Source organism: Benincasa hispida, chromosome 2, assembly GCF_027475165.1.
Source record: "Benincasa hispida cultivar pf3 chromosome 2, pf3_genome.v1.1, whole genome shotgun sequence".
NCBI classification, from domain to species: Eukaryota; Viridiplantae; Streptophyta; class Magnoliopsida; order Cucurbitales; family Cucurbitaceae; genus Benincasa; species Benincasa hispida.
The window spans coordinates 19185277-19257365 of record NC_143479.1 but is presented as its reverse complement, the minus strand read 5'-3'; the positions used below and the strand labels follow the sequence as shown (position 1 = coordinate 19257365).

General features: G+C 34.3%; 3 protein-coding genes across 6 annotated transcripts; 1 reads left to right on the top strand and 2 right to left on the bottom strand.

Moving 5' to 3' along the window:
• Positions 1 to 31054: 31054 nt before the first annotated feature.
• Positions 31055 to 34185, top strand: LOC120071358 (cyclin-dependent kinase-activating kinase assembly factor-related / CDK-activating kinase assembly factor-like protein). 2 transcript variants are annotated; one of them, XM_039023589.2, is made up of 6 exons: positions 31055 to 31554; positions 32302 to 32429; positions 32881 to 32954; positions 33028 to 33131; positions 33328 to 33393; positions 33790 to 34185. In XM_039023589.2, exons 2-6 carry the CDS (start codon positions 32365 to 32367, stop codon positions 34048 to 34050), a joined length of 570 nt encoding a protein of 189 aa, XP_038879517.1. In that variant the 5' UTR covers positions 31055 to 31554; positions 32302 to 32364; the 3' UTR covers positions 34051 to 34185. The 2 variants fall into 2 exon arrangements, with proteins under 2 accessions (XP_038879517.1, XP_038879518.1); XM_039023590.2 differs by having other exon boundaries at positions 31159 to 31554; positions 32306 to 32429.
• Positions 34186 to 34505: 320 nt separating this feature from the next.
• LOC120071357 (uncharacterized) lies at positions 34506 to 38579 on the bottom strand. 3 transcript variants are annotated; one of them, XM_090310574.1, is made up of 7 exons: positions 37996 to 38276; positions 37749 to 37843; positions 37341 to 37628; positions 37084 to 37257; positions 36895 to 37001; positions 35789 to 36153; positions 34506 to 35287 (listed from the first exon to the last, which is right to left on the bottom strand). In XM_090310574.1, exons 2-7 carry the CDS (start codon positions 37764 to 37766, stop codon positions 34704 to 34706), a joined length of 1536 nt encoding a protein of 511 aa, XP_090166700.1. In that variant the 5' UTR covers positions 37767 to 37843; positions 37996 to 38276; the 3' UTR covers positions 34506 to 34703. The 3 variants fall into 3 exon arrangements, with proteins under 3 accessions (XP_090166700.1, XP_038879516.1, XP_038879515.1); XM_039023588.2 differs by lacking the exon at positions 37749 to 37843 and having other exon boundaries at positions 35828 to 36153; positions 37996 to 38579; XM_039023587.2 differs by lacking the exon at positions 37749 to 37843.
• A 1876-nt stretch (positions 38580 to 40455) lies between these two features.
• On the bottom strand, positions 40456 to 42764 carry PRPL35 (Ribosomal protein L35). The gene is made up of 3 exons (XM_039022506.2): positions 42299 to 42764; positions 41871 to 41987; positions 40456 to 40673 (listed from the first exon to the last, which is right to left on the bottom strand). The coding sequence occupies exons 1-3, from the start codon at positions 42557 to 42559 to the stop codon at positions 40596 to 40598; spliced, it is 456 nt and encodes a 151-aa protein (XP_038878434.2). The 5' UTR covers positions 42560 to 42764; the 3' UTR covers positions 40456 to 40595.
• Between the last annotated feature and the right edge of the window lie 29325 nt (positions 42765 to 72089).

Below are 72089 nucleotides of genomic sequence, written 5' to 3'. Positions count from 1 at the left end.
CAAGTTTTATAAGAAAACGACCTATTTTAACTATTAAAACAAGTGGTTAACCTATGTGAGTATGCAACTTATCTTTGTTATGGATTTTAATGTCTAATCCAATTTTATAACAATTTATAAAACTTTAGACATGTTGCACATCTATAACATACATCAGATATCTCATGATTTAATATAACACTTATATTAAAACAATTGAAACCCTAAACATTCTTACTATATATTATAACATCTTATAACATACTTTCAATGCATGTAACATGCTTTCTATGATCGGATTTTAAATCTACATGGCATACTATATGCACATACAAGATATATTTAATTATAACATACATCACATGCATAAATAATTAAACACAAATTGATATCGTTTAGTTTTGGCATTCTCAAGCAAACAAAAAACCTAGATTATTACAATAATAACAAAAAACTGGCTTCAAAACACTTCTGGATTGCTCAAACCACGACCTGAACTTCTTGAATCGGACTTCTGGTACTCAAAAAATGGCTGAACCGGACAAAATGCCATCGAGTACCATCGAGTAAATGCCATTGAGTTCCATCGAGCATCGAGTAATGTCATCGGGCATTGAGTAATCGAGTAATTGAGTACCATCAAGTAAATGGCATCGTGCATCGAGTATGCCATCGAGCATCGAGTATGCCATCGAGTATGTTGTTTCACATCAGAAAAAAATTATGAAGGGCTAATCTTCAGGAATAAAGCCTTTAAACAAAAAGAAGTCTGCCCCTTCCTCATCTAAAGATAAAGGTATCCAGATGAAGAAAAAGGAAAAAAGGAATAAGAAACCTATTGCAAAGAAAAACAAAGCTTCCAAAGGAAAGTGTTTCCATTGTGGAGAGGACGGGCATTGGAAGCAAAATTGTCCAAAATATTTGGCTGAAAAGAGAGCTGAAAAGATTAAACAAGGTAAATCAGATTTACTTGTCGTTGAAACATGCTTAGTGGAAAATTCTCACTTAACTTAGCCTAGATATTAGATTTAGGCATCGTTAACCATGTTTGCACTTTTCTACAGGAACCTAGTTCTTGGACTCAACTCTCAGAACACGAAATGACTTTCAATGTGGTCACAGGAGAAGTCATTTTAGCTGAATCAGTAGGAGACATCAAGTTATATTTTGGAGAGTCTTTTATTTTATTAAAGAATGTGTATTATGTATTGAAAATGAAAAGAAACATGATCTCCATATCTTGTCTGTTAGAAAATATATATAAAATATCTTTTGAAATTAATGAAGTGCTCATTTTTTCAAGAGGTGTTCATATTTATTCTGCTAGACTTGAAAATAACTTGTATGTATTAAAACCAATTGAAGCAAAAGCTAGTTTAAATATAGAGATGTTTAAAACGGCAGAAACTCAACATAAAAAATGAAAGATTTCTCTTAACGCCTATCTTTGGCATCTTAGACTTGGTCACATAAATCTCAACAAGATTGAGAGATTAGTTAAAAATGGTCATATAAATTAATTAGAAGATAGTTCTTTACCTCCTTGTGAATTATGTCTTGAAGGAAAAATGACTAAAAGATCTTCTTTTGGAAAAGGTCTTCGTGCCAAAGAACCCTTAGAGCTCATACATTCAGATCTGTGTGGTCTGATGAATGTAAAATCTCAAGGTGGATATGAATATTAATATCCCACTGAAGTGTTCGAGAACCACCTAGTCAGACTAGGACTACGAGCATCATAGTCTAAGGCAAGTGGGAGAATATCAAGGGTATTTTAGATGTCCTAGTTTATTGTATTTTCTCTCTATATTTCTCAACATTGTAAATATTATATATTTATATGTTTCTCTCACTGGAATATTAGTCCAAGTGGGAGATTATTGGAAATGTCCTAAAATCGCATTCGTAAATATTGTTATCATATTCTATTTATCAATAAAAGTATTATTGAGTATTTTATTCAATAAGTTGTTGTTGATATTGCATTCTTTTATAAAAATTCAATAAACAAATCCATGGCTATAATATGAGTACTTTAACTTTATGTGGCGACACAAAAGAGGATCAAGTTTTAGTATATAGCCAAAATGGTCTATAAGTATATGGATGAGATTGAGTACCTTATCCCGGTGACACTATAGGATGCGACCCATTTTGTATACTGATACAAATGATGTGATCCAAAAACTATTCATGTGGAAACATGTAAGTGGAGGCATCCTGTGCAATGAGTTTGCATAAGACCGGACCTCGAAATAGTCACTTTTTCTTTATAACAACCATTTACTGTTAAAACTGACTATTTCAAATTCAATGACCTAGGGTAACTCGATCTTAATCCTAAGCTAACTATGAATTCCTATTTATTTAGGATTATCCTTTGGTCTTCATAGGTGAGAGTAGTCCAATAACACTGCTCAATAAGCCTTCCATTTTGGGGATAAGACCGGAAGATAGCTGGGGACATAGCTTTGCAAGATAGAATTTACTCCTACCCGACTTAGGGTTAGCAGATAGGTTATTCTCTTAAGCGTTGATGCCTAGTCTTGAATAACAGGGCTCTGCCCTCTGATGATTGAGAGGGTTATGATTTATAAGTTGGACTATAAATCAATTGCTCAATGGAGGATCAGTTGGAGCTTAAGGAGCAAAATGTATTTACAACGGTAAAATGGTAATTTTGACCTAGCTGTAAATACGAACGGCCTGTGAAGGATCAACTTACTGATTATGGTTAAAATGGACATAATATATCTACAGTGAAGAGAGTGCAACTATCGAGCTATAGTGATATGTCTTGGTAGTTAACGAATAGTGATTAATTCGGTTTGAAGAGTTTAACCAATTAATTACAAATCGTTGGAGCTCATGATCTGTAGGTCCATAAGGTCCCTCGAACTAACTCATAAATTGGATAAGTGAATTGAGTGAATTTGATGAGATTTGAAATTAGGGTTTAGAATTTAAGGGTTTTTATTAATTGTATTTGATAAAATTGAAACGTTTAATTTTATCAAAATTAAACGAAATTGAAAAGTTCTAAATATTTAAATATTGATTTAAATATTAGATGAAGTGTAATATAATATTTTAATATTAAATATAATTAATTAAAATTAGTTTAATTAATTATCCAATTTTCTTCAAATTTTGAAATTGTTCAAAATTAGAAATTTGATTAATTAAAATTTAAATTTATGGAAATTCAAAATTATAAAATTAAAATTTAATTTAATTTTTTGAAAATCAAATTTTAATTAAATTAAATTAATCAAAATTTGAAGAACTAAAATTGAATTTGAAATTGAAAGTGTGAAAATCCAATCTTGGATTTTTCCACTCAATTTTACACCTCATGTCACTTCAATTTCAAGAAGCTTATTGTATGATTTTCATGTATAAATTGGAGTTTTGAACTTCAATTCAAACTTGATGCAATCTGATTAAACCCATAAAATTTTGTAGAAATCATCCTTGTACAAGCCCTCTTCTTTCTCATAAAAAAACCAGGTGGACCACAAGGATCTTCTCTACTATTCTCTAGTTTTAGATTGAATAGTGGGATCCAAAATGAGAAGAATTTGAGAGGAATTTTGGAGATAGTTTCTGGTTTTTTGGTGTTTGAAAAATGAAGAACTCTTTTTTAAAAAACTCATCAATTTGATTAAATTGCATGAAATCCCTTCAGCATATTTCTTTTCTTTTTTAAAGAAAATCATTCATGCAATCTAATTGCATAATTAGGTGACACCAAACCAAGTATATTTAGTGGGATTGTGAGTGTTAAGTTGAGTGGAGGAAATTGGAAAATTCCACTCACTTAACCTAAATTCATTTTATTTGAATTTTCACAAAATCCATTAATTTGAATTCTAAAATTCTAATTTCAAAATGAATTTCTTATTTCAAATATTAATTCAATAATTAATATTACATAAAAAACATTAATCTTATATAAAATCAATTCTAACAATTAATTTTAGATAATTAATTAAACATTTTAATTAAAATAATTTAATATAAAATATTAAATAATATCAATCCCAAACATGAATCTCTATTCATGTATAATATTTATCACATTTAAATACTTTTCAACACTCAAAATTCGTTTAATTCGACAATTAAACGTTTAATTATATCGTATATAATTAATAATTTCCTTAAATCAAATTTGAATATTTCAAATTCTCTCATTACATTATTATAAGGTTTAATCCATTTACGAGCTAGTAGAGGGACCTAATGGACCTACAAATCACAAGCTCCAACGATTTGGATTAATCGGCCAAACTCCTTTAACTGAATTAGTCGACATTCGTTAACTACCGAGACACTCCATTATAACTCAATAGTTGCACTCTCCTCATTGTAGATATATTTCTGTTCACATGATTTAACCATAATCAGTAAGTCGATCCTTCACAGATCATACATATCTATAGTTGGGTCAAAATTACCGTTTTACCCCTGTTATACATCTTGCTCCTTAAGTCTCCCCTGATCCATTAATGAACTATTGGTTTATGGTCCACCAATAAATCAGGTCCCTTTCAGTCATTGAGAGGGTAGGGCCCCTTTGTTCAAGACTAGGAGTCAGTACTTATGGGAACAATCTATCTACTAACCCTGAAACGGATAGGAGTGAATTCCATCTTGCAGAACTATGTCCCTAGCTATCTATTTGGTCTTACCCCTAAAATGGGAGGCTTATTGAGCGATAATGTTGAGTCACTCTCACCCATGCAGATTAAATGATAATCCCGAATAAACAGGGGTTCATAGTTAGCTCAGAATTGAGATTGAGTTACGTTAGGTCATTAAATTGAAATAGTCAGTTTTAACAGTAAATGGTCATTATAAAGAAAAGTGAGTATGTCATGGTTCGGCCTTATGCAAACATCTTTTGCATAGGATGCCTCCACTCGCATGTCTCCACATGAACGACTTTGGGATCACATCATTTGTAATATACAAAGCGGGCCATATCCATAGTGTCTCCAGGATAAGGTACCCAATCCTATCCATATACTTATCATTTTGGTTATATACTCAAACTTGATCCTCATTTATGTCTCTACATAAAGTTTAAGTATTCATGTTTATAGCCATTAGTTTGTTAGTTTATTAGATTTAGAAATCTAAAATTGCAATTTACATATTCAATAACAATTTTATTGAATAAACCTCAATAATAACTTTATTGCGAATAGAATGTGTTTAAAGTTTACAAACTGCAAGTTTTAGGACATATAACCAACATTATCTAGTTTCGAGAGAAAGAGAGATTCAATGCAAGTTCAATCATCGAGTTCCTTTAATTAGAAAAACATTCAATTTTATGAGTGCACAACAACTTGCTTGACATGACCAAACTAGTTTCTACAAAGGCAGACAACTAATTAGGAACGAATCAAGAAAACGTCCTAAATATTAATTAAGACTGGAATGTCATCCCCTAATTAAACAATATGCTCCTAAATCTAATGAGTTCGATAATGTCCATATAGAAATAAAAACATGCACATTAGGCTTTAGGATTCTATTGTGTTGATTAACCAATTGGATCGCCTAATCAATTAACCAAATTTATCTTTGAACCTACAATTCATGCATTCTAGGAATAGCCATCAAATGCATGATTAACTATTTACTATTTAGGTGATTTTAGCTAGACATTCGAGAAGAGAACGCGACATAGCTACGAATGGATTAGCAAGGGAATGCATGCTTACAATTGAATAGTCAACAACACAAACATGCATGTCGAAATTAAAACGAATTCAAAGAAAACATAAAATCAAAATGCATTCAATCCAAGAATATAAATCTCAAGAAATTACATTGGTTCTTGCTCCAAAACTAGATAGAAAATTTACTTTGTTGATTCATAGACAAAAGCAAGGAGAAGATCCAATCCATTGTTTACAACCCAAAAGAAAATAAAAAAACTAACCTAATGATGCTAAAAAGATAAAGGAAGAAAAAGAAATTGATGTCTCTCCTCGGCCTCTATTAGTTTTTGCATAAAAAAGCCCTACAAATTCAAAGAACTTTTTTATAGAATCAAAGGGAGCATTGCTACACTGAGTGGCTAGCAACACTGGCTGCTATGCTCATTCAATCTGTTAGGCGCGCATGCGGATTTGCTCTTTCACGATATGCACGCTACTGCCTTCAGTGTAATGCTATGCTCGGTAGAGGGTTGCAATGCTCTTGCAAAGGGCGTTTTTGTCATTTCACATCCTTGAAACTCTGGGTGCTCAATTTCACTTTCAGTAGCTCCAAATCAACTTCGAACGGCATACAAAGCTCCAAAATGCATGAAATGCTCAAATTCCTACAATAATAGATATTTGATCATTTAAACATAACAAGCAAAGAAAATTAAGAACATAAAAATAACTCTTTTCGAGAGCTATCAAACACCCACAACCTAAACTTTGCTCGTCCTTAAGCACGACAAAAAAAATATATATATATAGACAAGAATTTTATGTTGCAAATGAGTGACTTGAAACCCAAAGCTAAAGATAACTCAAAATTCACAAAGATAGGGTCATTCAAATGCAAGTAATCAATTAAGAAATTTAAAATTAAGTCTCTATCCCCCTACGTATGCGTGTGCTTAGCCAATCCTATCTACCTCTTTATTAGCCTGGGAAGGTTTTATTCGACCCTTAACTCATTTTTCCTATATTCTGGCTCAAACACCAATCATCAAGTAATCCAAAACAATTAAGAAAGTAATACTTTGACTAAGATGTCTGAAAACACACACGAGATCCCTAAACTTGCATTCTTTTTTACCTAAGGGCACTAGATTTCACACACTCACAGCAAGGAACTGTACCCATTTTTTTTCTCGCGAGTGTCCTAACTGATCACAACAAGGGCAGCTCTCTTTACCGCTTGTCATACATACACATTACAATTTTATATTTTTCTTCATTTTTTTATCATTTTTTTTCTTTTGCTTCCTTTTTCTTTTAAGCTCAATTTTTTAAGCAAACAAATATTCTTTTCTTTTCCCTAAACCTTATATTACAGGCCATCATGCAAAAAGAACTACTCTCTAATTAGAGGGGTCTTTCAAAGTGACAACAAGCATATGGACTAAATAATCCAATCCTAAGCATTCAAGATCCTAAATAAGACAACTACATGCTCAAAATATGCAGGGGAATAATTTTTTTAAAAAAAAATTGACCCAAAATCATGCATACATTTTTGTGAATAGAAAGTTATCTAAAGCCTCTCACAGAAAGTCATCATCACATTACATATAGCACAAAAATCACATCATTAGATAAGCCACAAAGTCCGAGCTTAGGTGCTCAAGGACTTGCCAGACATGCAAATATAACCACCACCCCCAACCTATAATGATACATTGTCCCCAATGTATCTCTAGTCTAAGCCCAATAAAAATAAAAGACAAGAAAACAGAAAACCTCCCATGTAGGCACTTTCGTACACGATTTTTGAGGTGTGGTAGTAGGGTTTACCTTTCAAAATGATTCTCTTCTTCTTTTTAGGGGTCCCTACAAAGAAAAACAAGAAGTTAATCTAGAAAACAATAATAATAAAGAAAAAAAACAGTAAATTTTGTTCACTTGGCTCCCTCCAGCAAGGAAAAATTCTTAACGTCGATTACCAACATGACCCGTCCTCCTTTCAAGGTATAAAGAGATTATCATATTTATTTGACCCCTTCTTACTTAAGTTGATGTAACACTCCATGCTCATCAGAAACTCCATCTTCTAAAGGGCATCGAACAAGTTGAATTTTGGTTTTTCTGAATATTTGAAAAAAAAAATGGAAAAGAAAGAATCAAAAGACTCAAGGGACTAAAACGAGTCCAAAATAGAAAAAGACTTTTAATAACAATAAGAAGAAAACTAAAAAAATATACAAAATACTAGAGGGTAGAACATGGCAAGGTCTTTAAACCTCTAACTCTATCACCTGGATATTAATGGGTGCAGGGCTTAGGTTCTTCTTCTGCCTCGATGACTAGCTCGAGACATGGCATGCTATTCTCCAACTCATCCTCAGTGTCGACATAGGTTACCACATCGTCACTCGCCTTGGTAGTGTCGTAGGATGTGAATAGCAGGGATTCGTGTCCTCTCTCAACTGACTCAAACACATTGATTGACCAAGTCTCTCAAACTCTAAAGGTCAGTTTCAGCCTCCATCTAAGGACTAAGACATTCCTGTTGTAGGTTGTGGATCTTATACTCAAAAAGAAGATTTTTATTAGCAATATGTCTCATCACAACTTTTAATGACATATCTTAGTCGACAATATGAACTTGCATCGACACGTCGAATGTGGTAGAGTGTGAATTGTAGTGGTTGCAATCTCTATTGGGGTTTATGCCCTAAATCTCGTAGGGTCCTATAGTTTGTAATTGTAATGTATGAACATCTTATTTATTTAATAAAATATATTATTTTTATTTCAATTTGAGTTGCATTAACCACAAAAACTAATAAACTAAGATCCAAGGTTATCTTGTAGCTAAAACATGTATGTAGAGACATACGGGTGGATCGTGTTTAAGTGATAAACTAAATGGTCTGTAGTAGATGGATAAAGCCGGATATCTTATCCTAATGACACTACGAGCATGACCCGCTTTGTAGATGTTACAATTGTTGTAAAGTGCTACAAATGATCTTATCTTGATCATTCATGTGGAAACATCTGAGCGGGGATATTCTATACAAAGGATTTGTATAAGACCGGACCACGAAATGTTTAGTCTCATTATATAACATGGTTCATAATAGAGACTTACATTTCACTAGGATGACCATAGGTACATGACTTGAATCTTGAGTGAGCTGTGAATTCCTGCCTATGAAGGCGGTCATTTGATTTGTATAGGTGAGAGTAACCAAATTGCGGACTCAATAAGTCTACCATTTTGGGGATTCGTTTGATTAGGAAGCGGGGAACACAGCTACACAAGAGGGAATTCACTCCTTCCTCAATGTCGAGATAAGTAAATAAATTGCTCCCTTAAGGTCTGATTCTGGGATTTGAACAATGTGGCGCCACACCCTCTCTTGGCCCGAGAGGGATTTGGTCATAGTTGAACTATGATTTATTATTCATTAAAGGGATCAGTGGTACTTAAGGAGTTAGATGTAACTATAGAGGAAAAATGGTAATTTTGGCCCAGATGTACTTACGAGCAATTTGTGAAGGGTCATTGTACTATTGATTGGTTATATCCAATGGACACATAAATATATTTGTAGTACGAGGAGTGTAGTTGACGATCTTTAGTGGAATGTCTGTTAGTTAACGGATAATGAATAATTTTGTTAAAGAGTTTAATTAATTATTCATGAACCGTTTGAGCTTTAAGTTACGGGTCCATGAGGTCCCCTCGGTAGCTCAACGGGAATTAATGAGAATCAATTTTTGGATTAATTTTAATTATTCAAATTAATTGAGGGAATTAGTTAATTATATGTGATATAATTAATTCTAATTGTATATGATATAATTACTATAATGTATTTGATACATTATAATATAAAGTTTATTTGAGAGGATATAAATATTTGAATATGATTCAAATATTAATTATATGAATTGGATTCATATAATTATATTTAATACAAGTGGGATTTATATTAAATATCATTAGTGAGAGAATGGAAACTATAGGCTATATTGTATATGATACAATATAGAAACTATAGATTATATGTTATATTTGATATAACATATAGTTTAATGTATATATTATATGATAAGGTAGTTATCATATAAATTTATATATTAAATGATTTATTAAATAAATAAATTATTTTATTTATTTTTAAAACCAATTTTCTTTTTGAGGAAGTTGTAACTCCCTCCCCATCTTTCCCTCCAAGACGTGTTAGTGGGAGTGGGAGTTAATTATCTTTTTTCTCCTTTTTGGTTTTGACAGAAACCAATAAACAAGGGGAAACAAAAGAGTTCTGGGTTTTTGAGTTTCTACTTCTCAGTTTTCTTCCTCCCCTTGCTCCTCTCAATTTCCCCTCACCAAAATAGTCAAAGCCTCACTCCTCTTAGATTCTCATCCAGAGAATATCCAGGTAGCCATTCGTGGTGGTGTCATCAGTTCGAGGGAATCCATTGAAGACTGTTCTTCAAAGGCAAGGGTTCTGAACCTTTCTATTTTCTTCTTTTTAATTAAGTCTTTGCATGCTGTAAATTTTAGATGCATAATGTATCTTTACAATAAAAATTCTGTATTCTGTAAATTGGAAAATTAGGATGATCCACTTTCGCTCAAGGACCTTTAATTGGATTCTTCAATCTCATCCTAGGTTTCCATTCCCAATTGACTTCTCCCATCTAGGCCAATAGAAATTGTCATCCAATTGACTAGGAAACCCTCCCATGGAGTACTCTCATGGCATCAAACTCCACTGCAACCTTGGGCATGCTTGCTCGGTTGGCCAATCCCACATGCTTGCACCTACTATGGTTTACCTGCAACCATTTGACTAACCAAAGAAGTTAACTCAGAAAGTTGACTATGAAGGTCACAAAATTTGTCAAGGTTGAGATGCTTCACTCGATTATCCCCATCCTCGTTGATGATATCCTGTCATGCTTAGAATACTGACACAAAAAGGAAAAATAAATCAAAGCAAAAGAAATCTCTAACTAGAAACTTAACTAAACAAAAAATAAACTGGCTTCCCTGACAATGACACCAATTTGACAGCTCGGATTTGTCTTCGCTTGCAAAACTCTACTCTACCAATCCTGCTCCTATTTCTAAAAAGATGTAGAAAAAGTGGTAAGTCTGGATCGATCCACAGGGAAGCGTAATATGAGTTTTTTGTTAAGAAAATTTCCTAGTTATAGTAATAAATGAGGGGGGGAGGGGGGTTGGTGTGAATAGTGATAGTGAAGTGCAAAAAAAAAAAAAAAAAAAAAATTGCTACGGTAAATGTACACTGAAGGTTAGATTTATCTAGTTTTAAGAGCAAGAGAGATTCATTGCAATTTCAATCATCAAGTTCTGTTAATTAGATATACATTTGATTTTATGCGTGCACAACAACTTGCTTGACACGACCGAACTAGCTTCTACAAAGGCGAACAACTAATTAGGAACGAATCAAGAAAATGTCATAAATATTAACTAAGGCTGGAAAGTCATCCCTAAATTAAGTTACATGCTCCTAAATCTACTGGGTTCAATAGCGTCCATAAAGATATAAAAACATGTGCATTAGGCCTTAGGATTCTATTGTGTTGATTAATGAATTGGATATCCTAATCAATTAACCAAATTTATCTTTGAACCTAGCAATTCTTACATTCTAGGAATAGCCTTCAAATGCATGATTAACTATTTGCTACTTAGGTGATTTTGGCTAGACATTCGAGAAGAGAACGCGATGTAGCTACGAATGGATTAGCAAGGGAATGCATGCTTACACTTGAATAGTCAACAACACAAACATGCATATTGAAATTAAAACGAATTCAGAGAAAACATAAAATCAGAATGCATTCAATCCAATAACAAAAATCTCAAGAAATTACATTGGTCTTTGCTCCAAAACTAGATAAAAATTTACTTCATTGATTCATAGACAAAGCAAGGAGGAGATCCAATCCATTGTTTACAACCCAAAAGAAAATTAAAGAAAAAAAAAAAAGAAAACTAACCTAATGATGCTGAAAAGGATAAAGGAAGAAGAAGAAATTGAGGTCTCTCCTCGACTTCCATCAGTTTCTACATAAAAAAGCCCTAACAATTCAAAGAACTTATTTATAGAATAAGAGGGAGTGTTACTATGTTGCACTCAGTGTAGCAATGTTGGCTACTACACTCATTCAACTTGTCTGGCGTATGCATGGATCTGTTCTTCCGTCAAAGTTCGTAGCATTGCAACATTACAGGAGAGCATTGCGACGCTTCACGATATGCACGCTACTGCCTTTCAGCATAATGCTACACTCGATAGAGGGTTGCAACGCTCTTGTAAGGGGTATTTTGGTCATTTCACATCATTGAAGCTCTAGGTGCCTAATTTTACTTCCCAGAGCTCTAAATTAACCCTGAACAGCCACAAAGCTCCAAAATGCATGAAATGCTCGAATTCCTACAAAATAGATATTTTCAAGAGCTATCAATCTCGCCCAAGACCAAGGCTAACCCTAGCTAAATATGAAATTAGGCATGCCCTTAGCTCGATAGGTAACATAATTATCCTAAAGCGACTCTGTAACCTTGGGAAACAACCTAGGTCAACTTCTTCTATAAATACATCATTTGTAACTTCATATAAAATAACTTGAATCCTACACTCAAATTCTTTAGCTTCCACACTATTTAACTCTCTAACTTAAGCATTAGAGTATGTGTAGCGTGTGTGGCAAGCACCACATTGGTGTCCAGATTATCTCTTTTTCCCTTCAAACTGTTAACTTTTTGGCCCTTAACTCAAATTTAATTAATTTTAGTTAATTAATTAATTAATATTTTGATGATAACAAACCTATTTTTATTTATTAAAAATTAGAGTATTTTGAAGTGTCCACTATGTAGAGCTTGGAGCAACTGTTTCAAACACAATTTAAATCACTCAAATTGAAGTTCAAACGAAGAAGATATGATCGAAACAAGCTTAACGAAAAAATCTCCAGTTCATGACGGTAGAATGTTTCTATCAAAGTGGATCAAATGAAAGGTACCACTTGGAGCAATAGAGGAGTAACACATAGTGAAGTTTTGATTTTTAGATTTGTTTTAAAAAGAAAATGAATTTAATATACTTTATGTTTGTATCTAACGGCTAGTTTTAGACATTTGATAGACATTTTTTTTAGTTTTAAAAGAAATGACTTTAAAAAATATATATTATTATATTATATCATGTTTGAATCTAATGGTTACTTGGGCACATGGACTATTGCTTTTTGTTGGATTTTTAAAAAGAAAATGAATTTAATATTATTTTTTATTTATGTCTAACGGCTAGTTGATTCAAAAAAGGAAAAAATCTCCACCATTGATTTTTCTTTTTCAAGATCTAAAGGCCCAAAATTGAATTTGGTTTTCACCTAACCCCATCTCTTTTAAACTCTTCGTTTTCTCCAAAATTAAAACAACAATTTCGTATTCTTTTCACAATCCTCCATAATACATTAAGTCTCCATTGTTGCTCTCTCCAAGCTCCAATTTTATTCTTTTCATCTTATTCTTGAGAGAGATTTATGTATTATGAGGATTGATTTGTTGTGAGTTTAATATTTGTAAATCCACTATATTAAAAGAGTTGTAAGAGTATTCTTTAATTTTTCCAAACTTCTGGAAGGGTTCTCTTGATCCCCCCCCCCCAAAAAAAAAAAAAAAAGGAGTTGTAACGATCCTCAACTTTATAAAATACCAGGTTCATTCTTACTCCCAGAAAAAGAATATTGTAGCGGTTCAACTCTAAGTTGGTGGAAAAAGTCATATTCATAGTGACATACCAAAGAGGAGCTTGGAAAGTGGATGTAGGTTAGGTTATGCTAAACCACTATAAAATCTCCGATGCCAATTTCTCTACCCTTATACTACTTTAGCTTTAAAATTAATTTGCTATTAGATTTTATTGCTTGAAATTAATCATGATTTTCCTTCTTGAGATTAATTATTCATTTTGGTTTATTTTGATTGGTAACTCTTGACTTTATATATTTATTACCAATCTTGTTATCAAAATCAAATATGGTGCTTTAAAGTATTATTATTAATTTCTTAATTTCTTGTTTAATTCAAAGTGAATTTATTTGCATGAAAGTATTGTTTCAATTACTTATTAGCAAAAAGTACATTAATTTGCTTAATTGGGTCCACATTAGGAAAAAAGTTTACATAGTTTAAATAAATCCTATTCACACCCTTCTAGGATTGCCATGTTGATCTTGCACAAAAAAAATTAAGATGTTACGTGAAGATTAGGTACGTTTTTCTATCCAAATTTTATTTAGAATGACTAACATAGCAAAAGAAAAGACACAGATTAATGGTTAGTGATTAATTCCAATAATTAATTTCAATTAATTTTAAATTCGTTTTTAAAATTAATTTCAAAACGTTTTTTGTTTTTAGAAATTGATCTTACCTTTCTTTTAAATAGCTCTTAGTTTTGAAAAGAAAGAGAAAGAGCAATTTTTGTCTTTCCTATTCATATGTTATTCCTCTAGATCTATTGTTTTCTAAGCATAATTTTCATTGACTCCAATCTATTTTTCCGGGGAGTGCATGCCCGAAATTGGAAGCTCTGTTAACCTTGAGGAGCAACCGATACAGCGATTAGCACTGAGGTCGCGCCGTAATTACTTTCAAGACAGTGGTTCTTCCACGGGGTAGCAACCTTTCGACATCTGTGTCTAACAATTTGAAAGCAATTAAGGAGATTTATTTTATTATCTGAGATGTCAATCAAGAATGTGGAGAGATCTAAGTAAATCTAGACAGAGATTCGATGGATTTGAAGGCATTGAACGAACTTAATATGGATCTACAGGCATTTCATGAATATGTACTTCAGCGGACGTTTGGGCTGGTTGTGATTGAGAAGAATAGATTCAACTTTCTTAACATGAAGAAAACACTATGGGATTTGATTGAAGCTGACATTTGAGAAAGGGGGAAGCGATGCTTACCAGTGATGAAGTCGAGGATCGAATAGTGGTGACTGGATGCGACTAGATTTGCTATCATGAGGACAGATCTGAGACAAATCACTAACTAGCAGTATGAGCAATCTGGAATGTCAATGAGGCATGAGCGAACGGTGGCCTCTTCCACCCTACTCACGTGCACGGGAATTGAAGGGTGAGAAAAGATGTTTTTTCTTCTACTACGTTTAGCACTATGGCTAAAGTACAAAGTGTTAGAGTTAGAAAACACGCAGAGGAGGTAAAATGGATTATTAAGCATTCTAATTCATTAATTTTGGCTTTAAATTAAGCATACTCATAAACTAATAAGAGGGTTTTATAACATACCTTTGAAAAAACACTTGAAACTCGAATCCAGCTACAAATCTTCTCCAAATCAGCTTGTGAACCACCTCAAGGCCTTCCCTACTATCCTCTCGGTGCCTTAGATTGAGTTAGAGATTCAAAACAAGCTTGAATTGAGGAAAAATGGAGAAGAGGTTACTGTATCACCAGGGTTGAAGACCTTCTTCAACCTCAAATTTTTCAGCAAAAACTATCAAAATGCATGCCCGTTTCTCACTTCCATTTTCTTTATTTATTGCATGACTATCATGCAAACAACATTGTTGCATGTATTGTAGCTCATGTTTAGAAGATTGGCTCAAGTTTATGGTGGAAAGTGTGTGAGCAAGTTGAATAGAAAGTGGAGAAATCCCACTTTTTTGGGATTTTCCATTTTCTATCTTTTTCAATTTTGAATTTCTAATTGATTTCTAAAATCAAATTTTGTTTTCAAAAATGAAATATTTATTAATTTTACAAAATTAATTCGATAAAATTAATAATAAATAATTAATTAAAGAATTTAATTAATTCTAATTAATTCAATATCAAATATTAAATTAATTTAAAACTAATTTCACCATCATGAATCCCTATTCATGAATTTAATATTTAAATTATATTTAAATATTAATTGATTCTCTAATTTCGTTTAATGTCAAAATTGAATGCGTAATTATATCATATATAATTACTAATTTCCTTAATTCTAATTTGAATGTTTCAAATTAACTTATCACGCTACTCTAAGGCTAATCCATTTGTGAGCTAGTAAGGGGACCTCGTGGACCTATAGATCATGGGCTCCAACGATTCGAGATTAATTGGCTAAACTCTTTACACCGAATTAACCCTCATTCGTTAACTACTGTGTCACTCCACTAAATCCAAAGTTGCACTCCCCTCACTATAGATATATTATGTCCACTCGATATAACCATTTAGTAAGTTAACCCTTCACAGGTTGTTCGTAATAACGGCTAGGTCAAATGACTGTTCTACCCCCCGAGATTACCTCTTATTCTTTAAGTCCCACCAATCCTCTAATGAACAATTGGTTTGTGATCCGATCAACAAACCGAGTCCCTCTCGAGCCAATGAGAGGGTGGGGCCCCTTGTTCAAGACTCGGAGTCAGCACTTAAGGGAACAACCTCTCTACTATCCCTGAAAGTAGGTAGGAGTGAATTCCATCTTACACCCTATGTCCCTAGCTATCTACCCAGTCTTACCCCTGAAATGGAGGTTTATTGAGCCAGTGTTATTGAATCAACTCTCACCTATGTAAATCTAAGGATAATCCCGAATAAACAAGAGTTCATAGTTAGCTCAGGATTAAGGCCAAATTACCTACGTCATCGCTTTGAAATAGTCAGTCATAAATAGTAAACAACGTTATAAAGTAAGAGTGACTTATTTCATGGTCCGATCTGTGTAAACTCATTGCACAGGACGCCCCACTCCTCATCTCATGACATGTACAAATTAGGATCACTTTGTCTGTAGCACTTTATAACTCCTTGTAACAACTATAGAGTGGGTTGCATCCCATAGTGTTACCAGAATAAGGCACCCAACCTAATTCATATATTATAGACCATTTTGACTATTTACTCGAACCTGATCCACTTTTATGTCTCCACATAAAGTTCAAGTATTCATGTAATAGTCACGGATCTTTTAGTTTATTGGATTTATTTCTAAAATAAAACAAGAAATTCATACATTCAATAATAACTTATTGAATTTTCAGAATAAGTTTTATTGTTTACAAACCACAAGTTTTAGGACACAAAGCCCAACACAAAGAATTTTTTTTTTTTCTTTGAAAAATCAATTACTGAATTTATTGGGCTTTAGCCATATAAGTCATTCATTTGTGTGTTGCTTGTTGGGATTGATATCCTAATTCTCCTGGAGTCTCGTTGTTTGTAATTATACACATTGTTTATGAATAAAATAAGTGTTATTTCATTCTGGCATTTACTTATATCCAATAAACAAAGCTCCATGGTTATCTTATATAAACTTAAGCGTATATATGAGATATACAAGTAGATCATGCCTTAAGTGATAATAGGTCTGTAGTATAAGGATTAAGGTGGGATACCTGATCCTGGTGACACTACAGATACGACCCGCTTTGTAGGGGTTTACAAGTGTTGTAAACTACTACAGATGGTAGATCCTGACCATTCATGCAGTGACATGCGAGTGGAGGTATCCTATACAAAAAGTTTGTATAAGACCGGATCACGAGATGATTCGTCTCTATATATAATGCCATTGATACTGGAGACTTACATCTCACCTAAACGACCACAGGTGACATGACCTCAATCCTGAGTGTTTTGGGAACTTCTTCCTTTGAAGCCGATCCTTTGATTAGTATGAGTGAGAGTGGCCAGATTGCCAACTCAACATGCCTACCTTTTTAGGGACTTTTCTGATTTGGGAGATGGAAACTTAATTACACAAGATGGAATTCACTCCTTCCCTGAAGCAGGGATAAGTAGATAGATTGCTCTCTTAAAGGCTGATTCTGGGGCTTAAACATAGTGCCCACAACTTCTCTTTGGAAGAGAGGACTCAGTCATAGTAGGACTATGACTTATGTTCATTAGAGGAATCGGTGGTACTTAAGGATTTAGATGTAACTACAGGGGCATAACGGTTATTGACCGAGTTGTACTTACGAGTGATTTGTAAAGGGTTGTCGCACTATTGATTGGTTAAGATGGACACATAATATATCTATAGTAAGGAGATTTTCGCTGTCGGTCTTTAGTGGAGTGCCTGATAGTTAACGGATGGTGGTTCCCATGATTAAAGAGTTTAGTTAGCTATTCACTTACCATTGGAGCTTCAAGCTACAGGTCTATAAGGTCCCCTTTGTAGCTCAATGGATTCAAGTTGAGGATCATTTCTTGGTGTTGATTTGAAATGTTCAAATTGACAAGAGGTAATTCGATTATATATGATATGATTGGTATGGTGTATGAGATACATCAAGTGGAGGGTTAATGTAAATGAGATTATTAAGTGCCATTGAATAGAAAAGAAGTTATGGTTTATATGTTTCATGAGATGAAATATTAAAACTATAGGTTATAAATATAGTATGGTAAGTTGGTTATCATTTATATTTCTAATAATATTAATTATTGGATAATTGTCCCTTTTTCTCTAATAACCAATTGAGTGAGAGGTTATTAGTGTTTTCATGGTAACCGTGAGATAAAAGGAAAAATGTTTTCCTAAATTTAATGAATGTTATTTTGAGATTTCCACTCCCGGAAAGTTCTCACGGATAGGTTGTCAAGTAAATCAGATTTACTAAACAACAGCTTGGAGAGACTAGATGATCGTGGAGAGTTTCTATATGACAGACTCTCAACTGGATAATGAGCTAAACGATCGCATAGCTTTTGATAAACGATTGGGCAGCGACATATACGATAGACTTTATCTTCTCCCACTTGCTCAATCGTTTACACGATTGTTCTTCCTCCAGTCTTATCCTCTAACCAAGTCCACACAGAGCCCACACTCTGGATTCTCACACTGAGAATACCAAGGTAACTTTTTTGGTAGTGTCTTACTCAACTAGACACAATCGAGGTTTTATGGAGGCCGTTCGTGGTGTTTGGAGTGTTCGTGACCTTGGTGATTGCTTTGTTCGAGTTCGTTGTGATCATTCAGTGTAATGGTCGTGCTGTAGAGCGTTTGAGTGTTACAGTGTTGTTGATTGTTCGAGCGTTCGTGATCAAGGGTCTTGAAGATGAGTCTTTAAAGGTATGTGAATTCTTCCCTTGATCGTGTAGTAAAGCATGCTGTAATTTCAATTTATGCATAACCGTATGTTTTCCATTTGTGACTGTAATTGTTGTTGTTCATATACGATTGAAATTTGGAAAGATCCTTCTGCTGCTCATGGAAATTCTCATGTCTGATTTCCTTCATTGCTAACCTTGATTAGAATTGGTTGCTTGCTTCGGTCTTGATGAATGAATGTTGGGAAGAAATTTGACAATTATATTTTATTTCTCATTTTAGATTACTAAAGTATGATCAAAATTAGGGAAAATTCTCATTGTAAATTGAGAAGAAAAATTAAGAAAATAAAGAAAGTAAAGATATGGAGTAGAATAAATTAAGAAAATAATTATCAAATAGTTGGAGTTGATGTTCTAAATCTCATATGTCTTATAGTCTATAAATACAAATCACGTATCTAATAAAATAAGAGATATTTTATTGACGTTTAGACTGCATTAATTCAATCCAATAAACTAAGATCTAAGGTTACTTTATGAAACTTAAACATGTATGTGGAGACATACAGGTGGGTCTTGTTTAAGTGATAACTTAAATGGTTTGTAGTAGATGGATAAGACTGGGTACCTTATCCTGGTGACACTACAAATACGACCCTCTTTGTAGATGTTACAATTGTTGTAAAGTGCTACAAATGATCAGATCCCAATCATTCATGTGGAGACATTCGAGCGGGGGTATCTATACAAAGAGTTTGTATAAGACCAAACTATGAAATGAATAGTCTCTCTATATAACACTTTATAAGGGCAATGCTTTGATTTGCATGGGTGAGAGTGACCTTATTAGCCGACTCAACAAGCCTACCATTTTGGAGATCTGTTCGAGTAGGGAGCTGGGAACACAACTACACAAGATGAAATTCACTCATTCTCGTCCTTAGGGAAAGTAGATAAATTGCTCCCTTAATAGCTGAGTCTGGGTGTTGAACATTGAGGCCTCAATCTTTCACTAGTCCAAGAGGTGTTAGTTTATAGTTGGACTATAAACTGTTTGTTCATTAGAGAATTAGTGGTACTTAAGGATTTAGAGGTAACTATAGGAGTAAAACAGTAATTTGACCCAGCTGTAGTTATGAGCGATTTGTGAAGGTTCGACTCACTATTGATTTGTTATATCCACAGACACAAAAATATATCTACAGAGTGAAGAGTACAACTATCGTCTTTAGTGGAGTGACCAGTAGTTAATGAAGATTGATTAATTTAATTAAAGAGTTTAATTAATTAATCTCATATAATTTAATTAATTAATCTTATATCATTGGATCTTCTAATATGTAGGTTCATAAGATCTCCTTGTTAACTCACTAAAGGATAGATAAGAAAAATAATTTGAATTGTTCAAGTCAATTGGTGGAATAGCATATTAATGAGATTAATATGGTATGGTTAATCATAGATGTGATCTATATTAAGAGAGAAATATTTGAATAAGATTCAAATAATAAATTCTTATGAATTAGATTCATGAAGAATTAATTAATTAATTTTGAGAGATGAAAGCAAATAAACATGTGATGTTTATTTAAATTAACTATATATATTAAATTGGATTTAATATATATAATTATTTAATTGGTACAATAATCAATTGACTAAATGTTATTTAATTAATTGGGCTTAAGGGTAAATTGGGAAAAGCCCTTCTCCATATAAATATCCCTTTATGGCCAATTTAACGTTGGTCTCCAATCTAGATTTCCTTTAAAAAAATTTCCTCTCAACCATTCTCTATTATTCTTCCTCCTTCAAGGTGATGGAGACCACTTCTCTACTCCTTGGATTCTTAGAGATTAACAAGGTTGCACTTGTGGTGGTGCCTCTTGTTCGTTAAAAAAACGTTCGTGAGAAGACGGATGGGAAAATGTGAAGAGTTCGGGAGTCGACAAAGGCTTGTTGCTTTATCTCTTTGTTTCTTCTTTTAAAGCATGCTTCCTATAATGTTTATCTATTATTATTTTTGTTTTCTTTGCTATTTTGATTTCCTTAAAAACAAAAAAAAATAAAATGTAACGTGATCTCACGCTTCTACGGGAATTCGATTCTCTTTACAAATTAAATTATCATTGGTGCTTGTGATGAGATCTTGATTTGATTCAAATATGTTGAAAATAATTTGATTGGTTGTTTGTTCCACCCAATTCAACTTTTCATTTTTGTTTTGTAAATACATTTATACTATTGATTAATTGAAAGCTTCTCCACTCATAATCTCTATGTTTCATTGTTGTCTTTAGTTTAACTTGAACATGATTAATGGGTATGCTTTATTTATATTTCAAACCTTAAGTTTCAGAATGAAGAGTTCATATTTAGAATGTGATCATAATTTTATTGATCCTTGTAAATGGATTTCATTCTATATTTATTTTTGAAATTGTGTGTTGACTAAGTCATCCAACTGAAGGCATGATTTGAGAATTTTGGAGAGAGCTCAACATATTTAATTTTCACTTTGTGATGAGTAAATAAGTGGATTGATTTTTGGTGATTGTCATATGTATATGTGATAGATAGTTTGTATGGTGGATCTTGTGGTTGTTGATCATCAATCGAATATAATGACTTTTAAGTGAAGATTTTTTGATTGTTTGTTCCATGAATGCCTCCAACTTTTAATTTTCAAATTATTGTCAATTTGGACGATGATGACAAAGATTTTCTCAATGTGATTCAAATCTGGATAGAAATAAAAATTCAATTTCAAATCTTTTGAAGATATTTGAATATTTCATAAGTAACAAATTGTCTTATGACAAATGCAATAAGAAAATAATATTGTTATTGTTCTTGTATTGATTTCATATCTTATATGAGATGCTATTGTGATCTACTTGAGCATGTCTATTAGCATGTTAGTATGAATGGAAATAATATTTCATGTGGGTTATATTTGACAAAGTTTTATAGCAACCCTAGAGGGGTGAATAGAGTTTAATTAAATTTTTTTTTTTCTAAATTAACCCAATTAAACTAATTAATACACTTTTTATAAATAATAAGAAAAATTCAAATTATGCAACAAATAAGATGACAAAAAATGTGATAATTTAATTCTATCAAATTTTAGCAAATAAATAAGAACAAACTAAAACATACAATAAATTGCTTAAATTAATTGCAAAAATAAAAAGGAAAGAGTTAGAGAAGAAGACACCGTAATTTTTATAGTGGTTCAGTCAAACTTGACCTACTCCACTCCCCAAGCGCCTCTTGGGAATTTGAATAAAATCTTTCTGACTCTTTCCACGGATTAGAGCCCAACCCAAGTGCCTCTTGGGAATTTGAATAAAATCTTTCCGACTCTTTCCACGGATTAGAGCCCAACCGTTACACTACCGCTCCTTTTACGGGTAGCAAACCCGATCCTTTCCACGGTTTAGGATCAAACCGTTACAAATGTTGGAATTTTTGAAGAGCACAATACAACTCTCACTGGAGTGGATTTACAAGTTTAAGCACTCAACAAGTTTATCCTCACAATACAATAACACTCTCTCAAGAATAAGATGAAAAGAAAAAAATTTGGGAACTTAGAGAGAGCAACAATGGAACTTTTGAGTTTTGGAGGATTATGAAATGTAAAATTTGTTGGTTTAAAATTTGGAGAGGAAGATGGTTTATATAGAGATGGAAAAATTTTTAGAACCACAATTAATTTGGACCATTGGATTTTGGAAAAGAAAAATCAATGGTAGAGATTTTAAACTAAACTAGTCGTTAGATACAAACCAAGTATAATATTAAATTCATTTTTCTTTTAATTCATTTTCTTTTTAAATTTATTCTCTTTAAAGTCAATCCAAAAATAAAACATATCATGTGTAAGAAACTAGCCGTTAGACACAAACATAAAATAATATTAAATTTATTTTCCTTTTAAATTTCTTTTAAATTTCAATTTTTTTTTTAAATTTTAAATCAATCCAAAAATCAAAAGTCCATCATATGTTAATCTCTTAATGATCCACCATTCAACCAATATGCTGCCACATATCTACATGCAAATGGTCTGGTTATGTCACGTCATCCACCACGGTATTTTTTCTATAGACTTGTTTTGGTCATATCGTCCTCGTTTTAGCTCTGATTTGAATGATTCAAGAGGTGTTGGAATTGTTGTTCTGAGCTCTACGCTATAGACATATTAAAACACTAAGATTTTCAGTAATTAAAAATTGAGTTTGTTATCATCAAAACATTGATTAATTAATTAATTAAAATTAATTAATTTGAGATTAAGGGCCAAAAAGCTAACATATGCATGATTAAATTGTCATTTTTGGCCATTAATTTCATGAAGTTGAAAAATATTATTATTACTTTTAAATTGAGTTTGACCCTATAATATTATTTTGACTATCATCTACCTTGTTTATAATATGAAAATTAAATATGTAAATTCCATCATTTTTATGTGGAATCTTGTATTGATGGTAAATTGAGATATTATCGAAGCTATAAAATATGTGGATATTTTATAAGGATTTTTCATGGGCATATAAGTTAGAACAATTATTTTCGTTGGTATGAGGCTTTTTGGGTTGGGGTCAAACCCAAAAGCAAAGCCATGAGGGTTTTTGTACAAAGTAGATACTATATCATACTGATGTAAAGATATTTGGAGAGTTGTTATCCCTAATAATTGGTATCAGAGTCGTCCCCTAGCTTAGCCATGTCGATTTAAATCCTCAGGTGTCGAACAAAGATGTAGTGGATCCTGAAAGTAGTCATGGTGTGATCTATAATTGAACTCTATCAGATAGGTGGTGTTCTTTAATGAAGAAGAATTAGCCTAGATAGGGGTTAAACGGATGAATGACTATGTGAGGGAAGGCTTAGTGGTCCTTTGTTCAAGAGGAGAAATATTGAGAATGCGACCAAAGTCCCACATTGATAATGGGTATATAGGGATGTGTGCGTGTGTGTTTGTGTGTGTATATATATATAACCCGCAGTTTGTAAACTTTAAACGTATTCCTATTTTCAATAAAGATGTTATTGAGATTTTTTTCAATAAAGTTGTTATCGAATATGTAAATTGTAGATTCCTAAATCCAATAAACTAATGATCTCATGGCTATAATATGAATACTTAAACTTTATGTAGATACATAAAAGAGAATCAAGTTTGTTGGGATATATGTCCTAAAACTCGCAAACTCGCATTTTATAAACTTTAAACATATTCCTATTTTCAATAAAGATGTTATTGAGGTTTTTTCAATAACGTTGTATTGAATATGTAAATTGCGGATTCCCAAATCCAATAAACTAACGAATCCATTGTTGGGAATGCCCTAAAACTCGCAATTTGTAAACATTAAACATATTCTATTCACAATAGAGATGTTATTGAATTGCATTCATTCCTAAATCCAATAAATTAACCCATGGCTATAACATGAATACTTAAACTTTATGTAGAGACATAAAAGAGGATCAAGTTTTAGTATATAGCCAAACAGGTCTATAAGTATATGGATAGGGTTGGGTACCTTATTTTGGGATACTATGGATGCGACCTGCTTTGTATATTGATATAAATGATGTGATACCAAAGTCATTTATGTGGAGACATGCGAGTGGAGGCATCCTATGCAAAAGAGTTTTACATAAGACCAAACCATGAAATAGTCACTTTTTCTTTATAATGACCATTTATTTTTAAAACTGACTATTTCAATTCAATGACCTAAGGTAACTTGATCTTAATCTTGAGTTAACTATGAACTCCTATTTATTTGGGATTATCCTTTAATCTGCATAGGTGAGAGTATTTAACATTGTCGCTCAATAAGCCTCCCATTTTAGGGGTAAGGCCGGATAAATAACTAGGGACATAGTATTGCAAGATGAAATTCACTCCTACCTATCATAAGGTTAGTAGATAGGTTGTTCCCTTAAGTACTAATTCCTGGTCTTGAACAAAGGGTCTTTGTCCTTTCGTGGCTGGAAGGGATTCGGTTTATTGGTAGGACCATAAACCAATTGTTCGTTAGATGATCAATTGAGACTTAAGGAGTAAGATGTATTACAGAGGTAAAAGATAATTTTGACTTAGCTGTAAATACGAACGACTTGTAAAGGATCAACATACTAATTATGGTTAAATCAAGTGGACAGAAATATATCTACAGTGAGGAGAGTGCAACTACTGAACAATAATGGTGTGTCTCGGTAGTTAACGAATATTGATTAATTTGGTTTAAAGAGTTTAATCAATTAATCTCAAATCGTTGGAGCTCATGATCTGTAGGTCCATTATGTCCCTCTAATAGCTCATAAAAGGATTAAACCTTAGAATAAGGTGTTCAGAGAATTTGAAATATTCAAACTCAATTTAGGGTTTGGATTATTATTGTGTTTAATTATCGAATTAGATGTTACGGTTTTAGAGAGTTGACAATATTTAAATATGATTGAAATATTTTAATGATGTATTATATTAATTTAATATTGAATATTAAATTTATTAATTAAATTGGTTTAATTAATTATTGAAATTAGTTTATTAAATTTTGAATTTATGAAATTCAAAATGATGAAATTGGTTTATTAATTTTTTGAAATTATGAAATTCAAAATTATGAAATTTGTTTATTTGATTTAGAATTTTTATAATTTTAGATTTATAACTTTGGTTTTAATATCAATTAACCCACTTTCACATTTTAAATTGGATTAAATGGAAAGTGAGATAATGCCATATTTACCATATTAAACACCTCACGCCACTTAATTTTATTCGAATATTAAGTGGCATTATCTCATTTAATCTAATCTACATGATTAACAACTATAAATTGGGGGTTTGAGTACAGATTTAGCATTCATGAAACTTGAAATTAAAAAAAATAATAATAATAAGTTTTTCCTCTTTTACCTTAACTCTAAAAAACCACATCAATTTCTCTCCATTTGAGTTCTATCACTTAATCTAAGGCCTGGGATTAGTAGAGAAGATTCTTGTGGTGGTCTACTACAAAGATTGAAGATGAAATTTGTAGAGAATTCGAACAATTTGGAGAAATCATCAAAGGTATTCACTAGAAACCCTAAAATACTGAAAGCTATGAATATGCATGATAATTAACTAAAATTGATGTAGTTAAAGTGCTTAAATCCTTAATTATTTCCACATATTGAATGTCAACTCCATCACCCATGGTTATAACATGAATACTTAAACTTTATGCGGAGACATAAAATATGATCAAGTTTGAGTATATAGGAAAAACAGTTTATAAGTATATTGATAGGGTTGGGTACCTTATCCTGGGGACACTATGGATGTGGCTCACTTTGTATATTGATACAAACGATGTGATCCCAAAATCATTCATATGGAAACATGCGAATGGGGGCATCCTATGCAAAAGATGTTTGCATAAGATCGGACCACGAAATAGTCACTTTTTTTAACGACCATTTACGGTTAAAATTGACTATTTCAATTTGATGAGCTAAGGTAATTCGATCTCAATCCTGAGCTAACTAAGAACTCTTGTTTATTCAGGATTATCCTTTAATCTGCATGGGTGAGAATGGCTCAAAATCGCCACTCAATAAACCTCCCATTTTAGGGGTAAGATCGGATAGATAACTGGGGACATAGTCCTGCTAAACGAAATTCACTCTTACTCGTTTTAGAGTTAGAAGATAGGTTGTTCTCTTAAGTACTGATTCTTGGTCTTAAACAAAGGGGCCCCACCCTCTTTATGGTTGAGATGGACTCGGTCTATTGGTAGGACCATAAACCAATTATTCATTAGAGGGTGTGGAGATTTCAGGAGCAAGATGTATTATAGGGGCAAAACAGCAAGTTGACCTAGCTATCAATATGAACAACCTGTGAAGATTAACTTACTGATTATGGTTAAATTAAGTGAACAGAAATATATCTACAGTGAGGAGAGTGTAACTACTGAGCTATAGTGGAATGTCTCGGTAGTTAACAAATATTGATTAATTCGGTTATAAGAGTTTAGCCAATTAATCTCAAATTGTTGGAGCACATGATCTGTAGGTCCATTAGGTCTCTCTACTAGCTCGTAAAAGGATTAAACCTTAGAATAACTTGTTAAGAGAATTTGAAATGTTCAAATTCGGTTTAGGGTTTTGGATTATTATATTTGATATAATTAACGTTTGATTAACGAATTAAATGGTTTTTTAGAGTTGAAAAATATTTGAATGAGATTTAAATATTAATCATTGATTAGGTATTTAATTAATTTAATATTTGATATTAAATTATTTATTTAATTAATTAAATTTGTTTAGTTAATTATTTATTTAAAATAAAATATTTTAAAATAAATTTGAATTTGAAAATTTGAAATCAATTTCTTTTAAATTTAAATTTATTTTATTAGAAAACCAAATTAATTAATTAAAAAAATTGCTAAAATGGAAAGTGTGATTTTTCCACTTTTTCTATTTTTTACACCTAATTCACTAATATTAAGTAGGAATTTGAGTGTCAATCTCCCGATTAATCTTATTTGCTTGTTTGAAATGAATAAATACATATTTATTTAAAGAAAATTCGAGCATGCAACCCAAACTTCGAAGATGAAAATTCTGTAAATTTTCTCTCTCTCTTCAACTCTCAAAATCTTCCCAAATCTCTCTTAATTTGTATCTCACAATCCAATCCAAGGCCCAAGAATAGTAGAGAAGGCTCTTGTGGGTGTCTACTTTATGGGTTGAAGAAGAATTTCGTGGAAATTTGGAGCAATCAAGTGGTTTCTACAAAGGTATTATCTATAAACCCCAAATTCTAGAAAAAAAACATGAACATGCATGCTAATCTTCTAAAATTGGTGTAGTTAGAGTGCTTAAGATCAAAATAGTTTCCGTTGGTTGAATGTCAACTCCATCATATTGATGATATACTGATCTTTGGTACAAACATATATGTAAGGTATGATATTAAGTTATTTATGTCCCCACAATTTGAAATGAAATATTTAGGTGAGGCTGATGTGATACAAGGTATTACTAAAAATGGATTTCCTTATGTCAATCACACATTGGAAACTGTGAAAGAGATATGACAATTTCGATGACGTTCCTGTAAAAACATCTTATGATGCTAGTATGAGTCTTAAGAAAAATAAGTACGATAATGTTTCTCAATCTCAATATGCAAAAATTATAGGAAGTGCTATGTGTTTCTGATGAACTAGATCAGACTTGATATTGAATATGTTGTGAGCAAATTGAGTAGATATACACATAATCTTGTTAAAAATTATTGGATTGCTCTTCGTCATTTATTGAGGTATCTTAAGAGTTCAATAGAATACTATTTATATTTTGATAAATTCCCTACTATATTAGAAGGGTATTGTGATGCCAAATGGGTAACAGGTAACGATGAAGTAAGTTTCAAGTGGACATGTATTCTTACTTGGCAGAGGAGCTATATCATGGAAGTTTCAAAGTATACTTACATAGCTATGTTTACCATGGAATGTGAATTTATTATTTTGTAATTAGTAAGAAAAGAGGCTAAAGTGGCTTAGAAGCTTACTGAGAGATGTACTATTATGAAGGACATTAGTACTAGTTTCTTTGCATTGTGATTCACAGGCTGCCATGGAATTGTCAAGAATAGTGTGTATAATGACAAAATGCCTCGGACATGAAGCCGTGAAATGGTTGTTGAAAGAAGGAATTATGTCTTTGAAGTTCGTGAGGTCTGAGAGGAACTTGACGGATTCATAACCAAAGACCTAACAAGGAGAGTAATTCTAGAATTTTCAACAAGTATGAGATTGAAATCCTTACAATGGTCCATAGCCTTTTATTTGGGTGGTCTATTGTGATAGACTTGATGGCCTATATCCATTTATTTGGTTGGTCTATTGCTATAGACTAGATGGTCCATAGCTCTTTATTTGGGTAGTCCTAGTACGGATTCGATGGACAAAACTAAAACCTTTAAAAAATTCCATAACCCTTTCTTTAGGTGGTCCTGGTATGGCCTTGATGGATAATTGTAAAATCTTCATAGCTCAGTTTTTGAGTGGTTTGTCATTGACAGACTCGATGAAGTTGGTCTGAGTATGGACTAGATGTGAAGTTTTTATAGTTTATTTTTTTAGTGGTCTATTGCGATAGATTTGATGAAGCAATTACTTAACGTGATTGTGAATGTGTGGTCGCCTTCTATGAAAAAGTTCAAGGGGTTTTTTTAGAGCTTTCACGTTGACCGAGGTTCTATGTGCAAGACCTTAAATAACACACTTTTATCATGGAATCAATGAAAATTTAAGGAGTAAAACGTGTTATGGGGGTTTGAACCAGAGTTATTGAAAGTTCAAGAGGTAACTCACTCCCTCTAACAATGTTGTTGTCCCATTTCACTATGCATCGATTCAAATTGTCAAGATATTGATGTTTAAATTTAGTCTCCTAACTTGCTTAGAAAATAGGTTTTATAAAATGTTTTTTTTTTCTATATCAATCATTTGTGGGGGATTGTTGAGAATGACTAACATAGCAAAAGAAAAGGTACGAATGAATTGTTGGTGATTAATTCCAAGAATTAATTTCAATTAATTCTAAAATTGTTTTTAAAATTAATTTCAAAACAATTTTTTTGTTTTTGGAAACCGATCTCACATTTTCTTTAAATAACTCTTAGTTTTGAAAAGAAAGAGATAGAACAATTTTTGTCTTTCCTATTCATATGTTTTTCCTCTAGATCTACTGTTTTCTAAGCATAATTTTCATTGATTCCAATCCATTTTCCAGCGAGTGCACACTTGAAATTGAAAGTTGTGTAACTTTAGGGAGCAACCGGCACAACAATTAATACCAAGGTCGTGTCGTAATTGCTTTCAGGCACGTAGTTCTTCCATGATACAACAACTTTTTGACATTTGTATCTAACAAATTTAGCATCTACAAATACAAATTTCTTTCAAATAATAACAAAATAGATTACATCACTCAATCTAAAACAAAATTTAGGTTTGTGCCTAAAGATTAAGGGTAAAACAAGCTTAACTAAACAATTGTTTTTAAAAATGATAGATTAGGTTTAATACTACTATCGTCCTTATATTTATTTATTTTTTTAAAGATTTTGTCTTTATATTTTTAATTTTGGTTCATTTTGATCTTGTATCTTCAAAATATTTATTTAGGTCCATGTATGCTATACTTCAATTCATTTTGATCATTATACCTTCAAAATGTCTATTTTGGTTCTTGTATTTATAAAATGTGACGATTTTGATCCTTTAATTTTTTTTAAAAAATCAATGGATCGAAATAGTTTGTTTTTAAAAATATGAAGATAAAAAAATCATTTTAAAAGTATAGAAATCAAAATAAAGAGTACATGGATCAAAATGAACTAACCAAAATCAAAGTCATATGAAAGCGTAGATTATATCAATTTCATTCTCAAATCTCAACTACTAAAAATGTATTTTTGTCTCATATTAGTTCCCTTACATTATATTTCTATTCCGTTTTCATATATTTTGAGAAAGTGTAAAAAATAATCCTATTTAGTTTCCACCTTTCACAACTAGTACAATTTTAGAAAACCCGTAAAATAATTTTTCTCGGTTTTTTTCAACTAATAGGGGTGATAGTCGATTTGGATTTTTAGTTTTGGAGTCAACCAAGAATCAGACTAAACCAATTGGTCTTATAAAGAAGATATCCAAATCGATGTCTAGTAAAGAATAAAACCAATGAATTAGTTTTTATTTGGTTCGATTTATTATTAATTTGATTCTCAATTTTTTATATTTTTTTCCAAAATTTTATTTTTAATTCCACTTTTGTTTTGAATAGGTCATTTTGACTAATTTTAAATATCGGTCTACTTCTTCTATAGATTGAAATTGGACATTTTTTTTTCTTGACACTTTTCTAAATAAAAAGCATACACGCTCCATAATAGTTGATGTTTTTTTTTACTAAACAACGAATATATATGCACCATAATAATTAAAATACTAAAATATACCTAATGTTATAGTTTATTTTTAAGAGTATACATATCCTTAGTTCAATTCGGTTTTAATTGATTTTTCTAATAAAAATAAGTATGAACTAATACGTTTTTATTTTTTTTAAATATAAATCAAAATGTCTAATTTTATATTAAAAAACTAAACTAAACTAGTGGATCGGTTAACTTCAAGATTAAAATAAAAAAGTGACTTCTCTACCTCCAAACTATCGATTGGTTTGAACTTTGTGGTAGAATTACAACTAAGACAAAGATCGAACTTCTGTATATTTTTTCTAAAATCATATAATCTTTTGTAGAATTTGATTCATTTGTCTTTTCCAAATCGAGTTTCCTAAACGTATGCTAGTCGTGAGGCGTAAAATTATTTCAAGGTTCCTAAGAATTTCCCGTAAATTTTTTCCGTCACTCTCTCTTTTTTGTTTTTTTTTTTCTTTTTAATTTCCTAAACCCTATTTCACGTTCGGCAACCTCCTCCCTCCCGTTTCCAGCCACTGGACCACGTCCCGCCGTCTCAGCGGCTGCCGCCGCACGCTGCATCTCAGCCTTCCGACGAACTCACACTCCATCCATCTCGCAATCACTCGCATCTCGGAGCAATCCGGAGTTACTTGACTTGTTTTTTTTCCTTCTCAGAAGCAGAGTGGTTCAGCCAATATCCATTGTTGAGATTACGCCGCTGCCGTTCATTTTTCAGATCCCAAGGTTTCGATCTTTTATTTTATGCTGTAATTTTTTTAAAAAAATTTATGTTAGTTTGCTCTCTTGAAAAGAAAATCAGGAGAATCTTGTTTAAATTCTTTCTCAACCAGTCTAAATGAAAACATAAAACTATGGATGTATAGAATTTAGGGCTCGCATCGAAAAAACCCATTTTCGAGGTTTATATTTCGTTCCCAATTCCATTGCCAAAAAAAAAAAAAAAAAAAAACTATGAATATATACACCACGTATTAAAAAAGGGACAAATTGAATCAATAAATAAAAGGTCAAAAGATTTATAAAAGAAAAGTTTAAGAAGATGAACAAAGCATTAAAGAAAAACTCACCTATAAGAACTCGTTCGAATGGTAAATTGATATTTTAAAATGTTAGAATTATTGTCATCAGTTTAAAAAATAGCAAAATACACTGAACAAAGGAAATAGAAACCCAATCTTGAGTTTCAGTTTGATCAAATGGAATTCCGTCTTCTTGAACATAGAAGAAACTATTGATGAAGTATAGAGGCATTTGCATACGAGGTAAAACTGAAAACGGTTGTTTTAATTTTAGAATCCTGTTAAATCCGACTTATTTGCTGCAAGAATCTTCTGGTGGTTGTGTTTCAGAATTGGCTTAGGAATATTGTTTATCCGAATCCAATCTTAAAGCTGTCATCCAGAATGCCAGTACCTTGCATTTTGGCTTAGTGTTTTGAAATCAACGTCAATTTGTTGGTTATTTTTGCAGGCAGGGCTTCGCAGGCATGTGAAATATAGAAAGGGAAAGAAAAAGAGCTGAAAAGCAACAAGAATGGTGATCTCCAGCAGTAATTCTAATAGTAAGGAAATCACTATCAGGAAGAGGATTGCTAGCATGTAAGACCAACTCTACTGCTGTACTTCTTGTTTCCAGTCTTCATGTTTGTTAAAACCTTGGGAAACTGTAGCAATATTTAACTGCAATGATCATACGAGCGCCTTCTATTATTCTAGTATGCACTTGGAGTTGGAAATGCCAAGCTTTACATGTCTTCAGATGCTTATAATTGTATCGAACTAGGTATAAAGAACCAAGAGGCTTTTAATTTACAACCAAGACATTAGTTTTTAGAAAGAAAAAAGCCCTATTTTCAAGGTCTCAAAACTTTGTGACTGGAATAAAGATGGATTTCCTTTTATGGAGTGAAGTTTTGATTGTAATGTTTTAAATCAGTAATTTGAAGTGAATTCATACCGTGTTATTCTTTGGAGTTGCTTCTTGTTCTTGGATGGCGTACATAAAAATTTAGTAAACGTCTAAGATGTTTTTGGTACTCCTATTTTATAGATTCAACAAGAGAGAAGATGATTTCCCATCCCTGAGAGAGTACAATGATTATCTGGAAGAAGTGGAGGACATGAGTACGCTCTTCTAGAATGGTTTCTATTCTTCTTTACTTGGAATCATATTTGACCACGAAACTTCATTTTGCAGCTTTTAACTTGATCGAAGGCATTGATGTTCAAGCTATTGAAGCAAAAATTGCTAGGTATCAAGAAGAAAATGCTGAACAAATCATGATCAATCGTGCTCGCAAGGTACTTGGTGTATTATTACTGTTAATGTAGAAACTATTCATTTCTTTTCTTTACCTTTAGTCCCAAATGGCAGATTTTGGTGCTTAACCATTTTTTTTATTTCTTCTTTTTAACTTCAGACATAACTGCTCCTTGAACCCCTTATGGTTTACAGAGTCACTGAAAGGTTAATGACACTTGTTAAACTATTTGATAGGCTGAAGAATATGCTGCAGCCCTTGCAGCAAGCAAGGGAATTCCTGCACAGGCAGATAATGATGGGGTGAGCGCATTTTTCCTGTTTATAATTGCGCATAGTTAACAGTCATTTCTGTTTTCCCTTTTTGATTGCTTGACAACACTGTTGACAAATGTATTTGGCTTCAAATAGAAAGGTCTGCTGCGCATTGTCTTCCGAATCCATCCTGATTAAAATATCACAAATAATCACTTTGTATTTGGCATCCAAAAGGGATAGAACATAGCAGTCAAAATAGAATATTAGTACGCAATACGACCTTACTTGAATAACTAAGATCTGTTCGATTGATGGTACAACTTTGTCCTTGAGTTCTAAAGAATATTAGAATTCGACCCATGAATGTTTTTCTTGAAAAACACATTGAGTTAGGACAGAGACGGAAGTGTTCTCATAGTTTTCAATTGATTGCTGTTGCAGGCTGCAGATCAAAGTTTCCAAGCAGGATTAAATACAGGAACACAAGGTCAGTACGCACCTACATTTGCTGGAGGGCAGCCACGACCTACAGGCCAACCAGTGCCCCTCGGTGGTGGTCCTGACATGCAGGGCTATGGGCTTGACGATGAGGAAATGTTGAGGCTCAGGGCGGAGAGAGGCGGAAGGGCTGGCGGATGGAGTGTAGAGTTCAGCAGAAAGCGTGCACTTGAAGAAGCTTTTGGAAGTATTTGGATATGCTAAGTTTTTGCTGATCTTTCAAATGTCTCATCTTCTTACAACGCAATCTTATTTTCTCACGAGAATATGTTTCGCTTGAGTTTGAATATGTTTAGCTTGAGTTTGAGTAGTAGAGATTAATTATGCAGATTTATGCCACGTTCGAGAGTGATTCTAAATTTAATCATTTTTTTGATATTTTTAAAATACACTCAGAAAAAGAATTAAAAGTTTAAATGATTTTGAGTAATTAAATGTGAGTTTTGGAGAAATTAAAACCATTTTAAATATGAATCCATGTGTCGACATTTCAAATAAATATGAAGTGATTTTAAAATCGATTATTTAATTTTGCAATTTTTAGATTATCAAATTTTGAAACATTAGGCCCCTTTCAGAAAAATTTTAAGCAAGTGTAGAACAGAGAGGTAATATAGAAAGTTTTTGGACACATTGGGAGAAAACCTAACATATTCAAATACAAGGAACTAGAACTATCATTCGAACTTCAATGTATAATCAAACCCATGCTGTGTACAATGTTTGTTCTGTCGTCAACTGTAAGCTGTGGACCTAATAAAAGAATTTTTACACGTAAAGGGTTCTTACATGAGCTACAATTTCCAGAACCCCCTACATACTCTATTCATAGACCATAAAAATTAGCTTGCAATTAATTAATCTTGACCTTCATCACCATCTGAAATGTCAAATAAGAGCTTAGGAAGTGATGCAATTCGAGGAAGATGCAACAACAAATCCCCATATGAATCTTTCCTTGACATAGCTGAGGCTTGTATGCTTCCAGAAACTTCCTGCGTTGTTTCGGGATGAATCTTAATATGGTCTTCAATATTCTTGCCATCCCTCAACATCGCAACATCATCTCTGTAATTGGCTCCTTCAACACAGTTTTCACCGTTGGTTTGAGAACTTTGAACAGGTTCTTTCTGCAACAGGCAGCAGAGAGAATCAACTCGAGACATGAGTGATACCTCATCAGAAGCTGCTGACAATTGATTGTCACTCAGCAAGTATTGTGCAATGTCATCCAGCATAGATTGGTATTCCTCCGAACCATTATCAACAAATGGTGTCTTTGTAGAAGCCATTTGTTCTGTAATATGATGTCCAATGTGGTTGACAAGATCGCTCATCGACACGGATGGGTGAATCCCCGGAACCTTTATCTGCTCCCAGTTTCTTGGCTTTCTGGTAACTTTAGTACTTCTATTCTCTTCAATCTCGTGAGCGTCCATTACTAACATACAAAAGGTAATGGGTGATATTGGTTAGAGGATAGTGTTGACATGCAAGCTATAGAGAACAGATATATAAGGAAACATAATCTTCCAAAACACATCCTCAAAAACATCGGTTAACTTTCGAAACTGGGAAAAAAGTGAATGAAGATGAAAGAAGTTTTGAGAGTGAAAAAGTGGAGGGTACTACAAAGAAAATTCGCTAAAACTGGAAACCAGGACAGTAGGATGCTATTGTCACAAACACACTCTTGAAAATTCAAGTCTAGTTTAATTGACTAGTCAGTCTGATAAATTTAAGAGACAAAAAGCATGCTATGACACCGATCTACTAGGCATACATCAATATCATAGTATCTGGCTTCATTTCATCATCATGTAGGTGTAGTGTAGCCAGGACAAGAGGGGGAAGGGGCTGAGGAGAATATATTTGCGATGGTTCCATCATATTCTGCCCCTTCCCTAGATTAAATGTAAGGTGCTTAGCTAATGGAGATTACCATTTTTCACGCGCAGACCAACTTGCAAGTTCAATGTACCTGAACTGGGGGAAGGTGCCTCCACGGTGAAAGGTTCGAACACCATCTGAGGGGAAGCCTTTTCTATCTTCAATGAAGACACAGCAGATGATGAAACTACATCCTGGAAAGTAGAAAGTAGAGATTGATTGTCATTCTCTGCTTGCTCCAAACCATGGATGCTGGCTTGCTGCAAGGTTGTAAACGTAGAGGCTATTGGTTCAAAATATGGAGAACCCAACACAATCTCTGGTTGTCGGCTTAAGAAGTTCAGGCGTGAGTCACATTGGATGAGCTTTTCAAAATGCTTGTTTAGAAGCCCATATGGACATTGCAGAAAATGCTGCCTATACACCACAGATCAAATTTACATAAATATAATGCCCTTAACCAGTTCTAGCTAAATTGGTTTGCAGATGTGAGGATGAACATACATAACTGTCCTAGTAAAGATGAAACTATGCTCAAGCAATTACATAATATCCTTCTCATACATGTTTGACATTTGCTTCCGGCTAGTCTCATTTAAAACAATCCGTAGAATGATGAAGTCTCAAGTCCATAATTGGGCAACTTTTTATCCGGACCAAAAAAAAAAAAAAGGTAAAAAAATATGTGAGACACGACCAAACAATTAAGAATGCAACGGTCTTCGAATATAAAATTGCACATATCCATATCAAAGATGTAATGGGAAAAAATCCCATAGTCAATAGGAGAAATATTATAAATATTAGCACAACATGAAAGTACAAAGAACATCTGAGTATCAATATACTTGACAAGGTGAGAAAAAAGTCGAAAAGGAAATCCCAAAAGATTATATACAAGTCAACCCTGACGCCTGATGAGCAAGTAATTCAAATTAAAATAGGCATGTGAAGAGACTTGTGAATGTAACTTCAAAAAAATAAATAAGACAGACTACTATTCAATACAGAAATTATTTAGCATAATAAATTCTAGACCAGCAAAACCCAATAATCATTCTTATCAAGATTATAATTCATAAAAAGTGGAGTGCTAGTGCTTCCCAACAATTAGGAACCCAACGCTGAGGAAAAAAAAGTGCGAAAATGAAGATTTACCTCTGTATGCTAGCCTCACCATCAGTAAAATCAGCTGTTGCTTGCCACAACGTGTGCTTCCTTGGTTGAGGGTTGGTCTCCCTGAAAAAAAGAGGCCGTCTAGCCAGCTGCACAAACCAAGCACACCAAGACTCAAGTAAATCATCAAACACAAAGTAGTAGGTAAAATCCATAAATTGATGTACATACCACAACATTTAATATAGCAGGTCCATCATCAGGACAGTTCGCATTTAAAGCCATAATATCAGACCATTGTATCTCTATTTTACTTTTGAGTCCACCCTCAAGGATTTCCCATACAAGCTTATGCTTAGCATAGTAACACTTAGCCACTAAATCACCTTCATGTCTTGATTTGTACTGTCATCATAAAATAAATCAGTTGACAATGCTTTATAAACCCAAAATAGTTGGACACCAATATCTAATAATTTAATAAAGACCTCCCAACGTCCAATCCTTAAAAGTGAAGCTGGGAAGTTTGAAGCCTTTAGTTTCTCATTGGTACCCGGCACGGTAGCGTCCTGGCTTTCTGCTTTAACCACGAAGTTAAAAGTTTCGGTGTTTGAAGGTCCAGCAGCTGTAGTAGACGCACTCCCCTGTGAAAGTTTCATTTGAATTAGATCCAACAGGGACGGGCTCTTTCTTAGCACCAAACCAAGAGGACTTGGCTCATCCAGTGGATTATTGTGTGAAGAAGTTGCAGATAATGTGTCAGGTCCCGAAACAGACTGCTAATCCACAAACAAACTTCAGTTACAATTACAATCCACTAATTAACTTCTACTTCAGAAAGAACAAAACAAACAATTCGTTCTCGCTTTACTCAAACAAAAATTTCCAACACTTACATCAAAGCGGACTAACATCAACTAAGAATTTTGCAATAGAAGTGGAAGCTGAAGGCCTCATCAGACAATGCAACTATTCCGTTCTTATACAAATCCTAAAAATAAAACGAATAATCTGACTATAGCCTAAAAATGGTCAAATGGAAAACTGTACTAATTTGAATACAACGGCCGGCGAAAATTTTCAATTTCATTTTCAATCCGTATCATTCAAGGAAACTAGATAGAAGCCAAACAGATGAAAGACCTTGTGAAAATCAGGCTTAAACCGCTTGTCCAATTGAGCGTGCTCGTGGTGAAAAGAATCATCACGCTCACGCTTCACCGGCAATTTCTCCGGATACAACGTCATGTAGGAATCTAGAAACTGCACCATTGATATACGAAATCGAAACAAGATCTTTCGACAGAAATGGAAGAAGGCGGAGATTACAAACCCTAGAATTAAATAAGGAGGAGATTAAATTTAGAGCGGAAGTTGTCATCGGCGCTTGGCGGCGAAGGAGACCGATTGAATCAACACGTGCCGAATTGAAACTCCCACGTACTTGGTTTTTGTTCGAGAGAAAGAGTAGGGTGAAATTACGGAAGTAGTGTTGGGGGATTGTAAGAGAGATGAGGGGTAGAGTTGTAAATTGAATTGACACGTAAGAGAATGAAAATGGAAGTGGTGGATTGCGTAAACAAAGAATGACGGCGACGGCGACGGCCAGTGGATGGTTTTCGAAGACTACGTGGCGGTGGCTGACGATGTTGGTAGGTATGGCCATGGTTTTTGCCTTTCTTACGAAATCGGCTCACACGACTGTTCCATTACATAACTAATAGAATAATATATTTTCCATGCTCCAACCGTTTTAAATTCCCTCTCTACACAAATAAATAAAGAGAGAAAAAACAACTTTTTTGGTTTCGGAATTTTTTTTAGAAAGGGGTGAGTTTGGTTTTTAATGTTTTAAATTAATCATTTTAATATGTAAATTGATTGTAGAAACGTTATGCAGTTGAGTTATAATCAGATTTTGTCATTGTTAACATAGCTAAATATTAACTTATACTTTTAGAATATTATTTTAACTCCTCTTTGTTCAATTTTAGTCTACTTCCAAATATCTAATTTTATTCCATGTACTCTCAATAAATCTTAAATTTAGTCTTTACGGTTAGTTTATTATTGATTTTTAATTTTTTTAATATATAGTAGCAATTTTACTATAAATTTTAAAAATATATTCACATATTGTATTTCCTTACATGAAAATCTTGGTAAAAATTAATTTTGAGGGACTAAATTTAAGATTTGTTGGTAGTACATGAACTAAAATTGAACAAATTTCAAAGTATAAAAACCAAACATGATATTTTAATCTTTTTTTTTTTTATATATATATATAGATATATATGTTCTTAGAGTCGGAGATTCAAATCTCCTAACTCATATTTGTCGTAAAACTTTATGAATTGGTAACACTATTTTTATATATGCTGATTTTGCATGTAAACCTTTAAAGGACTGTCAGTTTATATATGCTATTTTTATATAGGCCAGTGAGCTAGGAGACTGTTTTTCTCATGTTTGTTGTAATGAAAATGCTCTAGCGCATATATTGTGTGGAAACCTTTGAAGGACCAGGAATCTTCATTACTTTATGTTCCTTTTTCTGAGTGGTTTACATTAATTATGTTTCCTGATGTTCTTATGTAGTTGTTTGGATTCACTTATTAGTTATTTACTTCAAAAAGAAAATAGTCGATGGTTCGATCTCCACTCTATTAATAAAAAAGAAATTTGAATTAAAAAAAAAAAACCATATTCTTGAATAAGAATGTCTTCAAACGGACGCAAAAAAAAGATGGGGCTTGACTCAACCACATAGATTCATAATACCTCACAAGTTTAACCCAAAACAGAAGCTTCAACTTTCAGTCAAACGTGGCCACGTGGCCAACTTGCCTATCCATCCCATAATTGACAACTGAGATAGCTCAACCACATCAGTTCAGTAGCATTCTTTAATAAACTACCTCTATCTTTATAAATAATTGCTTCAAATCACATCTTCCAATACTTTAATTCCCTACATTTTCTTCCAAACACTTTTTTAGGGTATTTTCTTCACACTTCTGGATTAAATCCCTTACCATATCTGAAATGGATTCATCTGATGTGTCCAGAATAAACACGTATAAACAAAGTTAAATAAAATCTGAACAACTACAGTTAGGACTTGCCTTATTCTCTTGCAGATATCCTCCTCTTAAGAGTGATAATTTTAATGATAGGAATGCTATTAGGAAATAATTAGAGAATTAAGGACATGTTAGCAATTAAGAAAGAAGTTTGGCTATAAATTCATTGAGAGGGGAGGAAGATAGGCAATATCTTGTGGAACATTGGGAAGGTTCAAGGAATTTGTTTGTATTCAGAAACAAAGAAAAAGGGGAAAATTCACTGTATTTATCTCTATCAAAATTGAACTTATTCATGGAGCAATAACCAAGGGTAGATTTTTACTTCATAGATGCAACAGTTCTATTTATAAGTAAATATGATTACTTCGTTTATGAGATGAAACTGAGCAAATAGGTCAGACATTTTCGGTAAGAGCAAAAGAATCCTCCTAGATCCACATAATTTACAGAAGAAATAAGCTCCATCTTACAGCGAGTCACAGATTAGCAAAAAAAAAAAAAAGAGGAAGGGAACTGAAAGAAGGTAGCATTATCAACTGATGGAATAAATAGGACAAATAATATTTTTAAGCAATCAAGCTTTGGCCTTTGATGAGTTCTGGAAAATTGAAAATCATTTGGTTACAAATGAAGTGAGTACAAGCAGAATTGTCTTTACTTGGCCTGCCTATTCACCTTCAGGTACGGCAAAGCATCAATCACATTATCATAGTCACTCCGGCTCACTGGGTGCTGTGTTAAGACAGAAACCAATAAAAAAAACACTCAGTAACATAACTAGATATACAACAGCATGAGAATTAGCCAATTAATGAGTGATATGGAATCAACAAATAAATAAATCAGAAAAACGTAAAACAATGAAAAATCGACACACAGATTTATGTAGTCTAATAACAGGTTAGAGAGACTGAGAGAACAGTTTTATTAGAGAAAATAATTAAAATTACAGAACAAAAACACTTGTAGAGTTAGAGAGTTTATATAGCGCACTTCTATAAATCCTAGAGTTAAAGTCGTAAATAATATAAATATGACAAATACAAATTCAACTTAGTCATTCAAAAGCGTCAAACAGATTCAAAGCATTCCAACAATGAAGTTAGTGATAGGCCGGTCAGATAACCATATGTCAAGGCACTTTGTGTCACAAAATTTTATGCATGAATATTGTCGATAAAAAGAATTCCTAGGTGAAGTATTTTGTTGGTCTAAGAGTTCATTAACCATAAGCTACATATAAATGCAAAAGGTCTAGATGCCCACAGGGCAAGTCCACAAAACTGCGACTGAAAGAGATCACCCTTTATCCCTTGCCTTGGTCATCCATTTCTGAGTCAGACGCAACCAATAAAAAAGCAATCAACACTAGCTTGTCTACTAAATTCTGAAGATTCAAAACCAAAGGTATGTCGAAGCTCTTTCCAAATATATCTTCTTGCAATTATAGTTCATGGATATGGTCTTGGACACTTAAGAATATCAAACCAAAACAAAACTTGTTTCCTAAATGATCTTTGTGAAAATCTTCAGGATCACCATCACAAATAGCTCTGTGGATTATTGTCTGAACAAACTATGACAGCCGATGAATAACTTCAAATCAGATCATACTTCCGAAACAAACTTAATTGAGTTGAAATGCATGTCATTAGCTTACAATATGATCAGAACTGAATCAATAGATGCAGGACATTCCAACTTCGGAAAGATTCTTCACAGAACTGCATTGATAATTTGCATTCAAGAAAAGGAGATTGGTAGATAACTAGTCGAGGAATCATTGAGATTTGAAAATAGTGGCTACATTGGCTAAGTTTTCATCCATTTATATAAACCCTCTCCCAGAAAAACTCAAGGCCCCAAGTTTAGAAATGCCGCATAACAAATACATTGTCATGAACCAAAAAATAAATAAACAAGACATACCATTTTGGAAAGCCGTAATCTCCTCTTTGTGTTCTTCTTGTACAGCAAATGCTGCTTTCCAGCTCTCCTCCGAACTATTTTCCCCCGACCCGTTACTCTGAATCGCTTGGCCGAAGCCTATACAGTAACACCAGGCAATAAAATCAAAAGAAAAGGGGAAAATCCCAGTACAAGACAGAGAAGACAGGCGCGTATTGTTTAAAAATTCATAATGATATTAGCTCCTGCAGTAAGCTTTTAGAATTGGGTACTTTAAAGGGTATTTAAAATTCAACCAGCCATTCTCAAATCATAATACAAATTCGATTAAAATAAACATCTCAGCGTGTTCAAACTATGTAGAAGACTGAAATTAACTTCGAATTAATCAGAATCCAACCAGAATTGAATCATACAAAAATATAGAGAAGAGAGAGTCGTGGAGAGACCTTGTGGGTTTTCATTTTGTAGCCTTTAGCAGCGAAAACAGTGAAGGGAGTATGAATTTGAGGAGTGGGAGAAATGTGAGATGGCTTCTGAAGGAAAGTGACTCCAAAGCCGGAAATGTTGTTGGAGGAACTAAGTTTCAAGGAATTCCCCTTGTTGAATGAAGCGAGCCCGACGGAACTATGAGAGACGCGAACTGATGGGCGAGAGTACAGTGGGGAAAACCTAAGACCACAGGACACCGCCATTGAAGCAGATGCCATAGTTCCTGAAGTTTCGAAGCGTCTCGACTTTCTTCTTCTTCTTCTTCTTGCCAATCTCTACGAGCCTCAGACTCGGCCTGCTGTTCGGATAAAGTGAAGGGCTTTTATTTCATTTATCGATTTCTTAATTGAGAATAATCATTTTCAGGGAGAAAGATAATTTACTAAATTTATTATTATTTTTTTTTAAAAAACCATAAATTGTGCCATTTTGTATGGAAAATGACGGGTTAAAAAACACTTCTCAACTCTAAACTTTAGTTTTTTTTCTTAGACAGAGACAAAGAAACCAACAAACACCACAACTAATACTCCCACGACTTCTAAAGATACATGAGAGGAGAATACTATTTAGAAAAACATCTTTACCAATCAAAGAATAATCTGGAGAGAAAATTACAACCGTAATGAAATAGCTAAAAATGTTTACCTCTTAAGGAATGTACTAAAAATGTATATTATTAGGCAATTAATAGCATTACCAACAAAAAGAATATACTAAATGAGGATCCCAATTTCAGTTGGGGGAGGAGGGAGTTGTTACTAGCCCACCCTTGTTCAATTGCACATAAGCTCTTCAAAAGTACTTCGACTTCCTATAAGCTGACACTCCCACCAAATTTAGTTGGTAACCGATACCTTTAAATTGTAATGATTTAGTTAATAAACTTTAATAAGTAATAATTTAATCCCTATACTTTGAAGTTTGAAAATTTTAATCCATATAATGAGAAGCCTCATCAAATTAAGTGTCAACTTTTATTACATAACCACTTAATTTTTATAGTTTACGGAATATATTAATTCCCAATCAATTTATCAATCTACAAGGGTAATACATTTCGTTAAATCTTAACAACATTTTTCATAAGAGGATTAAACCATTACAGATTGTAAAATATAGAGAACGAGTTGTTACTTATTAACGTTTCAAGACTAAATTGTTGTAAATTTGAAAGTACATTGGACTAAATTGTTACTAATTAAAGTTCAGGGACTAAATTGTTATTTTCATGAAAATTTAGGGATAAAAAATGTTTTTTTAACCAAAAATTTAAAAGTGGTAATGTTATAAACGGATCATGTGAGGTGTACTCTCCTATGCCACTTGTTAGCTATGAGAAATGCCACAAGTCAGTTGAAGAAGACACTAACTTTGCATCTTACCAAGGGAATCGTATCAATCAAGATTGCTCACAATAGGTTCAGAAGAAATATTCAAAGAAAGAGGAAACTTAGGAACAAAGAAGAAGATGTAGAACCAAATTTCAAGTTGAGAAAGAAAAAAAAAGAGGAAAAGAAGACGCACGCATTTAAGTGGTTCGGCTAATTGCCTACCTTCATCGTGGAAAGGGAAAACTCAATTTTAATTCTGAGAAAGAATGGGGAAAAACTTTCGAGAATAAATAAGTCCTCACACTCACTTTTATTACTTTGTTTTTATATTTTTACTTCCCTTCAACAATTCATCTAAAAGACTTTTTAGTGCAGGTGTGATGAGAGAGATGAAGTCCAAGAGTTGACTTTAACTATAATGTTAATTATTTGATTCTCTTCATTCTCCACCCTTGAATCAACTATTGAGCTTGAATCTCCTTGATCTTCTCTTACCTATCCTTTCTTAGGTAGGACGAATTTTATGGGGACGTTTGATGCAAAGAGTTAGTTATTATAGTTCAGTTATAATAGTTTGTGTTTAGGGTGTATAGTATATATTTGAAGTGTAAACTATTTTAGTTTGAGAAAAAAATAATAAACACTGTAGCAAATAATAAAAAAAATGATGAATGTAAAATAGTAAAAAATGTAGCAAATTGTAAATACTTTAGTAAATGAGGGTTATGAAATAGTGTTGATTGTAGCTAATTGGAGAATACAAAATAGTATTTGTTATAGCAAGATCAGGTGGTTATTATAGTCTTAGAATAGTTCTTGTCCCAAACACACCCTATGAGATTTAGGCAATGTAGTACCTTCTGTTTTGATATTAGCTTTGTGAGCATATTAGATGCATTGTGAAAGGTATGAATCTAAATGACCTCCACTTCTCCTTTTTCTCTTTCAACTCGAATGAAATGAGATGTTATGTCAATATACTTAGTTCGATTGTAGAATTGCTCTTTCTTTGGTAAATTGATAGTATTTTGATTGTCATAGAAAATCTGTATTGTCTTTTGATTGTAACCAAAATCCTTCAATAATGTCCTTAATCATAAGCTCTATTTAATGGCTTTAGAGAGGGAACTGAACTCTCCCTCTGTTGTTGAAAGAGCTACGATAGGTTATAGATAGGTTTTTTTAACTTAGAGGATTGTTCCCAGGTAAGAAATACATATTCAGGCAATGATTTTTTTCAATCTAAATCTCCCCCATAGTCTGAGTCAACATAACCATATAGGTCATTGTTCGAAGAGTCATTAGACTTATAGATCAATTTAGTCTCTTTAGAGTATATTAGATACATGAGCACCTATTTAATAGCCTCCCAATGCCTTTTGCTAAGATTAGACATATATCTGTTCATAACCTCGAGGCATAGGATAAGTCTAGTCTTGTGGAGATCAATAAGTACATTAAACTTTTCACTACTTAGGAATACAGGATTTTATCCAAAGCTTGATTTTTTGTATCATCCTCTTTAGGTGAATTGTCTATAGATAATTTGAAGTGTTTGGCTAATGGGATACTGACTTGCTTAGCTTCTTCCATTTTAGACTTATGCAAAATCTTGTCAGTATAAGAATTATGAATTATAGTCAAGGTTGAAGCCTTCCTTGCTCTATTGATTTCAATTCGAAAGGTCTTCTTCGATTCTCCCAAATCTTTTATTTCAAGTTACTTTTTCAGTAAAGACTTAACATGAGCAAATATCCCTTTAAAGTCTCCTATAAGTAACATATCGTCAATATACAAAAATATATATGCCTTTCCTTTATATGAACGAGAATTTACATAGACACAGCTATCATATGAGCTTCGATCAAACTTAATATTTTCCATAAACTCATCAAATCTCTGATACCAACAACGTGGTGACTATTTTAATTCACATGTTAATCTTTTAAGTAGATAAAACAAATCTTCTTTTCCTTTCTCAACATACCCTTGAGGTTGTCTCATGTAAATTGTCTCAGTTAGAAAACTATGAAGGAATATTGTTTTACATCTAGTTGATTCAATTCTAAATTATTTTGGACAACAATGGAGAGTACCATCTGGATGGAGGTTTTCTAAATAATTGAAGAGAAAATTTCAGTGTCGTCTATTCCTCTTTTTGTGTAAAGCTTTTAGCCACCAATCTTGCTCTGAATCTTGGCTTTTGGATCCCTTGAGTGCCTTTTTTATTTTAAAAATCCACTTGGACTTAGTAGGTTTATACCCATTTGGAAGTGGTTGTAATGCCAAAGTATTATTTTTTTATTAAGGAATCCATTTCTTCATTCATTGTTGTAATTCATTCTATTGCATTAGCATTAGTCACTTCTTGTTCAAATTTCTAAGGTTCTAAATCATTTATGAACTCTTTAGCATTGAGAACACAAGAAACATAATCTACTCCACTATATCTAGAAGGAGGAGTAATGTGTCTTCTTTGTCTATCTCTTACAAGAGAATAATTCTGAAATCTGTCTACCCTGTATTATCTTCTCATTTCTTTCTAGCTCATGATAACTAGAAGTTGAAGTTTTTGGATTCAATTGAGAATGAACTAGGAGTCGTGGTTTGCTTCACCTCAATTTGTGTAAAATCCTTTTGAGTCCTTTTTTCTGAATCAACTACCAAGGACATGAACATCTCTCACTCTTTAAATACAATATCTATGTTATTTATACATTTTTTTCTCAGTTGGATGCCACAACCTATAGTCTTTAACACCTTTAGTGATTCCAACAAGTTAAACATACATCTCACTACTCTAGCCTTTAACTTTCCTTAGCTTTGGTGAACATATTCCACACAACTAATATCTTTAAGATCCAACTTGAAAGGCTTACTAGACCATTTTTCTTAAGGAATAAGTAGTTTTATTGAGGTATGAGAACATCTGTTAAGAATGTACACTGTATAGGAGACTGCTTCAACCCAAAATCTTCCTGGTAGCAAAGAATAAGATAACTGACATCTTATTCTATCCATTGTGGTGCGATTAAGTCTTTTGGCTGCACTATTTTTCTAGGAGTATGCCTTACAGTCTCATGTCTGAAAATTTCTTCATTTTGGCAAAATTGGGTAAACTCATCATTACAAATTCTAGTCAATTATACATTCATAAGCATTTAACAAACTTAGAGGTCAGTTTTTCAACTAGAGTCTTCCATTTTTTGAATTTACTAAACACTCAGATCTTTAATTTTTAAAATGTAAGCCTAACTATTTCTTGAATAGTCATCCGTTAAAGAAAGAAAGTACCTCGACGCACTAAGGGTTGATCATGTTGAACCCCAAAGATTTTAATGTACATATTGGAGAATTCAGATGCTCTATGTTGAGAATTTTGAAATTTCTGCCTCTTTGCCTTGCCAATAACAATACTCATAAAAATTTATCCCCCGTTTGGTAACCATTTGATTTTTTTTTTATTTTTTTTTTTTGAAAATTAAGCCTATAAACACTACTTCTACCTCCAAATTTCTTCATTTGTTATTTATTTTTTACCAATGGTTTAAAAAACCAAGTCAAATTTTGAAATCTAAAAAAAGTTACTTTTAAAAACTCGTTGTTTTGAAATTTGACTAAAAATTCAACCATTGTACTCTAAAGATGCAAATCATTGTAAGAAATGAGGGAGAAATAAGCTTAATTTTCAAAAACAAAAAACAAAATGATTAACAAATGAGGCCGTCGCTTTCCTATTATGTTTGCTGGTAAAATTCCTTGTCTTGAGAAAACTTTTAGACCTTTGGCACTAATATGTGATAGTTTTTTGTGTCAAATGTCAGCTTCTAATAATTAATTTACTGAAGCTATACAAACAATGACAACATCTAAACATTCTTTATTACATACAATCCATTTATTTTTTCTCCAACTAAGACTATCTTAGAATCTTTCATAATTTGAAAAGTTCCTCCATATCCTTTATACTCACATCCTATTGAGTCAAGCATACCCAAGGATATGAGATTTCTTCTTAAAGTTGGTACGTGTCTAATGTTCCTTATCAACTTCACTAACCCATTTTGAAATTGTAGAGAAACAGTTCTAATCCCAACAATTTTGCAAGCATTGTAATTGCCCATGAACACCATCCCTCCATCCCACTCTTTGTAGGTTGTAAACCATCCTTAGTAGAGGTCATATGGGAAGAACAATCAGATTCTATTACTCAATCTTGGGTCACTAGTGGGTCCTCTTGATTGATGCTTTGATCAGTGATGGTTAGAGCATCTTGATAAGAGAAAGAGTAGCTTTCAGTATTGACTATTTTTGCTAGTTTTTTTTCTTCTTCTTAATTTTTTGCATTCTGCTTGCAGACTTTGTGGTGAAGTGCTTGCCATCACATACTCTCTCAATTCGTGAGTCACCATTTACAGGACACTTCGATGGGCAAAGAACTTTTGCTCAAATTCTCCAATATGAGTACAATTGGCCCACATTGTTTAAAGATGCAAGAGACTTTATGGTAAAGTGCGACAGATGACAACAATAGACTTTGTGGTCAAGGGGTTTTGTGGTAAAGTGCATGCCATCGCATACTCATTTAAGATATAACATTGGCTGCAGAAGATATGGAAATATTTGACATTGGGTTTCCTTCCCTCCATATTTTATATTTCGTGCTACAGGAACCTGGACGCAAGGAAACACAATTGTGGATATGAGTTACCATTCAGAGGACACTTTGGTGGGCAAAGAACTTTTGATAAAATTCTCCAATGTGAGTACTATTGGCCCACATTGTTTAAAGATGCAAGAGACTTTGTGGTAAAGTGTATGCCATTGCATACTCTCTCAATATCACGAAATAAAATGCCATTGACCTTCATTCTTGAAATTGAATTATTTGATGTTTGGAGAATCGACTTCATAGGTCCACTTTCACCTTTCTTTTGTAATATAAAAATTTTAATGAGATACCCATTATTTTTCCCACTTTCCCTAGATGTCAACGACATACTTTGTGGTAAGATGCAAGAGACTTTGTTGTAAAGTACATGCCATCGCATACTCTCTCAATATCACGAAATGAATTGCCACCGACCTTCATTCTTGAAGTTGAATTATTTGATATTTGGAGAATCGACTTCATGGGCCCATTTCCTCCTTTCTTTTATAATATAAAAATTTAAATTAGATACCCATTATTTCTCCCACTTTCCCTAGATTTATAAATATTTATAATGGGAAATAGTCTTTCTTCCAATGTCCATCTTTATTTTGTATGTATACTTTACTTTGATTTTTCCTTTCTCTTTCTCTTCATTTTGATGCTTGTTTTGTTTCTTCTTATAATTCCCTTTGACAAATAGTCCTTCAATATTTTGATTTTCTTTCTTTGATACTTGAAGTTCCATTTCTTTTGTCTTGATTGTTGAGATGATTACTTTAGTTGACACTACCATATTTCAAGGTAATTTTAACATCTTTATATAAGGAATTCAACAAGATAAAAACTTAATTTTCATCACCCACTTCTTTCCAAGATTCTTGAATTCTAATGTGATGTTCTTGAAGTCATCTAGATTCTCTATTAGGCTTTTAGAAGAATCCATTTTGTAAGTAAAGGATCGTTCTCTAAGATATATTTTGTTTGGCAAGCCTTTAGAGGTTCATAACTCATTTAACTTGTTCCTAGGTAACTCGATCTTAATCTTGAGCTAACTATGAACTCCTGTTTATTTGGGATTGCCCTTAGATTTGCATAGTTGAAGGTTGGCTCAATAGCGCCGGCTCAATAAGACTCCCATTTTCAGGGTAAGACTGGATAGATAGCTGGGGACATAGGGTGCAAGACAAAGTTCACGCCTACCCGATTTAGGGACAAGAGAAAGGTTGTTATGACATGTGTCGAACATCATCCAACGCAGAGTAGATACATTATGCTCATGTACTTACTGTCAAATCACAAGTTGCAAGTATAGTGGATGTGACAAGTGGCATCTGAACCAATCAGAGCAAAGGCGGCTGAAGCAGGGTGTGGAATTTAATGCTTTCATAGCCAAGTTATCAAGCTAAAGTTGCCTATAAAAGGGAAGTTGCTGACCAAGTTGGAGGGTTAGATGGTTACAATGTTACACACACATACATGGAAGGGAAGTACATACTTAGAAATAGTTCCTCAACCATCTGCAAGAGAGAGAGGTTGATAACTGCCATTTCCACCATTGATCAAGGAGGTGTTGCTAGAGATAGAGCTCGAGAGAGATGACTTCCAGCACATTCCCACTTTAGTTACTAAGCAGCAGCATCAAAACAAGCCAAAGGGATCAAGATATTGAACCCCATGACTTGACTTCTCTTCATCCCTTTCATTTTATCTTCTTCCATTGTTAAACTTGATTAAATTGAGATTTTGTAAAGAAAACTTCATCATCTATTAATTAAATCATGATTTCAACTATCTCCATATCTTTCTACTTACTTTCACCGACCATGAGCAACTAAATAGACTGTGGGTTAGGATGAGCTAAATGTTAATATGATGAGTTAATGTTAATCTGATGAGTTGTATGTGTATAAAGTCCAACTTGCTTAATGTTTACTTAACTCTTGTTGCTTGAATCTATTTGATCAATCGATTTAAGTAGAAATAATTAACTGTTTGAGAAAGTAAGTGACTATGGAACTCATTAAGTAAGGGCAATGGGTAGCGTTTTAGAGATAAGTTAGCCATGTTGTTCATTTGTTAAGATTATTAGTAAGCATGCATCTTAGAGATAAAGCATATGTGGCAATAGTATCGAGAGATGATGAAAATAAACTAAGTAAGAAAAGAACTTGAATGCATCACACATGTACACAGATTAATAGATGCTCTTTCCAACCCTATTTTAATTCACTGATTTAACAAAGGCTTGTTTTTTGTAGTTGAGGAATCAACACATAACATTCTGACACATACTCCATCTTGTTAATGCATTCATGTACTCCGTTCTCTTATTTCTTGCATACATGTCATAGTTAGTGTAGTTATAAACACCACATCCACTCTTACTTAGGCATCCACTGCAAAAAGTTCACTTTTCCATTTCACATTAGTTATTACTAAATCCCTTGCATTCGACCCTGGACTTACTAAGAAACTTTCATTGGATTTATACTTGGGTCATTCTTAAGAAAACTTGTACTCAGCTAGGGCTAAATTGGTGCATGAATCATTGAATCTTATCCTATTTGCATAGCTTCACAACATAATCGACATACCAACCTGGTCGTGGAATTCAACTGAACATGTTTTTGGCACTATTGTCGGGGATTTAGGCAACGTAACTAACTTTGATTTGGTATATTGAATTTCTTTAGTAGGACTTTCAATCGACGGAGTATTACAAGCTGAGCTTGAGCTTGTAAATGTTTTATGAGTGAAAGTGGAACTCTTAAGCCCATATTCAACTCAGAGATTGAGAGAACCTTTCGTCAAAGAAACGGAGATAATAGAAGATGAAGGCAAAGGCAAAGATAGATGGCTAATAATCAGAACAACCAGAACTTGGCTCAACAATTGGTGAATACTGGCACCATTCCCATCCTTATGGTGATTAATAGCACATGACCGATACGTGAATATACATCATCTATCTTATATGATTTCTCGCATGGAATTATATATCCAACTCTTGATGGAACTAGATTTGAAAAGATATCTGTGATGTTACAGATGTTGCAAACTGTAGGGCAGTTTGGTGGGTCTCAGAAAGAGAATCCTCATGCACACTTGAAACGCTTTCTAGAAACGTGTAACTCATTTGTGATTCCTAGAATGACACAATAAGACTATCCTTGTTCCCATATTATCTAAGGGATGATGCTAAGTAATGATGCTAAGTATTTCTCCCCAACTACCAATGCAAAGCAAAGTAGGGAAATTATGAACTTTGAATAGAGAGATTTTGAAACTTTGAGTGAGGCATGGGAAAGGTTTAAAAGGTTGGTCAAGAACAATCCAAATCATGGGCTAACTCTCACAGTTCAAATGGAGATGTTTTATACTCGCCTGAATAAGCCTTCCCAAATTGCAGCAAATACGACCGCTGTAGGAAGTATTGATTAAATCTTATGACAAAGCCAAGGAAATTCTGGACTGTATAGCCAAATACAATATGGAATAGGGAGATGATTCACGACCAGAAGATAGGCGATAAAGGCCCAAAATGATCGACACTGATGCGTTGCCTAACCTAGCAATGCAAGTGGCTACCATGAAAAATATGCCATATAATTTGACAATGAACAACGTAGTTAAAACATAGAAAATTCATCAGATTGATGCATTGGGGAAACCTATGAATGGTTATGTGGGTTGCGGGGAGCCACCTTCTTTCAATGCTTGTCCACAGAATCCCCAAGCCGTTTGCTTTACGAGAAATAACCCATTCTCAAACACGTATAACCTTGGATGGAGAAACCATCATAACTTCTCTTGGGAGGTCAGAAGAAAAACCAAGATCAATCTGGTATACAGTAGCAATATAAGCAAGGTCATCCACTTGGATTCCAACACACACAGCAACAACCACTTCAATAGTATCACAACAAAGGTATCAATACGTTGAGTTCTTCACCTCCACTTGAAGCTTTGTTGAAGGAATACATTGTTCAAAATGACGCAATACTGAAAAGACAAGTGTCATCAATTAGGAATTTGAAGATTCAAGTGGGACAGAGTGCAAACGAGTTGAAGAACTGGCCGCATGCACCCTATCAAGTAACACTGAGGCCCCTAGACACACCCACAACAATGACAAAGAGCGATGTCAAGTTGTGACACTACAAAGGGAAGACCTCTAAATGATGAAAGAAGAAGCAAACGAAGAGAAGAAGACCATCTCCAATCAACAAAACCTTCAAACACACTTGGGCAACCATCTCTAATGACTAACACATCTGAACAAACTGGTGAAGAGAGAGCACTTGACTTTACAAATCATTCTCCAGCTAGTACCTCCAACACAAAAGGAATGCCTAACGTGCGTCCAACTGCACCGTTCCTTCGACGCTTGTAGAAGAAAAACATGAAAATCAATTTAAATGTTTCTTGCACATTCTCAATGAAGGACTGTGGGGTCCATAGTGGAAGTGGGATCGGTCCCAATCTTAATTTCACAGAGAACAAAAATTATAGAGAGTAAAATTATGTAGTTTCAATAAAATTTACAGCATGCAATAATCAAGAAGAAGAATTTAGGGATCGGTTACACTTACCCTTGAAGCCAAAAGTCTTCACGATCTCCTTTCCACGAATGCTCACGAACGAAAAATCAAAATAGCCACCACCACAAGAGAGCCTCTTGTATTCTCCGTAGGGGTTGAGAATTAGTAGGAGTGTACGGGCTCTTGTATGATTTTGGAATGAGGGAGAGCTAGAGAGAGGAGAATTTTTTTTTCTGTGTATTCTTTAGGAGAGAATCTATACACAGTGTAAAACACACAGCAAAAGGAAGAAGGTAAAAGATCTTCAACCAACTTCCTACTTCTACGTCTGATCGAGAGAAAAACTAGGGGAAGGAGTTATAACTCCCTCCTTAAATTAAATATAGAATTTAATTTAATAAATTATATATATATATATATATATATATACACACACACACACACACACATATATAATATGATAGCTAACTTATCATATATTATATATTAAACTATATGTTACATCGAATATAACACATAACCTATAGTTTTTATGTTATTTCAAATACAATATAACCTATAGTTTGTATTTCTCTCAATAATGCATGGTATTTAATATAAATCCAATTCATATTTAATTATATGAATCTCATTCATACAATTAGTATTTGAATCATATTCAAATATTTAATTCTGCTCAAAATAAACTTTATATTATAATATATCAAATACTATTAATTATATCACATATAATTAATTTAATTAATTATACCGTATATAATTAATTCCCTCAATTAATTTAAACAATTCAAATTAATTCAAAATTAATTCTCAATAATCCATGTTGAACTACAGAGGAGACCTTATGGACCTACAAATTGAAGCTTCAATGGTCTTTGGATAATTAATTAAACTTCTTTAATTAAATTATCCAACATCCATTAATTTCTAGTCATTCCACTAAAGATCGACAACTGCACTCTTTGTACTACAGATCTTTCTATGTCCATTGGATATAACTAGTCAACAATGCAATGACCTTCCACAAATTGCTTATAAGTACAGGTGAGCCAAAATTATCGTTTTGTCCCTGTAGTTACATCTAACTCCTTAAGTACCATTGATCCCTCTAATGAACAATAAGTCATAGTCCAACTATGACCAAACCCCTTTCGGGCTAAGAGAGGGTGTGATGCCACATTGTTCAAGCCCCAAAATCAACCATTGAAAGAGCAATTTATCTACTTACCCCGACACTAGGGAAGGAGTGCATTCCATCTTGTGTAGGTGTGTTCCCAACACTCCAATCAGACGAATCCCCAAAACGGTAGGCTTATTGAGTCGATGATCTGACCACTTTCATCCATACAAATCAAAGGATCGCCTTCGTGGTAGAAGTTCACAACTCACTCAGGATTCAAGTCATGTCATCTATGGTCATCTTGGTTGAAATGTAAGTCTCTATTATTAACGACGTTATATAATAAGACTATTCATTTCGTGGTCCGATATTATATAAATCCCTTTATATAGAACACCCCCGCTCACATGTCTCTATATGAATGATCAAGACCAGATCATTTATAGCACTTTACAACAATTGTGACATCTATAAAGTGAGTCGTATTCGTAGTGTAACGAGGATAAGTTAAAGAAGATGACCTTGGATATTAGTTTATTGGTTTTGTGGGTCAATGCTACTAAATATCAAATAAATTCCTTAGATTTTATTAAATAAATAAATCGTTTGAATCTTACAATTATAAACTACATGACCCACGAGATTTAGGATATCAACCCTAACAATCTCCCACTTGTCCTAAAACTAGTGGGATGGACATCATAAAAATCATACTAATATAAAAGTACACAAAACAAGAAACTAAGGCATAATACGCATCCAGTACAAAATCTCCCACTTGTCCAAACTAGATGTGACATGTCTTGTAGACCTATACTCTGCAGGTGATCCTCAAATACCTTACCCGTGAAGGCCTTTGTAAATGAATCAGCAACATCGTACGTCGAAGCTATCTACATGATGATCTCGTCTCCTTGATGCACAATCTCTCGAATGAGATGATACTTCTGTCTATGTTCTTCCCTCGTTTGTGACTCCTAGGCTCTCGGGAAATATCCACAATACCACTATTATCAGAATAAAGGGTGAAGGGCTTTGACATGTTTGGAACCACTTTCAAATCAATCAAGAACTTCCTTAGTCGTACAGCTTCCTTAGAAGCTTCACAAGCTGCTACATACTTAGGCTCCATAGTGGAGTCAGCAATGCACCCTTGCTAGGTGCTCTTCCAGACTACAACCTCTCAATTAAGAGTGAACACTGATCCTAATGTGGATTTCCTAGAATCCTTATCAGCTTGGAAATTAGAATCTGTATATCCTGTAAGGATCAAATCCTTAGAATCATACACGAGCATATAGCCTCTTTTTCTTCGAAGATACTTGAGGAGGTTCTTAATGACAATCCAGTGTTCGAATCTTAGATTAGATCGATATCTACTGACTATCTCCACCGTATAGCAGATGTCAGGTCTAGTACATAACATCACATACATTGGGCTACAAACAACCGATGAATAGAGGATCCGTCTCATTTCCTTAACCTTTTGAGGTGTTACGATACTATTCCTTAGACAAAATAACTCCATGCCTGAAAGGGAGTAAGCCTCTCTTAGAGTTCTATATCGGAAACTTGACAAGCATCTTGTCAATGTACGATGCTTGAAACAAGACTAGGGTTTTGTTCTTTCGATCTCTAAAGATCTAAATACCCAGAACAAACTGCGCCTCTCTCAAATATTTCATTTGAAATTGGGTCGCTAGCCAATTTTTAATTTCAGTAAGTAGATTTACATCATTCCTAATGAGTAGGATATCGTCTACATACAACATAAGAAAAACTATTGAACTATTGTTGATTCTCTTGTAAACAAAAGGCTTATCAACATTCTGATGAAAGTCGTAAGATTTGATCGTAGTAAAAAGCTTGCTTCAATCCATAAATGGACCAATTAAACTTGCAAACCTTTTGTTCTTGGCCTTGGGTTATCCCTCCGACTGCTTTATATAGATGGTCTCCTTAAGATTGCCATTTAGAAAAGCAGTCGACATCAATTTTCCAAATCTCATATTCATAATATGAGGCAATGGACAGGAGTATATAGATAGAATTCAACATGGTAACAGGTGAGAAAGTCTCCTTATAGTCGACTCCTTAACTTGGGTATAACCCTTTGCCACAAGTCTAGTCTTGAAGGTTTGCTCCTTCCCATCAGCACACTGTTCTTTCTTGTAGATCCATTTGCAACCCATAGGTTTAACCACATAAGATTGATCTACAAGATCCCAAACCGAATTGAAGTACATAGACTTCATTTTGAGATTCATATCTTTGATCCATTCATCTTTGTCAACATCCTCCATTGCCTTCTTGTAAGATCATGGATCCTCAACATCTCCATCAGCTATGATAGCTAGGGTTTCTGTTAAACCCATATAACGAACAAGCGGGTTCGTAACCCTCGTATTGCGTCGAGGCTCCTTCAACGTCTAAGGTGGATTTTGATCTACTAGATGAACCAACTTCAACAATTCTTGTTGAAGGTTCAGTAGTTTCATTGAAAATTTCATTTAACACTATCTTACTGTGAGGCTTATGCTCCCTTATGTGGTTCTCTTCTAAAAAGGTAACATTTGCCGACACAAACACTTTATTATCTTTAGGATCATAGAAGTAATCACATCTTGTTCCTTTAGGGTAACCTACAAATAGGCATAATTTTGAACAAGGTTTTAATTTCTTAGGATTTGCCTCAAGCACATGTGTTGGGCAACCCTAGATCTTGAAATGGTGTAAACGTCCATAATTTCAAAGGTATTCTAGTAACATTTTTAGATGGGACGCAGTTCAAAATGTAAGCTGCAATCTACACTGCATATCCCTAAAACAAGTCAGGTAAGGAAGCATAACTCATCATAGACCGAACCATGTCCAATAGGGTTCGATTTCTCCTTTCTGATACACCATTCTACTGTGGTGTACCAGCTGCTGAGAGTTGGGATATAATTTCATGTTTTATCAAATAGTTTTGGAATTTTAGATCCATATACTCTCCATCTTGATCAGATCGAAATATTTTAATTGCTTTATTTAATGCATTTTCAATTTCAGCCTTGTACTCCTTGAACCTTTTAAGAGCTTCAGACTTATGTTGCATTAATTAAACATACCCATATCTAAAATAATCATCAGTAAAAGTGATGAAATATTCAACCATCCTCTTGTTTTAACATTCATCGGACCATATAGGTCTGAATGTACAAGTTCTGAGGGTTCTTTAGCTCTTTGTCTTTTTCCAGTAAAAGAGCTTTTAGTCATTTTACCTTCAAGGCATGACTCACATACAGATAAATAATTTTCTTCTAACTCGCTTAGAAGTCCATTCTTAATCAATCTTTTAATCCTATTGAGATTTACGTGTCCTAATCTTAGATGCTAAAAATGAGCATTTTCTTTAGGAGAAATTTTCTATCTTCATTCTTGAAGAAAATTGTGAACGAGGATTTCCATGAGCAGCGGAAAGGTCATTCCAAATTACAATCATGTATGAACTTTACAAATTACAGTGTAAACAGAAACATACAGTTATGCGTTCATTACAAAAATTACAACATGATAATACAAGTGATCAAGAAGAAACTCTACACACATTTGTAAACTCATCGCCAAGCTCCTTGATCACGAATGCTTGAACACAGCAACCTCGAAATCTTGTCCAACATGACCGCTAAACAGCACGAACACCGCGCACTCGAACTCAGCGATCGCCTCGGTCACAAACACCTCAACAACACGAACAGCCTCCACAGAACCTCGACGATGTCGAGTTGAGTATAACACCACGACGAAGGCTACCTTGGTATTCTCGGTGTGAGAATCCAGAGGGTGGGCTCTGTGTGGACTTGGTTTGAGGCAGAAGACGGAGGAAACAACAATCGTGTAAACGATTAAGCAAGTGGGAGAAGGTTGAACCTATTGTATAAGTCGATGCCCAATCATTTAGAAAAAGCTAAGCAATCGTCTAACAAAAGCTAAGCGATCGTTTAACTCATCGTTCAAATGCGTATCTGTCGCCTACAAACACTACACGATCATTTAGCTCGCTCCAAGTTATCGCTTAGTAAATCCTATTTACTTGAAAACTTCCGTGAGATTATGAGAGAGAAAAAATCTCAAAAAAAAATTTCAAACATTGTAAAAACTTACTAAAAATAGGAAAACAGTTTTCCTTTTATCTCACGGTTTCCATGAAACCACCAATAACCTCCCATTCAATTGGTTATTAGAGAAAAAGATTTAATTATCCAATAATTAATATTATTATAAATATAAATGATAACTAACTTATCATACTATATTTATAACCTATAATTTTAATATTTCATCTCATGAAACATATAAACCATAACTCTTTTTCCTATTCTATGGTACTTAATGTAAATCTCATCTACATTAATCCTCTATTAGATGTATCTCATACATACGATCATATCATATATAATTGAATTACCTCTTGTCAATCTGAACATTTCAAATCAACACAAAAATCTGATCCTTAACTAAATCCATTAAGCTACCATGGGGACTTTATGAACCTATAGCTCGAAGCTTCAATGGTACGTGAATAACTAACTAAACTCTTTAGTAACGGGATCCACCATTCGTTAACTGCCAAGCACTCCACTAAAGACCAACAGCTGAACTCTTCTTACTACAGATATATTATGTGTCTATTTTAATCAATCAGCAGTGCGACAACCCTTCACAGATCGCTCGTAAGTGCAACTCAGCCAATAATCGTTATGTCCTTGTAGTTACATTTAACTTCTTAAGTACCACTGATCCCTCTAATGAACATAAGTCATAGTTCTACTATGACTGAGTCCTCTCTTCCAAAGAGAAGTTGTGGCCACTATGTTCAAGCCCCGGAATCAGCCCTTAAGGGAGCAATCTCTCTACTTATTCCTGCTTCGGGAAAGAAGTGAATTCCATCTTGTGGATTGAGTTCCCAGCTCCCAAATCAGACAAATCCCCAAAAAGGTAGGCATGTTGAGTTGACAATCTGGCCACTCTCACCCATACTAATCAAAGGATTGTCCTCAAAGGCAGGAGTTCCCAAAACACTCAGGATTGAGGTCGTGTCACCTATGGTCGTTTAGGTGAGATGTAAGTCTTTAGTATCAACGACATTATATACAAAGTCTTGTCATCTCGTGGTCTGGTCTTAACTCTTTGTATAGGACACCTCCGCTCGCACGTCTCCACATGAATGGTCAAGATCTACCATCTGTAGTAGTTTTCAACACTTGCAAACCTCTACGAAGCGAGCCATATTCGTAGCGTCACAAGGATCAGGTATCCAACCTTAATCCTTATACTAGAGACCTATTTAGGTTATCACTTAAGGCATGATTCACTTGTATATCACATATACATGCTTAAGTTCACATAAGATAACCATGGAGCTTTGTTTATTGGATATGAGTAAATGCCAGAATGAAATAACATTTGTTTTATTCATCAAACAATGTGTATCATTACAAATAATGAGACTCCGAGAGAATTAGGACACCAATCCCAACAATTTTGAGTTACTGCAATTTTAAACAGTTCAATATTTAGGAGAGCTTTTTTTGCTAATAGTCTTAGCACATAAAGATTGTCTTCCAGCTTAGCAGAATAATTATTAATACCATTTTTGTAAATAAACACATTATTTACAGACAAAGATAAAGTATAATTTTGTTCAAATAAATACTTTATAGAAATTAAGTTCCTTTTCAAGTTAGGAACTGCATATACATTTTCCAACAAAATATAACTTTTCTGTAAAGTAAGTCGGAGTCCTCTCATTGCCCTCGTAGAGATAACGTTCGAAGTTCCTACACGCATCGTCATCTCACCAGGTGCTAACTGCGGCTAGGAATCAATTCTATAAAATGAAAAACAAAGGTGGTTAGTGGTGCTTGAGTCTAATATTCAGGCCAAATGATCATTCTTCATTAAACAAGTCTCCAGAACAAGTAAATCACATTAACCTTGCTTGGCCTTCTTCTTTTTTGCCAATTACTTGGGAAAATTTCTCTTCCAATGTCCCTCATGGTTGCAATGGAAACAAATTCCCTTTGCAGCCTTGGCCTTCATACCCTTCGGGCTACAGCTGTTGGGCTAACTTTCCCCTTTTCTCCTTTCTTCTTCCACTTTTTGGTGTCGAAAAAGGAAAGCATTGACTTAGTTCCTGAGGTCAACCTCTGAAGAACTTTTTGGAGGATGAGGCAGCATTTGCCTCACCCTTTTGTTCCTTGACTTTCATCAAGGATTGGAAAGTCTGTAGCTCGTTGAGCAAGGTGGTCAGGTTGCAGTCAATCCTGTTCATAATAGCATTGCTACGGAACTGAAGGAAACTTTTAGGTAAAGTTTCCAGGATGAAGCCAACTTGACTTTCCTCATCAATGACAGACCCGTTCATCTCAGCTACATTAAAGTGGACCATCATGTTTAGAGAGTGTTCTCAAATGGAGGTCCCCTATTGCATACATGCATTAAAGATGAATTTAAGAGCGTCATGCCTACGTTGAGTGGCCGATTATTCATGTTGAGGTTAATGCCTTAAAGTCTCATGTCCTGTAGTTTGTAAACAGTTTGTATGAACAGTTGTTATGTATAATATATGATATTTACTTCACTTCTTGATTTTTCTCATTTGGATGTTTTATTTGCTTTACCACAAACCAATAAACTTAAAATCCCTAGTTATCTTTATGTAACTTAAGCATGTATTTTGCTCAAGTGAAGAAAGTCTTCAACTGGTATGTTCTCTCGATCTTTTATTTATTTATCCTTTAGCATGCCAATAATTTAGCATCATGAATGCATATCTGTATGTTTGAATGTATATGTGGAAATTCTGTCAGAATTAATTGGAAAGATCCCCTTCCGCTTATAGGTACTCTTGTATAAGAGTTCCTTCAATTGGTATCAGAGCTAGGTTTCTGATATTCCAATTTCATTGCTACAAAGAATTGCATTTACATTCTCGGTGGGTATCAGCATGTCTACTCTCTGTTTTAATTGTTACATCATTTGTGGATGTGTAGATTAATGGAGTTTTCTAGGATGAAACCTCGGTTTGTTGAATTCTTTTACATTTCTAGTTAGTTGTAAAGGCCCTTTCGTTTTTGGGCATAATTAATTGCTATCGAGTATGTAGTTTCAAAGTTAGTTTGAGTTTTGAGTCGTTCGTGAAGAAGTTCAGAGCAAGGGTTGTTGTTCTTCAGGGAAGAAGACAACCAAGTGTTGGTCGGGTCGTGTAGACAATGAGGTAAACGATCGCTGAGTATCGGATGCTCGAGTGTCGTTTAATACGCATGCACACTAGACGATCGTATAGCTCAACAAGCCTCATCGCTTAGTTACTGACTATACGATCGTGGAGTAATCACATGGTAAATCGTTTACCTTTTTGCGTGTTAAGCGATCGTCTAGACGATCAAGCTTCACAGCCTTGTTGTCGTTTAAGCGATTGTTTAGCTTTCACATTATCGTCTAGTATGTGCTACTCAATCGTTTACCTAGAGGCATTTACTAAACGATGGAGCTTTGCCCGACAGTTTAAGACCTAGTTCGCATTTGAATCGGTTTTCTCGGTGGAAAAACGTAATAGATAGAATTTTCATTCTTGTTTTAGTGTTGGTTCATCCCGGTCCATTAATTTGTGTTTTAATACATGAGATGTATGTTTAATTATATGTCATATGGTATGTACATATAGAAAAATCTCACCTTAGGTTATGCATTGGTCATGCATCATCTCTTTATTATAAGTGTTATGATTTAGATTATATAAGAGCATGCTCATGCATCATATGATATAAGAGTTATATTTATGCATGCATAAAAAGCATTGACATGTATCATCTTTATATTATAATTGTTATAATATAAGGGTGTATGGAAAGCATGTTTTCTTGGTTGTTACTTGTATATAAAAGTTATGTATAGTAATGACTGGACATTGCATGAAGCATGACACATAGGTTACTTTATAAGCGTTATAAATACCTTGTTGTGTGGCAATGTGTTTTAGTTGTTTCTTTTTAAAGGTTAAAGAGAAATTAGAACTAAAAGCTATAAGAAAGACATGCATGCTCACCACGGTCTCCTTCGTTGGATTGAATAAAGTTTCTGCGCATCGCCTCGAGGCACCCTAGGAGTGTCCTCCTATAGGATGGCAGTTTTGCGTATTTCTTTATTTGATCTCTTGTAAGAGGATAAGATTACTTAGTCTCTTGTGCTAATCTACTTCTTCCCTACGGTGGGCTCATTAGGGTGGGACTCTGGTGCTGACAACAAGGGGTCACACTTACGCAGAATTGTTAAGGGTTAACAGTTCTGGACCAAATAAATGGTGGTTGTTAGGTTCAGTTCCAAGAGCTGGTTTTGCCTAATGGTTGAGAATGTCTCATCCTAGTGAAAGGGCATCTGATCACCCTACCGGTTACGTTTATCCTGTCTCGCTGGGGCATCATTGCAAAATAGATGTCTTTCACTTAGGGTACTTGAAATCTGTTTTGCTAAAACTAATTGGTTAAAATATGGTTTAACAAAATCTTATAAAAGTTTGTTCGTTTTTCAGCAACAAGTTTTAAAATGGCTACAGCCACAATAGCTTTGCTTAGTGCCGACAAACTTACTGGTGACAACTTTTCTAATTGGAAACATATGATCACGATGATACTTATCACCAAAGATCTCATGTTTTCCTTTACGGAGGTCTGTCCTCCTATAACAGCTCCCAATGCCGCTCGAAATTTTTGGGAGGTGTCCGAGCGATGGACACAGGAAAACGAGAAGGCCCGAGCCTATATCTTGGCTAGTCTTAATGATGTGTTGGCCAAGAAGCATGAGCCCATGGTCTTAGCGCGTGAGATCATGGAGTTCCTATGGGGGATGTTCAAACAACCGTCTGAATAGCTCAAGCACGAGGCTCTAAAATACATCTTCAACTCCAAAATAGAGGAAGACACCTCTGCTCGTGAACATGTGTTTAATATGATGGTCCATTTTAATGTGGCAGAGATGAATGAGTCTAGAATCGATGAGGGCATGATCCACTTGTATATCTATAGACCTATTTAGGTTATCACTTAAGGCATGTTCCATTTGTATAACACATATACATGCTTAAATTCACATAAGATAACCAAGGAGCTTTGTTTATTGGATATGAGTAAATGCCAGAATTAAATAACACTTATTTTATTCATGAAACAATGTGTATCTTTACAAAAGAATGAGACTCCGGGAGAATTAGGACACCAATCCCAATAGAATAGGTCTAGAATCGATGAGGGCAGTCAGGTTAGCATAATCCTGCATTCATTATCGGAGAGCTTTCTCCACTTTGTTAGTAATGTGATTCTTAATAAAGTGAAATATACCCTTACAACTCTCCTCAACGAGTTGCAGACATACCAGTCTTTACTGAAAAGTAAGGAGAGGAAAGGGGTGAGGCAAATGTTGTTTCATCTTCTAGGACGTTCTATCGAGGTTCGACCTCAGGAATGAAGTCTGCACCTTCTACTTCTAACTTTGCAAAGGGGAAGAAGAAAAATGGTGGTAAGGGGAAAGGGAAAGTGCCTGCTAACTCGCCACCTATCGCCCCAAGGAGGCATCCGCCTCCGGTTGAAAAAGGAAAATGTTTCCACTGCAACCAGGACAGACTCTGGAAGAGAAACTAAGACTCTGGAAGAGAAACTATCGTTGATGGCTAAAGGAAAGGAAGGCCGTCAAGGCTAAGACCAAGGTAGACAAAGGTAAATATGATTTACTTATACTAGAAACATATTTAGTAGAGAATGATGATTCGGCCTGGATAATTGATTCGGACGCCACTAATCATGTTTGTTCTTCTTTTTAGGGGATTAGATCCCAGTGACAGCTGGAAACTGGTGAGATGACGATGCGAATAGGTACCGGGCACGTCGTCTCAGCTGTGGCAGTGAGAGGCATCCAATTATCTTTACATAATAGGTTTCTAGTTTTAAAAGACGTGTATGTAGTTCCTGAACTTAAGAGGAACCTTATTTCTGCAAAGTGTCTGTTACAATGTAAATATACGCTTTCTTTTAATGTGAATAAAGTGTTTATTCATAAAGATGGTGTTGAAATTTGTACAACTTATCTGGAAAGTGACTTGTATGTGCTAAGACCGTTAGCCTTATGTTTCCTCCATAACACAAAGTTGTTTAAATCTGTCGTAACTCATTCTAAATGTCAACGAATTTCTCCAAAAGAAAATGCCCAACTTTGGTACCTTTGATTAATGCATATCAATCTCAATAGGATTAAGATATTGATGAAGAATGGCCTTCTAAGTGAGTTAGAAGAAAATTCTTTACTAGTGTGTGAATCTTGTCTTGAGGGTAAGATGACTAAAATACCTTTTACTGGAAAAGGTTATCGAGCCAAAGAGCCTCTTGAGTTAGTACATTCTGACCTTTGTGGTCCTATGAATGTGCGAGCCTGAAGTGGCTATGAGTATTTTATCAGTTTCACTGATGATTACTTTAGATATGGGTATGTTTATTTGATGCAACGGAAGTCTGAATCCTTTGAAAGTTCAAAGAGTTCAAGGTTGAAGTTGAAAATGCATTGGATAGACGGATTAAAACACTTCAATTAGATCGAGGTGGAGAGTTTTTGAATTATGGGTTCCAGGATTATTTGATAGAACCTGGAATCGTTTCCACCTCAACAAATGGTGTAGCGGAGAGGAGAAATTGAACCTTGTTAGACATGGTTTGTTCGATGATGAGTTACACTTCCTTACCGGATTCATTTCTAGGTTTTGCAGTGGAGACTGTGACTTACATACTCAACTGTGTTCTTTCCAAGAGTGTTGTGAGAACACCTCTAGAGTTGTGGAACGGGCATAAAGCTAGTTTACGTCACTTCTGCATTTGGTGTTGCCCGACAAATGTGCTTGAAGCAAATCCCAAGAAGTTGGAACTACGGTCGAGGTTATGCCTCTTTGTAGGCTACCCCAAAGATACACGAGGGGGTTATTTTTATGATCCATCGAAAAATAGGGCATTTGTTTCCATGAACGCTACTTTCCTAGAGGAGGATCATATTAGAGAGCACAATCGTAGTAAAGTCGTGTTACATGCGCTTTCTAACGAAACTACTGAAACTTCAACAAGGGTTTGTTGAAGAACCTGCTTCATTAGCAAGAGTTGTTGATGATAGTTCATCTAGTAGGTCGGTTCCACCTCCAGAGTTGAGGAAACCTCAACACAGCGGTAGGGTTGCAAACTCGCTCGTTCACTATCTGGGTTTCACAAAAATCCTTGCCATGGTAGCAGATGATGACGTTGAGAATCTGTTGTCTTATCAGAAGGCAATGAAGGATGTAGACCGAGATAAATGGGTCAAGGCCATGGATCTCGAGATGGAGTTGATGTTTTCAACTCAGTATGGGATCTTGTAGATCAGCCTGATGGGGTAATACCTATAGGTTGTAAATAGATCTACAAGTGTCAACGAGGTGCTGATGGGAAGGGTTATACCCAGGTAGAGAAAGTTGACTATGAGGAGACTTTTTCGCCTGTTGCCATGTTAAAGTTGATATGCATCCTCCTGTCCATTACAACTTATTATAATTATGAGATCTGACAAATGGACGTCAAGACAACCTTTCTAAATGGCAATCTTGGGGAGATCATTTATATGGTGCCACCCAAGGGATTCATTGCCCAAGGTCAAGAGTAAAAAGTTTGCAAACTGAATTGGTCCATTTATGGGCTAAAATAGGCATTTAGATCTTGGAACATATGGTTTGATATTGCGATCAAGTTGTATGGCTTTGACTAGAACGTTGATGAACCTTGTGTCTATAAGAAGATCGTCAACGTTTCAGTAGTTTTCTTAGTGTTGTATGTAGACAATATACTACTCATTAGGAATGATGTACATCTACTGAATGCAGTTAAGAACTGGCTAGCGACCCAATTCCAAATGAAAGATTTGGGAGAGGCTCAGTTTTTTATGGGTATACAGATCTTTCGGGATCGTAAGAACAAAATGCTAGTGTTGCCTCAGGCATCGAACATTCATAAGATGTTGCTCAAGTATTCGATGCAGGACTCCAAAAGGGGCCTTCTGCCATTTAGGCAAGGAGTCACTTTGTCTAAGGACATGTGTCCTAAGACGCCTCAAGAGGTTGAGGAAATGAGACGGGTCCCATATGCATCTACCGTTGGCAGTTTGATGTACGCGATGCACTGTACTAGACCAAACATCTGCTACGCTGTGGGAATAGTCAGTAGGTATCAGTCCAACCTAAGCAAGGGTCACTGGACTATAATGAAGAACATCTTCAAGTATCTTTGGAGAACGGGGGACTACATTGTAACACCCCGCACATTTTTTTTTAGTAATAATGTAATTTCAGTAACTTTATTATTTGGAATTTCAGTAATTGTTATTAGTTGGAGGGCATTTTTAGAATTTTTGGACTTCAAGTATAAGTACGGGAATTTAATTGTTGGCGTGAAATTATTCAATTTGAAATTCAAATTGAAAATTAATGGCAGGAATTAATTTTCTTTTGAAACGGAAAGGAATTAAATGTAATTATATTTACTTCTTTTTTTGTTTTATTATTATTATTATTGTTGTTGTTGTTGTTTTTTTGTATAAAAAGTCAAACCCCACCCCCTTTTCTTCCTCACGTTTGTGAGCCCGTCGGACGCCACCCAAAGCCGCCACGTCAGTTTTTTCTTCATGACCTCCGTCCACCACTGCTCAAGCGTCGTTTGCTTTTGCCATCACTGGATCTATCGATTTGGTTTGTGAAAGTATTGAGGTGTTGTTCGTGAAGTTGGAATTTGTTTTAGCGAGTTTTAGGGGTTGATTCAAGAATTTCATTCAAGATAGAGAAGAGTTTGGTTTGCTAATTATTTGGACTTAAAATTGGAGATTTGGAAGGTGAATTCGAATTGGACCACATCTTAGGCTTGATTAAGGATTCAAGAATTTCACAAAGATTCAATTGCTTTTTGGTTCGACCTAATATCAAGGTAAGTAATCTTACTACTGGAACTGCCCACAAGCATTAGATGTATGCTAGCATGTTAAATGAAGGTTATGGCAGAATGACAGCATGAAAGATTGATAGTATAACATGATTAAAGTATGTTCTATTACGAGATTCGAATTATTTATTTATGCATATAGACACTTGAATGCTAGTATGAGATGGTATATGCTTCCATGGTTGTATTTGATCTGATGATGTTGAGGTATACATGCATGTCGTAGAACCATGATGTTGAGGTATATGTGTATGTTGTAGAGCCATGATGTTGAGGTTTATATGTATGTCATAGATTCGTACAGTGATGATTATGATGTTGAGACTGTGCAAATGTCCCTACTGATTAGTTAGATGCCTATTAGATTTTGTGTTTCCTTCGAGATTCACCAGTTTGTGTTTCCTTCGGGATTCACCAGTTTGTGTTTTCTTCGAGATTCACCAGTTTGTGTTTCCTTCGGGATTTACCAGTTTGTGTCTCCTTCGGGATTCATGAGTTTGTGTCTCCTTCGAGATGAGCAATATAACCATTGGTATAAGGGATAGACTTGGCAATAAAGTTTAGTTGATAGTAAGAAGTTACTAAAAGTGGGTTTGGAGCATTACAAGATAGCATGTATTCTCTTGCATGGGCAATGAGTTAACTAGTGTTAGGGAGTACGAGTAATCCAAGCTAGGACTTATGAATCAAGAAGGTTTTATCGTTCACAAAAAAATGACTTCAAGGATCAATTACGGTTACGAGGTTATGAAAATTTATTCGGGGGGAATTTTGGACTCGTTTGCAGCGGGGTCTAAGTAATGATATGTGATTGTTTCAAGCCTAAAGAATAATATGAGGATGGCTCAAGCAAGTTTTATAGCTCATGACAACATAGAGCCTTATGATGAGTTTCTCATGAATGTGAGACTTAATTATACAGAGTTATTCTCAGACATGTAGACCCTAGGAAAGATGTCACAGTTGGCGCTTCTAGAGTAGAAGTAGTTTTCAGTTGACTAGATTTGTTCTGGTAGGTATCTTCAGATGACGCATTATATAGTATGACCAGTTTCTTCACTGCACATATGAAGTTTTCCCAGTGACAAAATGGTAAGTTCAAATGTATGTTTTTAGTGGATAAGAATTTCTTAACTTCATGACCGTTTTCACAGTTCTCAGCTCGGACGTGTAGAAGTGTTGCTTTTCAACATCTTAAGTTTCATAGTTATTTATGGAAGGGGTTGTTACACCTCTTTTGGTACTAGTTTTAGCTATGCCAAACGATGACCCTCGTTTTGCATCTAGTTTTTTTGAAGAGTCTCCAGTTAGCATTGGGTACTCGATTGGATTTTGGTACAATTTTTCACCCATAGACTGATGGTCAAATAGAACATCTGAACTAGATATTGGAAGATATGTTGTGTGCTTGTGCATTAGATTTTTCAGGGAGTTGGGACTCTCACCTGCATTTAATGGAATTCGAATATAATAATAGCTATCAGACTGCCATTGGCACATTGCCATTTGAGGCGCTATATGGAAAGAGTTGCAAGTCTCCAGTATGCCGGGGTGAGGTTGGTGAGAGGAAGTTGCTAGGTCCTGAGCTAGTGTAGACCACGAATGAGGAAATATAGAAGATCAGAGCTCGTATGCAACCAGCTCAGAGTAGACAGAAAAGCTATGCCAATGTGAGACGTACGGACTTGGAATTTGAGATTGGTGATAAAGTGTTCTTAAGGGTGGCACAAATTATGAGGTTTGGCAGGAAAGGGAAGCTAGGTTCGAGATTCATTGGGCCTTTCGAGGTCTTGGAGCGAATTGGCCCTGTAACTTATTGATTAGCATTACCTCCAGCACTGTCTTCATTTCATAATGTCTTCCACATTTCTATTTTGAGGAAGGTATGTGACAGATCCATCCCATGTAGTTGAATTTGAGCCATTGCAATTGAATGACAACTTGAGCTACGAGGAGAAGCCTGTAGAATTTCTTGCCAGAGAGGTAAAACCGTTGCACCACAGGGAGATTGCAGTTGAGAAAGTCCTGTGGGAGAATCACCACTTCAAGGAGGTCACTTAGGAGTGAGAGAATGAGATGAGGGCTCAGTACCCAGAGCTTTTTCAGGAACGAACTTTCGAGGACTTACATGCTCGTGTATGGATCTAGGGATTTGATCCTTACTGGATACATGGATTCTAACTTTCAGACTGATAAGGACTCTCGCAAGTCCACTTCAGGTTCAGTTTTTACTCTTAACAGAGGAGTTGTAATGTGGCGAAGCACTAAGCAGGTGTGTATCACCGACACCACCATGGAGGCGGAGTACGTAGTGGCTTGCGAAGTGTAGGATTGTATCAACAGCAATGGAAGCACAAGGATCATCTAAGCACTCAAATTCACTAATTTTGGCATAATATAATGCATGCTTCTGCAGAAAAAATGGGTTTCAAGACATACCTCTTGTAGAACTTCTTCAAAGCTCCTTCTCCAGCTGCAATCTTCTCCATATCTTATTGTAGACCACCTCAAGATCTTCCCCACTATTCTCTTGGTATTCTAGCTTGAGTTGTGGGACTCAAAACAAGCTTGAATCAAGGAATGAAGGAGAAAAGCTCACTGCAGCAATCTTGTTGAAGAACATTCTTCAAACCAGTTTTTCTCTAAAAAAATCTATAGATTGCATGTCCGATTTTCACTTCAATCTCTTCATTATATTGCAGATCAACATGTAAGCTAGTTCAAAGATGGATAATGGAAAAATCCATTTTTTCATTTTGTGTTTTTGTTTTCCAATTTTCCAATTTTATCTAAAAATCAAATTTTGATTTTAAAAAATCTATTTGATTTTAAAATGAAAAATTAATTAATTTCATAAATTAATTATTCAATAAAACTTAATTAATTTAATATAAAATATTAAATTAATTTTAACACATATCTATCTTTATATATTTAAATCATATTTAAATATATAAATTATTCTATTCCGTTTAATTCTAAAATTAAACATATAATTATATCTCATATAATTACTAAATCCCTTAATTCTAATTTGAATGTTTCAAATTAACTTATCACGCTATTATAGAGCTAGTCTATTACGAGCTAGTAGGAGGACCTCGTGGATCTACAGATCATGGGCTCCAACGATCTGAGATTAATTGGCTAAACTCATTAGACCAAATTAGTCTCCATTCTTTAACTAATGGGTCATTCAACTAAAGTCCATAGTTGCACTCCCCTTACTGTAAATATATTATGTCTACATGTTTTAACCATAATCAGTAAGTCGACCCTTCACAGGTTGTTCGTAATAACGGCTGGGTCAAATATCTGTTTCCTCCAAGATTATGTCTTATTCCTCATTCATGTACCATAGATCATTTTGACTATTTACTCGAATCCGATCCACTCTTATGTCTTCACATAAAGTTCAAGTACTCATACAATAGTCATGGGTCTTAGTTTATTGGATTTAGACTTTCATACAATTTATGAGATCAATAACAAATATATTGATTATAGAAAATATTTATCATTTTACAAACTACGAGTTTTTAGGACATAAAACCCAACAATACTCTCACTTGGACTAAAACTCCAGTGGATCAGTATATACAAATATATACAATGTTGAGTTTACATGGAGAGAATAAAATGTACGAATACAATAAACTAGGGCAACACAATACCCATCAATTTTCCCACTTGCCCTAGTGATACAAAACTCTAGACCTAGTCCTACTACGTTATCCTCGAACACTTAGCCAAGAGGGCCTTCGTAAATGAATTAGCTATGTTTCTTTTGCTGATTCACTTACAACAACATACTCAGCTTCCATTGTGGAGTCTACAATACAACTCTACTTGATGCTTCTCCACACAACTTCTCCTTCGTTCAAAATGAATATTGACCCCGAAGTTGATTTCCTTGAATCAGTATCGGTCTGAAAGTTAGAATCAGTGTTTCCAGTAAGGATCAGATCCTTAGAACCATACACAAGCATATAATCTCTCGTTCTCCACAGATACTTGAGAATGTTTTTAACAGCAGTCCAATGGTCATGACCAGGATTGGACTGAAATCTGGTGACAATTTCTACGGCATAGCATATGTCTAGACGAGTACAAAACATTGCATACATCAAACTCCCAACTATAAATGCATATGGAATTCGATTAACCTCCTCAACCTCTTGTTGTGTCTTAGGACTCTACTCCTTAGACAAGTGAATTCCATGCTTGAAAGATAAAGATCCTTTCTTGAAATTTTGCGTTTTATACCTAGACAACATCTTGTCTATATAAGATGCTTGACATAATGCCAATGTTCTGTTCTTGTGATTCTGACCTATTTGGATTCTAAAAACATACTGTTTTTTCCCAAATCTTTCATTTGGAATTGTGAAGCCAACTATCTCTTAACGTCAGCTAGATATTATACCTCATTCCTAATGAGCAGGATATCATCAATATACAACACCAGAAAAGTGACAGTTTTGTTGACGATTTTCTTGTAGACACAGGGTGAGTCAATATTTTGTTCAAAGTCATAAGATTTGATCTCAGCGTCAAATCTCATATTCAAAGATCTAGAAGCTTGTTTTAATCCATAAATGGATCGATTAAGTTTGCAAACATTTTGCTCTTAACCTTGCTGTATAAACCCTTCTGGTTGAGACATATAGATACTCTCTTCAAGATAGCCATTCAGAAAAGCTGTCTTGACATCCATTTGCCTTATTTCGTAATCACAAAATGTGGATATAGACAAGAGTATTCTAATAGACTTTATCATGGCAACTAGAGAGAAGGTTTCTTTAAAATCTAACCCTTCTTTTTGGGTAAACCTTTTTGCCACTAGTCTAGCTTTGTAGGTCTGTACCTTACCAGCTTGGTCTCGGTTTCTCTTGTAGATCCATTTGCAGCCGATGGGTTTTACCCCTCCCGGTTGATCTACAAGATCCCACATAGAATTGAAATACATAAATTCCATTTCAAGGTCCATGGCTTTAATCCATTGGTCTTTGTTCACATTGTTCATTGCTTGATTAAAAGACAACGGATCCTCTAAACCATC

What these genes read in the sequence shown, in the direction of transcription:
- PRPL35 (XM_039022506.2), bottom strand. Translation starts at nt 42,559, where the DNA reads ATGGCATCTGCTTCAATGGCGGTGTCCTGTGGTCTTAGGTTTTCCCCA. An exon ending in ACAAAATGAAAACCCACAAG is followed by an intron (nt 41,988 to 42,298) that starts GTCTCTCCACGA and finishes GTTACTGTATAG; the next exon opens with GCTTCGGCCAAGCGATTCAG. An exon ending in GATTACGGCTTTCCAAAATG is followed by an intron (nt 40,674 to 41,870) that starts GTATGTCTTGTT and finishes GTCTTAACACAG; the next exon opens with CACCCAGTGAGCCGGAGTGA.
- LOC120071358 (XM_039023589.2), top strand. Translation starts at nt 32,365, where the DNA reads ATGGTGATCTCCAGCAGTAATTCTAATAGTAAGGAAATCACTATCAGG. An exon ending in TGATCAATCGTGCTCGCAAG is followed by an intron (nt 33,132 to 33,327) that starts GTACTTGGTGTA and finishes ACTATTTGATAG; the next exon opens with GCTGAAGAATATGCTGCAGC. An exon ending in CACAGGCAGATAATGATGGG is followed by an intron (nt 33,394 to 33,789) that starts GTGAGCGCATTT and finishes TTGCTGTTGCAG; the next exon opens with GCTGCAGATCAAAGTTTCCA.
- LOC120071357 (XM_039023587.2), bottom strand. Translation starts at nt 38,124, where the DNA reads ATGGTGCAGTTTCTAGATTCCTACATGACGTTGTATCCGGAGAAATTG. An exon ending in TTAAGCCTGATTTTCACAAG is followed by an intron (nt 37,629 to 37,995) that starts GTCTTTCATCTG and finishes GTGGATTAGCAG; the next exon opens with TCTGTTTCGGGACCTGACAC. An exon ending in CTGCTATATTAAATGTTGTG is followed by an intron (nt 37,002 to 37,083) that starts GTATGTACATCA and finishes TGGTTTGTGCAG; the next exon opens with CTGGCTAGACGGCCTCTTTT.